Source organism: Uloborus diversus, chromosome 5 (assembly GCF_026930045.1).
Source record: "Uloborus diversus isolate 005 chromosome 5, Udiv.v.3.1, whole genome shotgun sequence".
Taxonomy (NCBI): Eukaryota; Metazoa; Arthropoda; class Arachnida; order Araneae; family Uloboridae; genus Uloborus; species Uloborus diversus.
The window spans coordinates 96,899,718-96,971,806 of NC_072735.1; the positions used below are offsets into that span (position 1 = coordinate 96,899,718).

Here is a 72,089-nt window from a genome sequence, read left to right on the forward strand (position 1 = left end):
CAGAAGACATTGAAGGAAGTTTTATAAGTTGTTCTGCAATAAAGAAAAAAAAAAGTGAGATAACTTTTAATTGAATTGAGAAATACAGTAAATTTTTAAAATAAACGCAGTCCGCACAAGCACACCTTTCATTTCGCATTTTAAAATCGAGGAAAGCTATGTGTCGATTCGATTCACTTTCAAAGCGCAAGAAGAATGATGCGTACAATGTTTGTATAATGTGTGTACAACAGTATTTTTGCATAATAAACACAACGTAAACTATCGCTTGTACTCGTACCAAGTACAAAAATTAAGTACTTCTTACTGAAAAGATTTTTTTTTACAATTTTTCCTTTAAGTAGTCATAATAAATCAATTTTTAAGGCAGTTAGTATGAATCTGATCATTTAGGTAACAACGAAGCCATTGCAAAACTAAATGAAACCACTAAATTAATAATGATTTCGCCACTATAGGTTGAAATGTCCAGGTTTGTACCTGGTACTAGTACAAGCAGTTGTTTGGATTTCTTTCATAATGCTAGGAACGCAGTTTGTAGGTAATATTACCCACCATTCTTTCTAATTCTTTGAAAATGAATCGAGACGTAACTGTAATTATAAAATGTTCAATGAAAGTGATGCTTATGCGCACTGCATTTATTTTAAACTACTGGTACCCGCACGGCTTTGCCCGTAGTAGAAAATTAAAAGGTCATTTGGTTCGCCTGTATATTTACAAATAATGGATGCTTGAATTTCTTGCCAATTTGCTATGTTTTCGCCAATTTGCTGTGCTTGCCCATGTTACGGTTCCACGTTAGGTAATTTACTCGCCCACGTTGCGATAATTTGCTCGGTGAAAAGTTCTTAAAATTGGAATATAAAAAGAACAAAATCGAATTTTCGAAAAATCACTTCGAGGTGCACACCCCCATGCTGTAAACTAATTCTGTGCCAAATTTCATGAAAATCAGCCGAACGGTCTAGGCGCTATGCGCGTCACAGAGATCCTGACAGAGAGAGATCCAGACATCCAGATAGAGAGACTTTCAGCTTTATTATTAGTAAAGAAATTTGCTCTATTTCTTAATTCAATTTAAAACTATCTCACACTTTTTTTCTTTATTGCAGAACATTTTACAAAATTTATTCAATACCTTCTGCTTGATCTCTTTAAAAAGATGGGAGTGAAACACATTTCCTTCGAATCAAAAGATGAGAAAATCAGAATGTCTATCAATAAGTTTTAAAGAGATTTTAAAATGTACTTCAATCACAGCAAACATAATCTTCTTCAGAGAAATTTACAGTTGCGCTGCGTGAGCATTGTAAGAGTAGAAGATCATTGTAAGGTGTTACGTAATCCAAACAACTTCATGTCATGAAAACTTTCCAATTGTATTTTTAAAAAAATCTTTTACTGTCGAAAATATTGCAAAATAATCCCATTAGAAATATTTTTTACTTTAGTCTTCAAATTATTATTCTTAATATTTAATATACTTTCAATGAAAAGTGTATTCCCCCCCCCCCTTTTTTTTGTCAAGTCGGAAAGGGAGGTTTTTGCACAATTCTTTTCTAAAGTGAACAACTTTATAGCGATTAACTACTGATACAAATCAATTTTTGCTCTTTAACAGTCCAGTATTAATTGTGCTGAAAAGTTTTTCAGCTTTTTAAGCTTAAAACTGTTTTAAAGTAATAGAAAACTTATATTTTCTGGAAAACAAACTTTTTCTTTTAATTTCAAAAGAACAAAAAACACCCTTCCATTTGTTTTCTACCGAGAAAGAGAATGATTTAAATATGCTACAAAGAAAAAAAAAATGATGCAGATCACAGTTGTTATTCCGGAGATATGACTTAGTTAATCTCCCAATTGAAAAGCATAGAAACTGACTTTAGATAAGGAGTGGCATTACCCATCTATTCACAGAATACTTTCTAATGTTCACATTGAAAGAGAAAAGTATTAGCTTGAAATTGATACCAGCTTATTACCATCTTGGGCGGTAATTTACTGAACAGCTTCATTGGTTGAAAAATAAAGAAATTCGAGAGATTTTTCTAAATTCATGCAGATAAGGTGACTCCGAAAAATGATCAAAAATCGAATTTTGATAAAAATCTCCAAAGCATAATCTTCAAAACAAAAAAACAATGGACAAAATCGGAGATATGACGGAACATGACATTATGCGATTTGACGTGAAATGACCCCAATACAATCGAAGTAAATAAATTCTGTAAAAGTTATTTCATTGCAAGCGGTGTGTCAATGCAAAGAAAACAACATGTCTTTGCTAGTCTATGAATCGCAATGTTTATTTAGGAAGTTTTTTAGTTTTTAGTTTGTATTACGAGAGTTGTAATTTAAGTAATGGTAAAATAGGTACGAATCGGTTTTCAATGAACATAAAACTGCAATGGGGCCATTTCTGAAATTTTAAAAGCATTTTTTTTTCTGGAAGAGCGTGCTTAAAAACATAGGACTAAACCATTTTTTAAATAACTTGACAAAGTTTAATATTTTTTAACTATTATTTTAAGCGGTGCAATTTCATTGTTTACGCTTCTGCACATGACATCACAAATGATGAAGTGCCATTCACTGATGCCATTAGCAGAGCACAATATTTAATTCGCATCTTTACTCACGTGTACTGGCAACGATATGGTTGATACAAGCGTAGAGCGCTTTATTTAATTTGCTTCTTATCATAACGTGCAAACGTGGTAGACAGATGTGTCAATGTACATCATTTGTGACGTCATAAAGACCACGCCTTATTTTCAAAGTCAGACATTTTAGAAAAATAATTAAAAATTAAGCGTTAGGAAAATAAAAGTTTTTTTCTCGCTCCATGTTATTTATTTATTTTTTTTCTTATTCTATCAATTTCAGTGACTAAATGTAATACTTTTGACTGAAGGAAACAACCCCAATGCATTACATTCCTTTGATCTAATCACCAGCAAAGCTTCTAAACTTTTGCCAAACGTCGGGAAGCCCTTAGAGATCAAGGGCAAGGTGTTGATGGTCGATGTCAGTGACGGAGCTCCCATAGGCAGATTAAGGACTGAGTTCCTGGCAAGGGCGGATCCAGGAAATTTTCAAGGACGGGGCCATTTTCTTTACCTTATATCTTGCTACGTATCAGATTTACACCTACTTGGGGGGGGGGGAGGGCTGCCATTTCATTTTTATTTAAAACAACTAAAATATAGAGATTTATCCAAGGAAGTCCCCAAACCTACTCCTTTCTTTTCCGTTTAATAGGGTATTCTAAAATTGCGTTTTAGAAATTCAATTTCGTGATAATTCTTATCTCCCTAAAATCATCGAAGGTTGTCTAAAATTGCGCTATTTGGAACTTCAGTTTCGGAACATTAGCTGGGAAAAGTCAGTAAACCCATCCTTTCCACTAGCACTTCATGAGATGCCCAGGAGAAGGCCTTCAAACTACTTTTCCTAACATCACTAAAGCTCGCCTAAACTTCATTTTTGAAACTTCAATTCCGATAAGTTTCTAGCGGGGAGATTTGAACCCTATGCCTTCCGTCAACGTCATCAAAGATGGCTTGCACTTTCGTTTTAGGGCTTCAGTTAGGAAAAACTCCCGGTGTAGGGTTCCTCAAAGGAGGGGCGGTTTCCTCCTTTTTCCCCGGGAATTGAAGCGTTGGAAATGCAATTTTAGGCCATCTAAGGCGACTTAACGGAAAGTAATGGCATTCGGAATCTATACCGCAAAGTTTACGAAACTGAAATACGTAACATACGTAATTGTATGTTATCTTTGATGTTACAGAAAGGGATAAGTTCAGAGACGCTCTCCTCCCCCCTCCCCTCACGTCGCAGTTAGTCTTAAAAACGAATCTTAAAATACTTTCAAAAAGGTGGGAGGAATGCTGAAATCAGGGTCACGCCTCAGGAAAGTTTTCAAATTTAAGTTCCTAAAAACGAAATTTTAAGTGATCTGTTATGATGTGAAAGTGGGGCGTTAGAGATCTTTCCCCTGGAAAAAATTCGAATAAAAACTGTAAATGTTCATTTGTACTTATTTTTAATGCATTGATTGAGCTGGGAGACGGGATTTTTCAGAGCCAAATTTTTGAATTTTCGATGATATTCAAAGTGTTGGTGAGGATCGGCAAGAATGCTATACATATATATATATATATATATATATATATATATATATACTTTGGCATCTTGGATTCAAATTATGTTTTTCGCAATCACGAGCGTGTGTGTGAATGAATGCGCGTGTGTGTATGTGTAGGCACGTGTGTGTTTGTGTAGGCGCATGTGTGTGGGTGCGTGTGTGTGTATGTATGCATGGTGTGTTGTGCAAGGGCGTATATAAGGGAGGGGCTGAGGGGACCCGGGCCCCCTCCAAAATCTGGAAAAAACAGCTACAAAACAGAAAAAATAATAATAATTAATAAATAACTATGATTGTGTAATAATAATTATAATACGTTAGATCCGAGATTTCTGAACTGGGTGCCGCAGGAAGAGGTCAGGGGTGCCGCGAAGTGCCCTTGGTAACAATGTACATAAAACTAGACGAAGATGCCGTGAGAAAATTTTAGTTCTTCAAAGGGTGCCGCGAATCGTTAAAGTTTGGAAACCCTGCATTTGATGGCACCAGACAATGGTGTTCAGAGAGGGTCAGGGGATCCGTACCCATTACTCACGAAAAGAACATGTCTTTGGGAAGCGAAGTTATTTAACAACAAGTCAGTTTGAAAAGAAGGGTCTCCAGAATGTTTCTCTCGTTAACTCTCGTCCCCTACAAGAAATTTAAACTAAGTTTTAGTTGGGTTGAGTGACAATGAAAATTTATGTCCTAAAAACGCATTTATTTAGGTCTTTTTCGGACATCAATTCCAAAACAATTCTGCAAGAGGGTCCCCGAACCAACACCATTTAACTAAGGTTCCTACCAAAAATAGTCTGATATTGTGCCTTTAAAATTTAAATTTTGAAAAGTTTTGTAGGAAGATTCCTTAAACCATTCCTTACGTTTATACGACTCCAAAGATGACCTGAAATAGTGTTTTACCTTTCAGGGGAGGATTCTCGAACTCCTCCTTTCTGAAAATTGCCTGATGTTGGGAAAAAATCTGAATAGATTTTTAAAATAACATTAAAATAAAAAATAATCAAAAGGGACTGATTATTGATCTGGTAATCACGTCCAAGTACCCCTATTTCTTTTACCGGTCTCCACCCTCCTTTTTTTTCCTTTTTCTCTATCGGTCTAAAAATAAGAAAGTATTCAAAATGCTATACTTAGCAAGCCCATCCAACCACTAAGACCATTAAAGAGCTTCTAAACCTCGTTTTCAGGGCTTCAATGTCGAAAAATTTCCAACGGGCAATTACCTAACACCTTGCCTTCTGAAAGCATAGAAAATCGTTTAAAATTGCTTTTATGGAGATTCAATTTTGAAAAACGGCTGAACTCCTAACGTTACCAAATATGATCCACAGTCACGCTTTTAAGATTTCAATTACGAAAAAATTTCGCATGAGGATTCAACCGCTCCCGTGTGAAATCGAAAAAAGAAAAACTACAATTTCGAAATTTTTTTAATGTGGAGAGCGTTTACATCTCTCCACCTAATATTACTGAATATCTCTTTAAAACTGCAGTTTTTAGGACTTTAATTTCAAAATAGTTTTTGGGGAGAGTCCCAGAACATCCCTGCCCGTAACATTATCGAAGTTAGTCTAAATCTGCGTTTTTAGAACTTCAATTTCGAAAAATTGGGCGGAGGGGTGACGGATTTCGCTCTATTTTTTAAAAATAGCCTCGGGGGCAACTTCAAAAAGGCTCATTCCTTTCATTAAACTAACGTCAACAAATATAGCTTATAATAGCGTTTTTAAGATTTCAAATTTCTAAAAATTTCCGCAGAAGGCCTTCCGAATTTTCTCCCGTAGCATCGCCAGAGACCGCCTAAAACTGCGTTCTTTGTACTACAAATCCAAAAAATTTCTGGGGAGAACCCCCGTACCCCCCCCCCCCTCTTCCACCGACCAGAAGCGAGAACATTTTGAGTACTCTCCTAAAACTATTTTTTGGTTAGGCCACTGAGTAACAGTATGAAGTCCTAGCCCCACCTCGAAAGAAAAATGAAAAGGTCAAGGTACTGTTGCTCCCCCCCCTCCAAAACAAAAAGTGGCGGGGGGGGGGAGGCTAATCTTGGTTATATGGACTCCCTCCAAAACAAAAACATATATACACCACTGATGTTGTGTATGCATTGCTGTGTGTGTCTGAGCGCAGGCATGAGTGTGTGTATGTGTGTGTATGCGTGTGTGCATAGGATATGGATGCAACCTGGAGACGGTTTTCACAAGAGGAGCAGCATCGTGAGGCCGGTCGACGTGACGGTGGTGCTGGAAGGAAAATAAAATCATAGGAATTCAAAACAGTCAAATGAGAACAATAAGCAATCGTGATTGCTCAAAAAAAAAAAAAATAAATAAATAAAATAAAATAAATAAATAAAAAGTTTAGATAATTTTTGAAAATAGTAGTGGAAGCGGGTTCATGGAATTTCCTCTGAAGTCTTTTTAAGCTACCTTTGGTGAAGTAAAAAGATGGGGTTTTGGTCATAAAATGCCTCCCTCCCTTTATTTTGCTTTGCTCGCAATCTTTTTTAATTTTTAAAAATATATTGTAAAACATCCCGCCCCCACTTTTTCTTTAAAAAAAATATTTAACTGTTTTAGTTTTTCCATAATGTAATTTTCAAATTTCTCCCTCAAATTCTTGTCTTTGAAAAACAAACGTTTTTGGCCGCAGAAAAAAAACTTCTGACGCTTTGGACTAAGGTGATCTTTAGCAGTGATATTTTATGCAATTTTTTCCGTTTTATTTAAATTTAAATATCATGGCTCTTGAATTTCTTGATACACTTATGTTTCATTCATTTTTACCTTAGAAAGATTTAGAGAACTGCTGGTATCTCTTTCTCTACTTTGTCTTCTATTTAAAACGAATTTTGGGGCATCCCATACATTTTTATCCACTTTTTTTGTGATCTTCGTAATGAAAATTTAAATAAAAATTTTCGCAAAAATAATATGATGGAAGCAAATCTCAATAACCGACATAATTATAAATAAAAATATATAAAATTGTGCATAATAAAATATTTATTAGGAACTGGCATGCAATGCATGTGCATGTTGAGAATTAAAGCAGTCTATGGTAAAAATTTTGTGCAAAACAGGTGATATGATTGCCAGAGGCACTCACGGGGGGTCACTGTTACATCCAAACTTTCCTTATTTGACAAAAAATATCTGACGGTTCGGAAAATTCGGAGACGACATAATAATATTTTTGTTTGTAAGGATGTCTAATTTCTGATTTCTCTTTTCGTTAGAGGTTGGTACGTGATGTATATGCTCGTATTTGGTCATTTGGTAAGATTTAAAGTTTCATTCGTAAATTGACAATCTCCCCCCCCACCCCCAAATAATAACATCCGGTGATTGGCAGTCATAAATAAATATGAATTAATAAATTATTAATTGCAAAACACACACACTTACTGACGCAATTTAAAGAATCAAAAGGGGGGGGGGGGGAAGTAGTTTCAGTAACAAGTTTTATAACTGAACATTTTCTAGGTTGTGATTTTTACTAATTTTCCTGTGTGTGACTTACCTCTAATAAGCTTTTTACTTGGACAAAGCCAGGAGCGAACTAGCAGAACTTGCTTTGAGACAAAAATTCTATTGTGAACTCTGTTTTAAATATTACATGATTTTGGATAGATAAATAATATAAAAGCTATTATCTTGCAAACCCTGTGGGTGATGGAGAAATTCTAATTGGTTAAAGGAAATTAGTGTCAAAAGTTATATTAGTACTATACATGATTCATACAACAAAATCTTTGTTTACTAGTGATCTAGTTAATTTTCCTGTTTTATTTTATTATTTTTTTTATTCTTGCCTCCTCTGAAATTTTACGCTCTCCAGGGAGGCAAAACTCCAAATTGAGATCCCCTGGTATAGATAGGTGTTGAACTTATGATCCCGTCTAAAAAAGTTTTAAAAACATGCATTTTGATAAAAATGCAAAAGAAAATAAAAAAAAATTTAAAAATTAATTTGAATTCTGAAATTTTGAATTCAAATTATGTTTTTTGCAATCACGAGTTGCAACAGGACCCTACTCATTGGTTACCACCCCCACTTGCTTGTTTTTAGAAACGGTTCTTGTCCCTACTCTTGGGCATTTGTGTATGTGTAGACTTGTGTGTGTGCGTAGACATGTGTGCATGCACGTATCTGGGACATGGATGCCACCGACCAGGAGCAGCGGTTACCGTGAGAAATCAAGCCTGCACAGGGAGGTGGGGTTTAAAAAGGAACCAAACATCAAGGACAGTCAAATGAAAACAATTAGTAATCGTGATTGCTCAAAAAAAAAAAAAAATGTTCCAATATAGACTCCACTCTACTCTCCCATACATGCAAAAGAAAAAGAGAATAGAATAAAATTCCATAATATATTACCCACTTTACAATCTTGAAATGTCCTTCTTTTCTGAACTTTTGTCTAAAACGTTTCCGACATTGGTTTAAACTTAGTAATTTTTTTAAAGCCAAGTTCCAATTGTGCAACATTTTTAGGACTATAGTTTGTGACCAGAAGATATCCTCATGATTTAACATTTGGAAAGCTTTCAGAAAGAAATAGTATGTAACATTTAAGAAATAAATAAATACCTTTGTACGAAAAAATGACAGTAAATATCCAACTGGTTTTAGCAAAAATAAACAGATTACTGAATACACAAGTTTTGGGGTATCCAGGAACGCCTTTTTCAATTGAAGCAGTGAGAACAAAGGGAAGTAAGTGGACATTTTCAAGTTTTAAATAAAACACATTTAAAGATAACATCCTAGGCAGGCTTTCATTGAAATGTTTTTCAAAATCATGCTGTATAGCAGCAATTACCAGGGTGACTAGTACATCTCTTGCCCCAAGACAGAGGAGAGGTTCACCTACCATATTTACTGGTTATTTCCAAATTTTCAATTTTGCAACTTGCATCCCTTTGCTTCTCACTGCCTCAATTCAAAGTTGTGAGCTTTTAGATATAAAGACATCTAAGAAAAACATATACCTTTATCGGGGTTCCTGCACACCCCGAAACACGTGTTTTCAGTAATTCATTTATTTGTGCTAAAGAACGTTGGATATTTCCTGTTATGTATCCAACTTGTTAAAAATAAACAGGCATTATAAAAACGAGACTGTTGTACTACCAAAAAGTTTATTAGAAATCAATGCATACACGCTTTTTGAGATGTAGAGGTGAAATATATCACATGAAATCTAAAAAGGCACACAAAAATTACCAAGTGCAACATTTCATACCAAGTGCATAAGCACAAATACAACATTGCAGTTCAAACTAGAGTAGTTTTAATTCAGTAAATTGTTTTCAAAGAACACACATTATGGGTAGAGTCAAGACATAAGTACACATTTCAACAGTAACATGATAAAAAGTTGGTTACAAAAATGGTTTCCATACAAATATATGCTTCAAAAGTATATAAAAATTTCTAGGAAAATTTTCCCATTCAAATGCATTATGAATGTGAGATTCCATTTTAATTCAAGTGTGAGAATTTTTTTTACATAACTGTGTGGTCCCTTTTCTAAACACAGAAATATGACTGGAAAATAAATACATAAATTAAATAAATAAAAAAAGATGGTGATAGGCAGTAGGAACTTGGCATTTTGATTATTTCTAATATCTATGTATGAGTTTTATTTTTTTTTTTGATTTCAAAATTGCACTTAAATATCAAAAAACATAAAAGATATAACTTCTTTATTCTTTTTAATAAAAGAAACTGTTTGTGTATATCAGGTAAATTTGCCAATCAACAGAATAGCCCTTCTGCTAGCTCAAACAATTTCGCTCTGAATATTAAAAAAATATAAATGCACATAGCCATGCTACAGGAAAGAAGCTTACAAAAATCAGAGAGACTACCTATTAAAAATGCCTTTCAAGCTTATAAAAACAACTTCTAATGCAACCCAAAAGCAGAAAGGGCTCATTGCTTTTAATGAAACACTATCTGATAAATCTGAATAGGATATACTGCACCTCATTCCTCAGAAATGGGTGTGCAAGGTTATTTTTTTATTGGTTAGGTAGCAAGGTTACCAATTTTGGAAATATGAGAGTATATATTACAGGAAATTTGCCAAATAATGGAAAACTTTCCTATATGACAATGTTAAGTACTTTTAATAAAAATAATTTACATAATACGTTAATACAAGAATAAGTAAGGAGAACAAGAATTAGTAAAATATAAAACTACAATCCATTAATAAATTTCAAAAATTACATTTAACAAACCAGTACCTGAGCTTGTACATAAATGTATATGTATAGTGGATTTAAACTCATGTTATGATGTACACCAATGATCAACAGCAAGGGCACAACAAAATATGGGAATTTCTGATAAAAATTATGGGACATGAAACTAACCTTACAACCAATCTTCAGAGATCCAAAATGCACACTGTATGTGGAATGTGTTAGCCTACTGCAAGGTTGTGTGAGTAGGGGAGTGGAGTGATACTGCTGAACCAACATCGCTGCCGCAAAATGGAATCATCAAGCTGATTCAGTTTGTTATGTCAGCAAATGATTACCGAATTCAGTTCTATATAGTAAGGCACAGAGCTGTAATAAACATTGTGTTTAAATGTTTGCTAAAAGTAGCTGTCGTTAAAAAACTAACTTAGCTTATGGATTGTATGGATTCCTGATTTTTCCTTTTTTTAAATTTAATTTCAAGCATCCACTTCACAAACTGTTTGAATTATTCAGAATTTTGGATCTCCGGGGTTTGAATTTCTGAGGTTGCACTGTAACATAAATTATACACAGCAGTAGTTGGTGCAGAAGAAATAAAAAGGAATTTCTTAGTCTTCATTTGTTTGCATTTTAAATTTGACAAAGCATATCTCTTAAGCTTATATTAAACTTATTTTTTTGTTGTACGATAGAAAAATTGATAATTGTATTTGCAAAAAATCAGTAATGTAGAGGAATAAAAAATTTCGTCAAAATATTAACTCATATTGCATTGAAACAGTAACTTGTACGCACTCAAGTTTTGCTTTCTTGACTTTTCCCAAATTAACACTAGTGCTAATAGTAATATGGTACAGTAACCCCTCCTTATATCGCGCTTTTCGGGGGACAAAGAAAAAGAGATATATTCGAAAGCGCGATATAACGGAGATCATTAAAAATAGTTATAAGTCCAATACACAAGTAAAATAGTATTCATTCTGTTTGACATGATTTTGTAATGGTTTCTATGTAGTTCACGAATGTACTATCACACCTATTGAAATTTATACAAGACTGAAATTTAAGTAAATTTTCACTGTCAGAAAGTTAAAAACATCAAATGGCGAATGAAGACTTATCTTTCTGAGCTACCGCGAGATAAGAGTGAGCATTCCAATACCCTCTTATTCCCAATAGACTTTCTAATCCGTTTGACTTGCTACAGAAAGGATGTGAAAAGTAAAAGTAACCACATTGCTTACAGAAAACTCTTTTGCTCGTCCTGATCATTTTTTTTTCTTTGATGCAAATCCCGGTTTGTGCAACCAAGCACAAATCTTGCCTCTACATGGGCTAGTATGACACCTGCTTGATGTCTCTCACTCATTGTAAAGGCAATGTATCAATACAAAAGGGCAAGAGAAAAGTTTTTCCTCTCTACTATAAAATTATCACAATGTGACTAACGTTCCTTTGGCTCTGAGGTACAGAAATAAAGAAGAAAGACCTTCTCTGAGCAATACCACATGTTTTCAGAAAAGGTTCCAAACTCAAAACTAAGTTTTTTTCTTTCTTATTTTAGGCTTTAATATTTCGGGAGACAGAAGAAAAGAGCAATATATCCGAATGAGCGATATAACGATGGGCTACTGTACTTTATTTACAGATAATACTCCCCCCTCCCCACAAAAGTAAATTCTAGATGCAGTAGTGGCTCGTGGCAACATTGTTGGAAGGAAGTCGAAAGTAGACTTTCAAGAAGAAAAAAAAGGGTTCCTTTTAAAGTAAAAAGAGAAATAGGGGAAGTTTTTTAAACAAAATAGGAGTTACAGGACAGCTGTGATCACTGGTATGTACTTCTGTTTCTCTCTTTAAAACATGTAAAAAAAATTGCCAAAACCCAATATTCTAGCATGTACTTGCAACTGAATATGGTTAAACATTAAAAAAATAGGTCCACAATTGCAAATACATAATAATCAATTACAGGTCACTTAAATGTGACTGATAGGTCACTTAAAATTCATAAAATTTAAAGATAATAAAAAAGAAATCAGTCCTAATAATCAAAAATCAACATTTAACAAAAATTGCAATTATAACTGAAAAAAGTTTAACATCAATATAAATGGCAGATGCTAACAAATGATGTAAAAATTATCCAAAAAATTAAACATGTAAACAAATTGCAATACAAACAAGTACTAACAAAATATTTCGATAACAAATTTAAATCATTCCTAATTAACATTTAAGTACAATGAAAAGTCGTCATAAATTAAAAATCACAGGTTTTTTTTTTTAACTTAAAAACTACCTTTTAGTAAAAAATATGAGACACACATTTAAAATTTTTAAAAGACATGTTAAGTTAAAAAGGGTATAATAAACAAATTAAATCAATTTTGGGGACATAATTTTGAAATTTAAAAATTTCTTTGCTCTGTATGTACTTTTATTAGCAGTTCTAGTATGTTTGAACTTAAGTTCGCACTGACTATAACATGATTGCACATTACATGAATCCACATGAATTGTTATACTTAGTGTCAAATTCAAGTGAACAGACAAAATTTCTGATTAATAAAGCATTTAAATAATGCTATATAACAAGTTTGGATTTTTTATTTGTTTAAGAATAGTAAGCATATCTTTCTTTATATTTTGTTCGCATATGTTTTATTTTTTATTTTTCTGTAGATACTTTGTGTTTTGGAGTAGACATTTGGCAATCCAAACATCTCTTCAAAGTGTCTTGTAATAGTTGTGCTATGCAATGATTTACACAGAAACATTTTCTAATTTATTGCTTAATTTGCAACTATTTTCGTGCATTATTGCAAAAACTGCTTTTTTTTTTAAAATTCCTACTTTAAATTTTCTTCAATGTCTGAATTCAACATGCTATTCTAATACTAACTCTTAAATCAATAAGCCTATACCCCCCCCCCTCCCCTCCCAAACACAAATTTAAGCTACTTACAATTATATTGCTTTGTGGCTGTTCTAAATGTTACTAAAAATAAATTAAGGTTTTACACTTAGACAAAATCACGTACAGTAATACAAAACAGAACAGAAAATCAGATCTTAACTATATCAGAATGAAGAGAAACTATTTACAAAAGTACATAACTATGACAATCACATTTGAGCAAATTTTAATGTAATTTTTAAGGAGCAGTTATTGAAATTTCAGTTTCAAAGTGTTATTATTTAAATGGGAATAACTTTTTTCAAGTTATAAACTACTTATTATATTGTTCATATTTAACTTTTTTAGTCAAATATTGCATTAAAGCACTTACTTTTAGGAACTTGAATAAATATTTTATATATCTTTTATAAAAGAATTTCAAGGTAGTAAAAATATTTATTTACAAATGGTGGTATTATGATGTTCATGTATCACGGAAAAAGCTTTCAATTTTAATGATGTTAACTTGATAGACTAAAAAAATTTCTTCACAGATTTTTATAAATTTGAATTCTAAAAATGCAAAAAAGAGAAAAGTATCAACAATGCAAACTTTTTTGAAATTTTACAAATGATTTTTAACTTATTTTTTATGTAATCTTTTTATGTTTTTTTTTTTTTTTTGCATTGCTTTTAAATAGAGAGGCTAAAGAAAAAAAAAAAAAAAAAAAACTGCAGGATACACATTAAATTTAGGGTTTAAACTTTGAATAATTTATCAACAGAAAAGAAAAAAGGTTTACAGGGTGGCGACAGGAACTGTGAAAAAAAGTTCCCTGACTTTTCCCTGATTAAGTTCACCAAATTTCCCTGATTTACGTTACTGATGATAATGGTTTTCTTTCTTTGTTCTACTTGAAATGTATGTTTGTATAAAATGCAGTATTTTAAACGTTTTTAAGTTGTGTAAAGTTATTGAACTAAAGATATATTTTAAAAAGATGCTACTTTTTTTAAAAAATGGTTTGAAAAAAACATATCAAGTCAATTTTTTTGGGAAAAAAACTTATAAAACAGTATATTAAGTTTTTCTACATGGAAAGATTATAGAAAAATACTTTACTTGCAGAAACCACTTAGCATAAGAATTTTAAGAAACTATTAAAATTACTCTTAAAAACATATGTGTATTTATGATAGAACTAAAAAGTAATTATTTTGAACTAAGTTTTCAAACAGTATAATAATTGTTGCAAGAAGAACAAGTAATAGTGAAAGAATAGAGGTAATGTAGTTATTCTTATATAACTAATTGACATATTTTTGCAAAACAGATGAAACCATTTGACATCCATTCATAGGGAGCTTTTCTCTAATCAAGAACATAGGTTTTAATGAATGAATACAGCATTTTAACAATAAAAAATAAAGATATTTACTTAAGTACACAAGTTAACTCCATTTCAAATGATTTCAGTATGTAACGAAAAAAATCTTAAATTGCTTTTGTAACAAACAACTTTGAAATGCAAGAAAAAAAAAGAAAATAAAAGCAATTAGTTAATTTTAAAATATATAAAAGAAGAATACAACTTGGTTATAAAACTAAAGAATCATTTAAGTCTGAAGAAAAGGAAACCTTCATAATCTGCGGTAACAACAAATAGTATAACGGCAAAAAACAAAAGTTTTTTTTATTGAAAGTTTAATTTAAGATATTAAATTAAAAACGCGAAGAAGTAATAACTTTTAAGCTTTTGTAGTATTAATTCAAAAACCGAAGATTTCTTCTTGAAATCGTGATTACAGTACCCTAATTACTTCGAGACAATGGAATAAAGGCAAAGGAGCTAAGGCATTAATGAAGGCTTCCTCTTTGCCTGTATGGTTGTTTATTTTACGTAGCATTGAAAGCGTGAAAGGAAATTCCAAGCTAGGTAAAATAAAGAACCTAACAGACACAGAAGCAATCTTAGGAAGTTCATCCTGTGGTTAATAAGTAAGATTCAATACTTAGACGTTGAGGAAAAAAGATGCACAAATATGCGGCAGTGTATAATCGCATCTCATTAATTTTACCTTTTTTTAAAACAGATAATTGGCGGAAAATGCGCAGAGAATTAGAGTACTTAATTTTGTAAAGCAAAAAAAAAAAAATTTTTTCCTCATAAAATCCATTTTCCCTGATTTTTTTGTTATTTTTTCAAAATTCCCTGATATTTCCCTGACTTCCCTGATCTGTCGCCACCCTGGTTTAGCTTATGAATGAAATTATACATCATTCTTCAATACTATGAAATGACGTTAAGTAATCTTAGAATAAACAAGTATATCTTACTGCTATTATTTTTCTTCAAAAATAAAATGATACATCAATAAGAGTTAATCTTGCATTATTTAAAAATGTTCTTCTTAACTTAATACTAAACATTTTCCTTCCATTTTATCATACAAATAGAGGATTTCTATAAGATTAAACACCTTTTCCCTTTTGTCACATAGCAAAAATATTAAGAACCTATATATAATTGTGCAGGACGAATATAAGACCGATTACGTTGGTCCAGGTATACTTGATCACACTGGGGGAGATTATAGAAATTATACTGTCATAAAAACAGTATAAGGAAGAGAAGACACTATAAGTGATGATAAATGCAAGGTTTGTGATCCCTGAATTATCTTATTTAGGTACAAACATAATTTATAATTTAAAAAAACAGACATGAATTTTTAAAATAAAAGATTTTCTTCAAATAAATTATACAATTGATAAAGTAGTCAATAAGGTATTTGATGGCAATGAGTAAATTATTTTAGCATACACTGTTTTAGTATGGTAATAAGTAAAGAGGATGATGAATGGAATGTTGCATAAGATCAATCAATTAGCATTAATGACTAAATTTTATTGCAACCACCTTTTTCTGTTGAATAAATCTCCTGCTAATTTTCCTTGCAACATTCAATTTTCTATTTTATATTGTCATCATTGCTCTTTTTCAACAAGGTGAAGAGACATACCACATTCTTATAATAAATATTCATACCAACAAAAAATCTATCAAATTTTTTTTTAAAAAAAGGTGTCCGATAAATAACAAAATACGATGGAAGCCTCAAGTAAAAATGATTCTATGATCAATGTATAATTACAAATATCAGTACAAGGATAAGTAAAAGGAACGCCTTTGGAATGACTTTTTAAAAATATTTTTATGTACCCGAATAACCATCTTCTATGGACGGAATAAAACATTTCACTAAGTATGAGAATAACTCTATTGCTACAAAGTTAGGCTCATGAAACAATAACAAAACTTAAAACCCGGCTTTAAGAGCAGAAATACATGATGTTGTAAAATATGAGAAGAAATAGATTTTACACATGTTTCCATGTTTATCAATTTTCTCATCATCAGTTATTACAATATAACTAATGTAGCTGCCAGCAGCAAAAGAACTAAGCAAAACCAAGATGATAGCTGCTTGGACGAAGATCTATACAAATCAACACCACAAGCTGGTGGGCAAATCACATTTGGTGTCTCTGCAAGTAAAATATTCTTAAGATTAATAAATTTTTTTCTTAAAGAAAAAATATGAACAAAATATTAAATAAAATAACCTAGAAAACTGTTTTACATTACAGTAAGAAACACAAATCATACACAATTCAAAATATTAATTGCTAAAGTGATGACAGCATAAGACTAACACAGCCATAATTAATCTTTTAAAGGTGGTGTTTTGGTCAATAACAGTCCTTACATGTATAATTCTCCTTTCTCACTGCTCTGGTAGCAGAAATTTTTTCTGCTTTGTGGCATAGATAAAAATAAAAAACTAGTCAGCGGGACAAATTAACATTAGGTAAAACATAAAATTTAAATTGGCACCAAGAAATACTTGGGAACACTTTTACTTGTTAAGCGTACTTATGAAAGCTGTACACTAGTACAGTATGTACACACCGTACTTTAGATAAAAGTTATTGTTTACTGAATATCCCCGTCAAACTAAACTGTTTTGACTATTTTCACAGAGGGAATAGCACACAGACATAATTATTATTTTGCGAATCGCAATTCTGAAAATGATTCAGATGATAGGAGTTCTACTGTACATGCAAGCATGCAACCTGTGGAATACATCCCTGAAAATACGATAATTTTCATTAGCTTACAGTTACGATTTTTTTCCCTTGAAAAAAAACTCGGTTTTTTTTCTCCTCCAACTAAGAAATAGTCTGCAGACTTTCTCAAGAATCTGCAATGCACGTCACATTGTTTCTGCACCTGAGCTCACTGCATAACTGTAACTTAAAATTTTAACCGTTTAACCGCCGAACTATTGACGGAAGATCCAATTTGAGTAATTTTTTGAAATTATGTCTATTTATGTCTAGTAAATACAGAAATAAAATAAAATTTCCAGAAAAAATTTTTTTACTATATTTTTCAGTGTGTTCCATTTTTGGAACATTGGCGCTTTGCATGAAGTTTTTTTTTCAGAGAATTTTTTTAAACTAAGAGGTTTTGAATGCGGTTTTTATCTTAGCATACTTTATTACGGAAAAAATAATATTTTCAATTGCATTTATGTACATACCAGAATTCAGAAAATCCAATACAGAAATATCTAATGCCCATGATATGAAAGGAAGCATTGCTGGTGAAGTCGTTTGTCGCAATGGAAATATTTCTTAATCATATTTTTTTTTTGCACACTGCACAACATCCTTGGGATGCAGATACAATATAATGTTCGTCAGACATTCTTGATTGTTTATGTAAATGACAATGAGGTCCTGGATGACTTTCCACTCGTACTTTTCTTCTTAGGAGGTGAGTTATTTCTCTTCGGAACTCTAAATGCTTCATCTTGACTTTGTGTAACTCACAATGAAGTAACCAACTAGCTACAACTAAAATATTTAGAGCATTACTAAAAAGATTCCACCACCATTTTTTACTCCTCAAATGAGGTCTGTAGCTCCCTAAAAGTTGATCCAAGACGTTCACACCCCCCATTCCTTCATTGTATCTTTTGATAAGATGAGGTTGTGGCACATCTATCTTGCATTTCTGCGCATTTGAGTAACGTTTTACAGATGCAAGTGGCTCATGTGTATAACAATTACATGCTGCTGTAACCAATGCATTATCTTTTCAGTGGACAATGGCCAGTTCGGTTTTCACGAATTGTTTCTGTTGCTCGTACACCTTTTTTTGATAGCTGAGAAATTAAGTCATATGAAGTCAAAAAGTTATCAAAGTATACTTCATGCTTAGACGTGTCAGTCAAAACTGATAATAGATCATTTACAACTCTGGATCCTAATTGCACATCAGGGGATCCTTCTTTTTTGCCCGAATAAATCTCCATGGAATATGGGTATCCACTTGAAGAGCACAGCATCCAAATTTTGAAGCCGAATCTTTTTAGTTTCCCTGTAATAAACATTTTACATGAATGCCGACCGTAGTAGGGAATTATAGATTCATCTATGCTCAATTTTTCATGAAATACACCAAATTGTTGAAGGTTTTTACACAATTCTTTGTAAATAGGGTATACTTTTTCAAGTTTGTCATTTTGTTTTAATTCATGGTTGTCCATCAAATGAAAGTTGTTTTTTATTTTTCGAAAACGATTTCGAGGCATAACTGTTGGTACAATTGGCACAGATGAATCTTCTGCACTGCTCCAATACATATCTTCAGAAGGAACGGAATGGTACCCAATCAATAGCAACAAACCAAAACATTGTAGGATTTCATCTCTGTCAACATCTATTGATTCCCTTTTTTGCAATGCATACAAGTTTGTCATATTTGCTAAGTGTTCAACATACTGCAAAGGTAAAATTTTAAAAAATAAATCAATTGGAGATAAATCCACTATATTCGGAAATGCGTGTTGAAGCGGTTCAATACTTTCTGACGAAATCAGTTTCTGAAAATTAGCTTTCTTCTCCCAAGTTAAATCCATTTTCATTCTTTTTCTACTTTTATTTCCTGCTAATTCCAACTTTTTCTTTTTTTCCATTTTCATTCGCTTTTTACTTTTATTATCTAATGATTTCAGACTTTGTTCTTCCTCCGATTTTTTTGTTAAATTTTCACTAGAGTTGGCGGAAAAAATGTCCACCTGTCCACATACATCAATTGGTGTAATAGTTTGTAACTCGTCTTCTAGAATGTCTTCTTCCTCAGTGATATTACCTGGTTCATCAGGGGTAATTGGCATATATCTACATCTGACAAATCCAAATCTGACAATGTCTCTAAATAAGTCACAGCTTGTTCTACAGTAAGAAATCTTGTAGACATTTTTTAACATTTATGAACAGTTGGTATATGTCAAACAGAATTTCGTTTCGCTCGAAAACAAAGCTAGCGAATTATTAAACTGCATTTAAAATATGAAGAATAAAACGCTCACTAATATTATTTTTTATTATCACATGACAATGCAGCTGTCTGAGCTGCTGTGGATTTGGAGCCATATAGTCCGTCAAACAGCAGACTGTTATTATTTTCTTTGCTAACGAAACCAGGGGTGATTGTGAATTCATCAAAAAATACCTGAAAGTTTCAAAGCGAGAACGGGGTGGGGGGGGGGGGGGTAATGTTTGGCCCCTATTACTTAAGTGCACCTTTGCCATAGTATTAAACAGTTCTGAGTCAAAATATTGTGTGTACATTTGATTAAATTTTTAATGGGTTACAAAGTTACTTTTGAGCTGGTGTTATACAAATTTTCTTGACATTTGTCCATCTTAAGGGATAGGTGTCCATCTGAAGGCTCTTGCAGGTATATTTGATGATTATTATATAATTTTAAAAAATGCGGAGGCAGGGAGATAAAAGCATAACAAAAACAAACATAACTCCGGTATTTTCGGACATAAAAATACCGGAAATATGTCCGAAATACCGGAAATTCGGTAAAATACCGGAACACAATCACCCCTGCGAAACGTCATATCCTTTCAAAATATAAATTTACTTGGTTTGGCCAACATCTACATCAGAGTACATTCAAAATGAGAAGAAAAAAAGAAACATATATTACGAAAAATGAAATTTCCCCTTTGAAGTCGAACGATTTACTTCTTGGAAATTTGACTCCCTAAAAGCGCCAATGTTCCAAAATTGGAACATGCTATTTTGAAGGGGTACACCTTTTGGAAAGATCATTGTACATTTCTACAAGCATTTTAAAATCATACATTGAAATATTTTTCACAACTATAATAAATATCATCACATTTTCTGAAAAAGCCAATTTTTGGTAAATTTTATAAGAAAAAGTTGCAAAAAGCTAAAAAAAAAAAAACACTCATCTTTGAAAAATCGCAATAAATAATTGAAAATATATAAACAATCAAGCAGGAAATCAAAAAATACTTTGAAATAAGACTAAACTGTGTTAAAAAAAACTTGCTTATTTTAACGTTATTTCTTGGGAAAATTTTCAGTTAAATATGATGTTCCATTTTTGGAACATTGGCGGGTAAACAATTATTCTGCAACATGAAGACAAGTGATTAGAGAATTTTTAAGCTGCCAATTTAATTTATCTATTGTTCTTAAAAATTAAATATTTAAAACACACTAGAATAAATGAAAATGTTTGAATAAAAAAAGACCAAGTATGTTAAATAGTATTAAGTGTACTTTTCTTATCAAACAATGAATATGTTTACACTAGCTCCCCTCTCCACTATTTAATAATCATATAATAAGCACACCTAACAGCACATCTACAACCTTTGATTTATAGCTACGCCACACAAAAAATCCTTAAACTGCAAAATTTTCTTTGATATCAGGGAAAGAATTCTTGATGCAAATCTTTAATTGCAATGCTGTAATAAAATCTTTTCAGTTGAATTCAACTTTGATAAAATCTAAGATTTTTTTTTCTTTGGAAAAACTTGAATATATTCTAAATTATTAAGAAGGAATTTCATATGAAATATACAATGCTTGAAATTTAAAAAAAAAAAAAAAACAATTCAAGTCTTACCAAAAAATTCAATGACTTTTTCATGAGATCCTAACTTATTTGTAGCTTTACAAGTGTAATATCCATACTGTCTCTTCTCGGCTGTTATGATGCGAAGAGTTGTGTCAGTGAATTCATCAGCAGCAATATGTATTGATATCTGGTAATGCTGATTATCATTCAGCTGCATGTTATCTTTAATCCACACAATTGAAGGAGAGGGAAAGGCTTCAACATGACATTCCAGTATCTGATCGTATTGTAAAGCTTGGCCATAGCGTGGACGTTCTATTGTAACATATGGACGGACTAAAATGAAACAAAATACAAATTACAAGAGTGATCTATTACATTTTGCATGATTTTTTTTAAGGTCTGTACACTTAGTGGCACTTTTATGAAAGTTTTACAGGTTTTTACGAAGTCACCCTAAGGTGTTATAATGCATGATTAGTGGAAAAAACCAACATGAATAAAGCAAATTGTCAAGGAAGTACAGCATGAAGCAATTTCAAGGCTACAATGGAGCTTCTTCATCAGTGCAAAAGGGCTCAACACACAACAAAGTTGTGGGAGAACACTTTGTTGTCATGTGTTGTTTTGTTTTGGTGCTTTGTAGTGCGCTGAGCATACCATTCCTTTGCACTGAACAATGCTCCATTGTAGCCTTGAAAAAGCTATATGCTGTACTTATGATTTGTGCTTTATGTTGTTTTTTCAATTTGACACAAAGCATATTTGATCATTTTTCATTTAAAAAAAGTATACTCAAGAAAAATTGGTCTTAACTACAGTAAACTCTTGATTATCCATGGAATTGGGTGGCACAAGTGCCACAGATAATAAAAATCGCGAATAAACCACAAAACGGCTAAAATGAGCGACAAATAAGGTAAAAATTGTCCTTCCTCAAAAACTTATCTACATTGATGCATAATACTTTTTTCAAACAGTGAAAATATATATAATGCAGTAAAAATGATTTGTATTTTTGCACAACAGAACTTAACATCAATAAAGATCAAGTATATAAATGATGAATAAAACACAAAAGCTAACTAAACAAAAAGAACCAAGTTTAAATTTATAATAATAAAAAAAAAAAGCCATTGATATTTGCTTTTTATTATGACAATACATGTTCCTGATTGTTAATCTGAGTCGTGGATAATTGGGAGTTTACTGTATTTGTTAAATCATTTCAGAAATAACTAATTGCAAAAATAAAAGAAAGAGAAGGATTTCGTAGAACATTATGTGAAGTGAAATCAAACTTTTATTTCAAACATTAAATGGCTTCTAAGGAATAATTAGAATTCAGTAGTGAATCTCGAAACTTTGTTTCATAGTCAGCCAATATCAAATCATGCAATGTTACATAACTTCATAACCAATATATAGGGTTACAAAATTGAATGCTCAACTTTACATTTGTTCAAGAGGAATATTAGTTATGTAATGTGAAACAAAATGAAATATTTTATTTTAAAACATTTTTAATAAAAAGTAAATAATTATATTATGCACCAGAGCTGTTTTCTCTGGAGCTGTAGCTCTAAATTATTACCCTGCTTCAAGTTTCTCACTTTTTCAAATCTTTTAATTTTCTTCATTTTTTTTGCAGTCCTTTAAACAGACCGAAAAATTTTAGTTAGTAGCCAGAAGAAACTTATAATTTAATAGCTGCTTTCTTTAAATATTAATCACTTGATTCAGAGAAAGGGGGGGGGGAGGAAACTAAAGAATAAATATTGTACCAAAGATAAATTTTTGTAACAGAAAATTTAAAGTGGGTTCACATTATTCAAAAACATTTAGTAGAATGTTTTACCAAATCGAAAAGACAAAAAAACAAAACAATTTTGTCAGAAACTACTATGATATTATGTTTTTAATATTCCTTTTTAAAACAAAACTTAAAAATTAAAGTTTGAAACTCAAACACATGCATAAATATGTTCGCAATAAAATTGCCAGCTGGCATTTTGCTCATATCATCGCTGAGGGGCTTTAATTAGCGGAAATATAAAAATCACCAAAGATGACCCTATTTTTATCACTTATTTTTTTAAAGCATAAAGCAGAGGATAATTTAAAGTTTGTTCATAAATTGATTCAATGAGATTAACAGAATAAAAATTTTTCATTCACTGGTGTAAGATATCATTTTTTTTTCTCCCATTAAAAATTTTCTGTTTTGTCTACCTTTCTTCCTTTTGTGTTAATTTATTTCATGAATGTTTGCAAATTATTGAAATTTATTTTGCTGAAGACAAGATACAGTCATATCTAAAGCCCAGATTGTATGTACTTAAAAACCCATAAAAATGTTATGCACTCAGAATTTCCAGAATTTTTTAAATTCACAACAAGTAAGTTGTCACATTTGAATATAATATAGCTTCAAAACTTTTTATTTTAGTATTAAGGCAGTAAATACATATTAAAGCAAATAGCATCAGAGAAAGTGGTATGCACAAACTGCAATAAACCACAAACTGTTTTTCTTTCATTAAAAACTATTTTTTTTAAAATTATTTCTTAAGATGAAAATATCCTTTAAACATTCTCAGAATCTCTTTAAAGTAGAACCTGCATTTGTGAAAAACGCCCAAAAATGCATTTATTGGAAAAAAATTTGTCACTTTTATGAGTTTATAGTGAAACATGTTTAACACGAAAATGCTTAACACGAAAAATCGGTTAAAGCAAAGTGATCTAACAGTCCAGACTGTGCAATTTAATACAAATCTCTTAACATGAAAAATTATTTCGGCCCCTTAAGCTTTGTGTTAAACGTTTTCTACTTTAACATCAAAAGATGTTAAATTATGCAATTGCATTTACACACATGCATTTGCATATAATCCTAACTTTAGTCACAATACACAAAAATTATTAAAAGCACTTGGATCAAGAATTTTACTAGTTTTATTTCTTTCGTGATTGTGCACAATCATTGTTTTGTCATGCTTTTGTTACAGCTGCTCTTTTACAAGAGATCATTCTTACTTTTGAAACCACATCTTGTTTGTTCACTTATGTGACCATTTCTGTTTGTTGCATTTGAAACCTCATTTTTGTTGAGCTTAAAATATCAGTTTTGATGATTTCTTATTGTATTGAAAATTGGTTATTGCCTAACACGCATATTTACTTATCATTTTAAAAATAGAGCTTCCAAATCTAAAATTCTCGATTTATATTTATTGAGATCTAGTAAACTATCGATGGGTGTACAGATTAAGAGCAAGTCCATTTTAGTTACAAGAGCTTGTAATGGCTGACGGGATTGGGGGGGGGGGGTAATTCAGAGAGCGCTTAAGTCTTAGTTGCAGCTTAAACTCTGATAATTTTACTTGAAAAAATATAACCTTAAAATTTAAATTGAGGAAGAATGGAAATTAAAAGTGGCTTCAGAAGGTGGCTAAAAGTGTTTAAAAGTGGCTTAACATTTTTAATAGGGGTCAGTTGGGGTGAGTAATTAATTAAAGTTATAATTGAACTTGATAGTATACATATACAGTGAAATCTCTAAAGTTGACTTTTTGTAACTTGACCATTAGTTTAAGTCGATTGCTTTTTTCAAGTACAGAATCAGTTCGATATCATATAAATCAATCTATAAGCTGACCAATGACCATCTGCTTAAGTTGACCACTTAGTGCACAGCAAGTGGTCAATTCACATGGGTTTCACTGTACATAGAAAACTTTTGATAAATAGGAAACATTCAAGACACTAGTACATAGATAAATATTGCTATTTTTGTTAAAACTTATTCAGTCAAGAGAAAAGGTAATACTTGCATTCAACTTCTAGGCCTATATTACGCCGAGCTCCTTTTCCTACTCCATTATCCGCAACACAATAGTAAGTACCTCTATCAAATTTCGTGATATTTGAAATGGCAAATGTATTGCCGGCGTAAAATGCATAGCCATTGGGGAGCAAATCATTGTTTTCCCGACGCCATGATATTCTTGGTGGTGGATATCCAGTAGCATAACAATGCATTTCAACTGATGAGCCAGTACTTGTAATAACAGATCTTGTACTGTTATCAGATATCACAGGGGGCACTTTAAAAGAAAAACAGAGGTTATTATTTACCAATACACACACACACATATATATGCATCAGAGATCAATTTTTGGCGGAACGTCATTCTGGTACGTTTTCTGAGAAAACATTTGAGAAATCCACATGACCAATTGTCCATTTCCATGATTGTTGAGCATTTTTTTTTTTTTTTTGGATAATCAAGACTTTCTATGACCAGTTTTGATCATGGTTGAAATCAATGACTTTAAAGGTGTGCGGACGCAGACACCTTAAAATGAATTTATTCAAAAAGTGCCATAACTCAAAAAATGAAGTTTAGCAATCTAACCGAAAAAGCTTTATTATTTAAAAAAGATGGATGCTGTTAAGTTATTTCACCAAAATCATTTATTAGTAATGTCAAAATTATACAGTACACAGAGGTGCAATGTATACGTTTCGGCTTTAAAAAAATTTAAGTTTCTCTTCTAGTATTGGTTCATCAGAAAGAAAATGATACAACTGCACTATTTCTTCAAAATTCTTTATTAATTTCTGAATTGTGTACAGTAAAAAGTATTCGTTACTCCCTTCCCTTTCACTCTCATCAAAATCAAGGGGTGCACTTTTGCCCCCCCCCCTCCCTATTTCTCATACCCATGATATTTCAGGGCTAGAGTATTCAAAGGTAATGCACTAAAAAGGTTTAAATTTAATTACATACATTTTTTGTGCACAGAATTTTGTTTAAATTTCCTATTTTACATTATATTACTAGACTACTTTAAATGTAACTGGATATAGTTTATTTTGGAATATTAGCTCAGCTAGGTTATGCTCTTGGTGAATACACCTGGTATGTGTGCTCAATGTGGCCACAGGTAGAAAAAAATAAATTTTTTCTGATTTTCCCATCCAATTAAAAATTTTCCCTAATTTCTCTTAACAGCCTGGTTTTTCATCATCTTCTGGCTATATTCTTTTGCTTACTTGATACACACATCTAACCTTTTATCACACAGCAAGAACTGACGTTCTAAAACTGACGTAACTTTTAAAATGTTTTATTTTGAAAATGAATGAAAAATGAATGATATTGATTGAAAATTAGTATTCTCTCAAAACCAAAACACGTAATAACAATTTCCTAACTAAAAAAAAGACTTTAAAAATAAAATAATTGCTAAAATAAAAACTATAATAAGTCGACTGAAAGTAGTAGAGGCCAAAATAACTCCCAACTATCAAAATAATTGAAATATTTATAGGATACAAAAGGACAAACGTCAAACACAACAAACAATTTTCGGCTTAAGTTCAAGGCATTGTTAAGCAAGGTAACTGAAGAAAAGACATAATCATACATACGCCTGACATAAAGCCATACATTATTCTTCTGTTTTGAGTTTGGCCCAATAATAATTTGACATTCATATAATCCTGCATCAATTTCTTGTATCTTTGAAATCTATCAAAAAAAAAAATAAATAAATAAATAAATAAATAAATAAAAAAATAAATAAATTAAAAAAATAAAAATAAATAAAATAAAATAAATAAATAAATAAATACATTAGTTGTGAATTAATTTTCTTATACAAGGTACAAAAAACACATTAAAAAATTACTTAAGTTGCCAGTGTTTGTTATGATAAGATACTTAATATGAATATACTTAGTTACTTTTCACTCCTGGATCCCCCGTACCTACCACTATTTGTTGTTTAACCAGTTGGATGGGACCCTGAAAACAGCTGTGATTTTTCTACTACCGTCTATTAGATATGCATTTCTGCAGAATAGCTGACCCGTTGAACAATTCTTTCACCTGCTCAAGTATGATATAGGAATTTTAAGAGTGTATACTTAAGCGAATGTATAGTTTCTAGAAATAATAAAATATCCTTGTATTTTTACATTATCACTGAAGTGGAGGACAGTAAACATGTTGACCAGTCAATTGAGGTCCATGTTTGGCGAAAGTCTGTTCTTTTCTTGAAATTTAATTTTTGCTAACCATAGAAGCATCATTTTTAAATTTATAATTTATGAGTGTCTTCATCCCTTTTGTTTTGTAGTTTAGTTTGAAAAGTATACACAGATCCTATAGTAGTTTTTTTGGGGAAAAAAGTAGGAAATAAGGAATCAAAATTCAAAAAAGTAGGAAAAATAAGGAAAAAATAACTTAAAAAAGTAGGGAAAAATATGATTAAACACGTCAAAAGGAACCAAATTTAACGTAAATTTAATTTCCAGAAGAAAAGATGAAGTTAATAACATAATATAAAATATTTAAGATAATATACCAATACAACATATATACTTACATACACACACGTCACGAGGAAGCAATCAAATTTAAGATAAATTTTATAGGCAGAAGAAAATACATTTATTTTCTATAACCTTAATAACATGCAGAAACCAGGTAAAGAAATATGGAAATGTATTTAAATATTCAACTTTAAAGTTAAATATACAAATACATTTAAACATTTTTAACCTGGGTTTCGCATATTATTAAATTTTTCATGCGCAACAGGCAGGCCTTTAGCATGCCTAAAAAGCAGGTATTTAGCATGCTGCTAAAGTTGGCTGCTGCAAGTACGTTTGATTCACGTCGGTCAGGTTTTGAAAGTATGTTTGATTGATTCATGTTGGTCAAGTTTTCACATGAAATGAAAAATAAGATTAGATACTTTTTTTTTCAGCTCTTGTAATATAAATATATAAATGGAGAAAGTAATTTCATTAGTTTGGTTTGATTTGATTTTTTTTTCTTTTGACATAAGAGCCTTAATAGGCTATATTGCACCAAAGGATTGTTTAAATTCAAAAAAGGAACCAAAGAAGAGAAATTGTTAAAGGAGTAGAAGATTTAAAACTTCTAGAATTTCGAAAAATGTTGCCCAAATAAGCACACAAACAAATTTTTAAATTTGGAATAACAAGCCAAATGAATAAACAGAAAAATAATTTAGATTAACACGTAACTGAGAACTGAGAAGAGATAGAAACATGGACAAAAGGGAAAACACAAAAATTGGGAAAAGAAAAATTTTCTGAAGGAAGGAGAACAATTTAGGATGAGGATAAAGGTAAAGTAATTTGGTATTCACCTACTAATGAAAGACAAATAACTATAAAACATAATTTGAAATGAAAATAAAACTTTTAAAATTACTTTAAGCAGGGCTCATAGCAAGTGGAAAAAAATATATAGGAGTTTAAAAGGAAAAATATAGGAGTTTGATAGAAAAATATATAGGAGTATGATAGCAAAATATATAGGAATTTCAAAAAAGTATATCATCTATTATGTTTGGAGCACCGTACAATACAAATCAGAGAACCAGTATCAATACAATTCTATTATGCATGATGTCATAGCAATGTGAAGAGTCACAGATGTGAGAGCAAATGAATTTTTGTACCCAGTCACTTAAATGAGTCATGTTTGTTTAAGACAATTTTGATTCAATAAGGAAAAATTCTGTGAGCATGTTTCTTTTCCTTTTCATTTTAAACATGGAATTCTACATACAATATCAAAGAACTTTATTAAATTTTTGGTCAAACGAGATATCATTAGAACTATACCGCATACTAAAAATATCAATTCTCTGATTATTTAAAGAATTTTATCACAAAACAGTACGAAAAAGCAATTACAAAATTCAGATTTTAACTTACGTGCTTTGAAAAATGCATCTCTTATCGATTGCTAAAACTAAGTAATAAATAATCTGGACATTCTTTTTTTGATGTCATAAATCTACCCATAATCCTTGGTATTGGTACTTCATTGCTTCAATGCTAACAGTAACGATGAAAAGTTCTGTCGACTCCATGTCTCTCTTGTCTAACTGGTTTTGTTGGACGTATTATGTGAAATTTATTACAAAAAGTGTGCAACCTCTGCCTACCCTTCCTTTCATTATTTACAGAAAAAAAAACAAAAAAAAAAAAAAAAACCAATTTCTGAGAGGAAGACCAATTTCTGAAATTATTGGAAAATCTACACACAAAATAAGTACATATTTGAAAAAAGCAGAAAGAAATCCTATAAAATGACAATTTTTTCATCGAGACAGTTACAGTTTTCAGCAAGCTACAAGCTTTGAAACATTTGAAGTACTCAAAGTTGAATTGGTACCAAAGTCTGTACAAGGCATTTTCAAAAATAATCGTTTGAGCTACAACCGGTCATTTGAACTACATGTAAGAAAATTAAAGGCTTTCAAAATCTTTACAGCAGTACACTTAAAGTTAATACGCTAAACTATTAAAATTACAAAGTAAACTCATTAAAATAAAAAAATAATTGAAAACAAGTTGAAAGTAAAACCATCAATGTTTTGTATCTTTCATAAAAATAATCAAACAGAAGTTTAATACATATTCTAAAATTAAAGATCTAATAGTGCACAGTGCAGGGGAGAAAGAAAAATTGATCAAAGAATTTTGCATTTTTGGGCAGCATTTAACATCTGACGAAAAAAAAATATAGAAGATAGTGAGAAAATATAGGAAATATAGGAGAATATCTGTCAAATTGTGAAAATATAGGAAGTATATTTTCATAGATATAGGAGAACTATGAGCCCTGTTTAAGTTAAATATACAAATACATTTAAACATTTAAAGGGATGTAAATTTTGTTAGGATAAAAATTTAAAGGGGGGGGGAGTGGGGGAACTTTTAACGATTTAAAACTATCAGAAAAAGGTGAAAAAATATTTTTAAAAAGAGAAGAAATATATTAAGTTGAAAAATAAAGTAATTTGGGACTTCTCTTGTAAAAAAAAGTTATTAACCAGAAACACATGTCTGTGTGCAAGCAGAAAAGTTAAGAATTTACTAGAAGACAGTAGTTACAAAAATATAAACACTTTTTAACAACACAAAATGATCCAAAAAATGAAAAAACTGTATTCAATCAAGGAAAGACACTAGGGTTCAAAAAGCATTTTCTAACAATTTAAAACTATCCCAAAAATAAACTAACAGAATTTTTTAAGTGTTGAAGTGATGGAATCTTGCATTTAAATCTATTTTCGATTTTTCCATAAAAATCGGGAACGTTTTGCCACGTTTTTTTTGTTGAAAATACAATCTTTGCAAGGAAAGAAAATTAGCTTTTATAATCATGTTTAAAGGAACAATAATCATATTTATGTATGAAAAAAAGCTAGTTTCCGCAATTTTTTAAAGTGATTAGTTTTTGCAAATTTTTGTTATCTGTCGCTTTTATTCTGTACTAAGATCAATAAAATGTGTACAGGTTTTTCATTTTTTGCTTCCTTACGTTTCTTTCAAGGTTTTACATTGTCTTTTTGTTTAAAACAAGCTTCATTTTACTGTAATGGCTTTTTCGACACTTTTTGAACAGTCGGTCGTTTACTGTAACTAAAACTTCTAATTACCGGGAAGATAATATATAATTGTATCAGAATGTGTTAGCATCTATTTCTGAATTGTTTTGTTAAAACAGAAGGACAAAAAATCGGGGCGATAACAGGAAAAGTCGCACTTTTGAAAATTTTGCAATTCTTCCAGAAATTATAATAGTTAGTCAATGAAATGCTCCCTATCTGCTCGTTTCTTTTTTTTTTTCGAAATTGAAACATTCAGAAAACTCTCGCTGAGGCATAGTAAAAATAAGAATCAATGAACAATTAGAAGTGCTATGCTAAAGAACGAAAAGGTAGGGGGAAAAAAAAAGGAAAAAGTAGGAAAAAAGGAGTGAGCTACAAAAATAGGAACTCTTCAGGGTCTGTATACAGCTCCAGCATTCTGTTAGCACATGTTAAAGAATGCTAATAACTGAAGGATCTTGGTTTTATGAAAGCGAGATCAAAGTCATATTTTCCTACATTTGCAATATCCATCACAACACAAAGTGCAACCGCCTACTTGTGGGGGTCATAATAAAATATAATTGCATTTCTAGCTAAGACCAGTATAGTGCATAAATATAGTAAAAAAATTAAAACTGGAATCTAAAAGAAGAAATACTGCAATATGTAAAATAAGCTAAAAACGTTGGTTTTTGGTTAATTTCACGAAACTTTACAGCTTATATCTTATATCTTTAAACGAGCAATTCTTGTTGGTATGTATATATTTCTTATCTCGGAAACGGCTCTAACGATTTGTGTGAAATTTTGGATTTAATTGTTGTTTAGCATTCTAAGTTCATCTACATCCGTGTTTTTTCTGTTAAAACGCGATTTTTTTACAAAAAACAGTTTTTTAATATAAAGTCTAATTAAGTTAAGCCTTGAAGTAAACTGTCAATTGACGCATCAGGCAGACGATTTGCAACCATAACAATGAAAATTTGTCTCTTCTCGCTTTAAAATTTTAAACTTGCTTAGGGTTGCCAGGCTTGGCTGATATTAGCCACTTTGGCTCATTTCAATCACACTTGACTAAAAACAAATTCAAAAGCACTATGTAAATCGATGTAAGGCTTTTTTTTTAAAGCAAAACTATTGCTTGACCATCTTATTTTATTTACTTATATTCTTTTCTTTACACATCAAATAGTTTTATATGTTTTTTTTTAAATCACGCATCTAAATTTTATTTCGAAATAACATATGTCTAGAGACTGTTTTTGTTTTCTTAAGGCAGTTGTTATCATTTGTTGGAATAGTTTGTGGATCATCAGTTTTGATGGATATCATGCTCTAAGTAGCATTTTCTGGCGTAAAGTGACCAACTACACTAAAAGTACTTATTCAAAAAGAAAATCTCGATTGGGATAAAATCATCGCATCATAGTATGAAAGGAAGTATTCGGTTAAAAACCGATTTCACCATAGCAAAACTGGCTCCAAGGTCAAAATATTTTAATTACCGACAAGAAAATTGTGTAGCGGAAACATGTAACAGATAGTTTAAAACAAAATGTTGATTTAATTACAGTAAAAATCTTCTTTGTTTGATACTTAAGTGTTATAAGAAGGTCGAGTGCTTAATATTTTGTTAACGTGAAGCTTTTCAAATATATTTGGAAAAGTACTGAACCTTAAAAAAACACGAGTTGACAAAAAAATAATTCTTTTAAAGCTGAGCGAGGCTCGGTTGTCCAGGTACTGCAAACTAAAAACCGCAAACGAATGAAAATATTTTAAAAAATATATGAAAATAGTGTTAAAAGAAAACATACAACAAAAATTTCAAACATTCAGATTTTCTTTAAAATATTTGTAAGTTAACCATTTTTTACCCTTTTTACAAACTTTGTAGTCAATGCAAATTCTGAAGGCACAATTATTAAGTTTTTTAATTACTTTTCTCATATTCAGGATGTCAAAGAATAACTTTTTTTTCGCCATTAGAAGTATCTTCTTGAAAATATCCTTTTTTGGCCCAGTAACATTGCTTTGCACTTAGTTTTGGGTGAAAAAGAAATTTATTAGTCTTTTTCTCAAATGATAGTTATTATTCATCTAAAATCCTTGATCAAAAAAGAGGCTACACAGTAATTTGATCAAAGGTGGTATCTCAGCAAATTAATACTTAAGTATTTCTTCGGCTTTTTAGAGATTTTCAGAACATCTTTTCTGTTCTAATGCCTAGTTGTGTTCATAGAAGCATTGATTCCGGCCACTTTAATATGATACAATTGCAAGACTTTGTATTCTATTTCATGCAGCTTTAAATTATTCAAACAGGCAACAAGTTTTTTTTTAAATTAAAACCATAATAAATAGATTGCTTACAATCATGTGTAGTTAATAAACTAGAATAACTTATGGTCACAGCTAACAGGGCCTAAAATTATAGCAGCTGCATGAAATAGGTTGCTTACAATCATATGTAGTTCTTAAACTATAATAATTTGGGACACTGTTATCACGGTCTACAATTATATCAGCTGCATGATCATATCAAATATTGTCCAAAAAATTAATGAGCAACTCTAGAACCCATGCCATACAAAAATTAAAGGAAATAAAACAGACTATGAATGGAAATGTGACAAAATAAAGAGCTAATTTAACAACCTTTTTGAATAACCTATGTATGAAAAGATCTTTGCTGAAGTCCTCAGATAGTTAAAATTTAAAAAAAAGTTGCACTTTTTTACCATTGTAAAATTTTACTTTGCTTGTGGTTAATAATGTTGTAAATTGTTATATATATATATCTAAGACATGGAATAAATCTGAAAAACAAAGATAATTAAGACACTAAGATTAACCTTAAGAATGAATGTTCCAGTATTGTCATCATGTCTCACAGTATATCTGTCTCCAGGCACTATTTGATTTGTTCCAGATGATATAAATAAATTGTCAGAAGGATTTTCAGGATCTGTTTTCAGCCACACCACCTTAAAAATTAAATATTTAATTGCAATTAAATGACAACATATTCTGAATATCAAAAAAAGTTTTGGGACACTTTAAAAATGAACAAATATTTCTTATAACTGATGCTTAGGTAGCAATAGATGCATTTTTAATATGACTAGACTAGAGGTGCAGATTTTTTTTTTTTTTATGAAGGGTCACTCACATTACAGGTGCAACAGTGGAAGCTCACATGCATGCTTGTCATGCAGGGTGGAAATTAAACTGGCTTTGAGAAATTAATGTATTTATGCGAAAGTGGGCAAGAGTTTTTTAATATTTTCCATATAATTTGCATTGAATACAAGATTTTGGTTCGCCTGTAAAAATTCGAAAAGTACTACTAGAGCGGGTGCTGTATGGAGCTGAGTAGTGTTCACTCTAGGAAAAAAAAAGGGCAGGGTGCTAGCCTTTGAAAGGGGCACTTTTTTAAAAAAGGGCACTATTTCAACGCGGTGTCCCCCCCCCCCCCACCCAAGACCAATGATGCACCACTCAAAAAGTACTGAGCGCCCCCCCCCCCCCAAAAAAAAAAATTAAGAGGAGAAATAACACTTAAAACACCTTGCAAAAATTAAGTCTATTCTGCACCATGACCTCCCCTCCCCTTTTCGATTGCCGTCACCACTGACTTTAGTATTAAATATGATTTCATCCAGAAAACGCACTTGTCTTCAGAATAGGTGTTAACTCCCCCCCCCCCCACACACAAATGCCCACTAAGCTAAGCACATTTTCCACACTAAAGGAACATTTAGCTAATGCTGAAACTTGGCTTTGGGTGTTTTTCAACACTTTTCAGGCCATAATTTTAACTACCTATAAGAGTAAAAAAAAATTCTAGGCATTTCAAAACCCTTTGAATTTTACTTTAAGAAGAAGAGTATTTAATTACTGATCTCCCCTTCCTACCAAAGAAACTGCCTAGTAATGTGCATTGTGCCATTGAGTTTTTTAGTAGACATCAAAATCGTGATGAGTGTAAATTCTCCTTTTTTAAATATATTATTACACTTCAAATAGAATAATTAACTTAAAATACTGTATGCAGTGCTTCAAAAATGCAGTGGTAGCAAGTTGCAAAACTAAAAAGACTTCATTTGAGCTCTATTTCCTAGTCTTGGAGTTGTTCAAATTCATAACACAAATGTGTTGGCAGATGTATGCGCTCCCAAATGCAATGCATAAGCAGCTTGGACCAAGTTAAGATTTTTATCTCAGGCAATTTTTGTGAAAATTTAATGTATCAACATTTTAATTTTGTGATTTTTTAAAAAATCAGTTGTATAATATTTATAAAAGAAAAACAGTGCAAGATCATTTTAGTTAGAAAAAAGCACGAGTATGTCAAAAGTATGCTTTTTATTATGTCAATAAGTGTTTTAAATAATCTGTTATATGAATCATATACAAAGATAATAAAAATACTTAGCAAAAAGGAAAGAATTGAATGAACGCCCTGTCAATGCGATATGTTTCCATTTCAAATGGTTTTTTAGGGGGGGGGGGCTGGGGGTTAAAAATCCAAGATATTAAAAAAATACCCTTGCATTTTAGCCCAGTAAGCTTTGTACTATGTTCTTCTAAGGAAACAATCAGAAAGTTAATTTTCCAGAAACAGATGTAAAAAGATTGCTACACAATCATTGCAATGCGCTAAAACAAGCTAAGCCTAATTTCCACGTGCAAACGAAAAACGGACACAAAGGGCTGAAATGTTAGGAAAATGTCCTATTCCCTCTCTCATTGTTGATTCTGAGAAGATCAAGGATGGGAAGGAATGAAACAAAGATCTCTCCCTTCCCAAAGGACCCTACTCCTTCCCACAACATTTCAAAAACCCACCCTCAGTAAAAGGAAGAACCTGCCTTTGTTTCCTACTGATAAGCTTGTTTGAATTCTGAGAATCTCATCTCCTCTTTGCCTAGGCATTTGCTTCCTCTTTTGTTTATGGGGCCGTTTTCAAGGTGAAATTCTGGGAACAAGGATAAGACATAGGCGTTTTTGCAGACGATCGCTGGACAAATAAAATTGCCCCGATATCGCGGCAGGTCGAAACGATGGTTGAGGCATCTTTTTAAAAACACAAAGTGCAATTTCTTATTTTTGAAAAGGGCGGGGCGCATTTCGCGATCTAAAAAAAGGGCAGGGCGCATTCTGCTGATATGCGAAAGGGCAGGGCGCTGCGCCCTTCAAAAACGGCTTAGCGGGAACACTAGAGTTGAGTATGCAAAATATGAGGACCGCATTCTGTAAATTGTTTTGAACTCAGAAAAGCTAGCAGATTACGATTCTGCCAGGCTTGTTGGTCCATATTTTTTTATACCCTGCTTCCTTAGATACTAAGTAACTGAATTGAGCAAGCTCATCTGAACCATTTTAATGATTGTCCTAGTTACAATGTCCTGTCATTTCTTAAAATTAAAGATATTTAAAGCTAGGTAATTTAAAATAAAAAATAGAAATTAAAAGAATAATTTTTGTTGAAAAAATTTTTTAATACCTAAAAATAAAATTTTTACATGGGTCTTCAAAAAGCAAAATATAAAAATCAATCTTTTTAATTTTGACAATCATTATTGATGCATCTGCTAAATACTTGTCTCAAAGAAATAAGAGAGAATACAGTTGATAAAGATAATAGAGGCCTATAATTGAAAAATATAATCAATATAAAAGAATAATTAGATTTCTTAATAATTTTTAAAAAACTTTTATGTGCCAAGAGCACGGAAAATGAAATATTTAAACAGTTGAACAGCTATTGTGAAATGGTTGAAATTTTGTTAGGTTCAGTTATGGCTGATAGAATAATTTTGAACTGCATTTGTTAACAACTAGACAAATGTTACTTACTTTTTCTCCACGAATCACACAAATTACATTCGTGGGGCGACTCTTTATTTACAAAATATGATAAAACTACCTTTAGAAGTTTTAAATGATACGAAGAGAGCATGGGCACCCATATGCAAAATTGTAAGGGGGGCTCAGATATTTTATCCATGGTTTAGCAGGATATTTTCCCCATGGAAGCAGATTTCAGGACCAATTACCTACTCATTAAAATTTGACATTTTTAATTACTTATTCATTAATGGCTGGAGAACAAATGTTTCTACATTTTTGCACAGAAAAAGTACTAAAAGAAAGGAAGTTCTAATTTCTAAGGGGGGCTCGAGACCCCCTGGCCCCTCTATATGGGCGCCCTTGGAAGAGAGGAATGCTGTCAGTCAAACAAACGGAAGGTAGATTTAACACACTTGGTCCCGATTTAGCATTATTAGAGCAGTCTTGGAATCAATCTTCAGCAGTGACTGGAGGTTTAGATTGGTATTACAAAAAATGAAGATGCGAAGCAGAGATGGCTACTTCTTTATCCATTTAAAAACAGCATACACCAGGCTTTTTCTTCATATATCTTAATACAAGCAGACGCTACAAGTGACATTAATTACCATAACGAATGGACGCATCCAGGATCAATAAAGACGAAAAAGATATTCAAAGTATCGTCAAATATTTTATTGCTTGCAATCCCTATAATGATAGCGAAAACTGTGCGATCTGAAATATTTACACCAGGGTGGCGACAGGAACTGTGAAAAAAAGTTCCCTGACTTTTCCCTGATTAAGTTCACCAAATTTCCCTGATTTACATTACCAATGATAGTGGTTTTCTTTCTTTGCTCTACTTGAAATCCATTGTATGTTTGTATAAAATGCAGTATTTTAAACGTTTTAAGTTGTGTAAAGTTGTTAAACTAAAGATACATTTTTAAAAGATGCTACTTTTTTAATAAAATGGTTTTAAAAAACCTACAAAACAGTGTATTAAATTTTTTCTACAATGAAAAGATTATAGAAAATTATATATAAAAAAAAAACTTTACTTCCAGAAACCACTTAGCATAAGAAATTTAAGAAACTATTAAAATTAATTAAGAAACTTTTTTTATTGAAAGTTCAATTTTAGCAATTAAATTAAAAATGCAAAGAAGTAATAACTTTAAAGGTTTTATAGTATTAGATCAAAAACCAAAGATTTCTTCTTGAAATTGTGATTACAGTACGCTAATTAGTTCGAGACAATGGAATAAAGGCAAAGGAGCTAAGGCATTATTGAAGGCTTCCTCTTTGCCTGTAAGGTTGTTTATTTTACGTAGTATTGAAAGCGTAAAAGGAAATTTCAAGCTAGGTAAAATAAACAACCTAAGAGACACAAAAGCAATCTTAGGAAGTTCATCCTGTGGTTAATAAGTAAGATTCAATACTTTGACGTTGAGGAAAAAAGATGAACAAATATGCGGCAATGTATAATCGCACCTCATTAATTTTACTTTTCTTTTGAAAAGATAATTGGCGGAAAATGCGTAGGGAATTAGAGTACTTAATTTTGTGCAGTGAAAAATTGTTTTCTTTATAAAATCAATTTTCCCTGATTTTTCGTTATTTTTTCAAATTTCCCTGATATTTCCCTGATTAATAAAGTTCCCTGACTTTTCCCTGATCTCCCTGATCTGTCGCCACCCTGTACACTGATGAGCTTGCTGATGAAGCTTCTTCTCAATGATGATCATGTCGTGTCCATAGATTGTGCTAAATATTGTCGAAGGTCTGAAGGACCGCAGCCGTCAGCTTCGGTGCCTCAGGACTGTAGAGGGTCTCCTGCAGCAGATCTCTGTCTGGTAGCAAGCCGAGTTTCAAGATCACTGCAGTAATGCTTGGGCATTCAAAGATGTGTCTTGGTGTGAGTTGGGTCTCTGGGCAATTCTTGCAGTAAGGATAAGTTCCTGTCCCATCAGGAAGTATTTTTTTATACCCTTGTAATGCTCTGTTCTGTGTCGGACGAGTGTGGTAGTGATGTCTCTAGGGAAGTTGAAGTCGGCTGTGAAAGGTTTCTTTAAGGGCTGGTTTAGAAGTCTGCATCTGGTCATTGCGTTCGCATCTGCAAGTGTGATGGTTAGGAGAGGTTGGTCAAGACCACGTCCCTCTTTGGCCAGGGCGTCTGCACACTCATTCTCCTTGATGCCTACATGTGCAGGTATCCACTACAACTTGCAAGATTTCCCTTTGCAATGCATCCAATCGAGCAAGTTGTTTATAGTGGAGGTGATGTTTGTCTCCCCATTTTGGATGGCCTCTAGGGCTGATTTAGAGTCTGAAAAGACAACTTCTTCTCAATGTTTGCTAAATATTTTAGAAAATGGAGAGATTGCGTTAAGTACATATGAAAAAGAGCGGTTTGTTCTAAAAAGTAAAAAGTTATCCGACCCCTATTAAAAAAATTAAATTTGACAACTTTGTGACTACATAAAAAAAGGAAGAAAAACTATGTGTAGTAAATAGTTAGAAGATGCAACAGACATAAGTATTTTTCAAAAAACATCCATGTTGGCTGATCAATGAGGATTTGACACACAAATTCTAGCAGCTCATGAAATTTTGGATTACTGCGAGTACCTTTTTCATGCAGAAGGATTTTATAGGAAATCTCCAAAATCGGAACTCGCTCTTGAAATTGAAAGTCATTATAAGTGCGGTGCAAACGAGCGGATGGCGATTTTCAATTTATAAAATTAAAATTTTTTTACTGTTGATGGTATGGCACTTGTTCACCGAATTCCATTAAAAAATTTCAACACCTTTGGCGATTTTGCTGAGGCATTCTTCCAAAGAATCCGCAATTTTTTCTTGCAGCCAAATGCAAAACAAGCGAACATAGTATTTGACAGGCGTGATGATCTTTCGATCAAATGTTTAGAGTCAGCTTTACGGAGTATGGGTCAAAAAGTTAAAAATGTTACAATTTCAAAAGTCCCAAGCAATTGCAGTAATTTCTTTTCCAGCACTGAAAATAAGTTACAGCTCGTTCAATTTCTCTGTACTGCTGCTTCAAGATATGCACAAATAAATCAAGATTGCAAGATATATTTGTGGAGGATTTGATACTCCATCAAAATGTTTTAAATTACAAGACTCTTTATTTTTTGAAGTACCTGAATTAAATTCCAACCACTTAGAAGCTGATTCTAGAATATTTTGTCATATATTTCATGCTGGCAAAAACTATACCTACCCATATTATAATTTTTAGCGCTGATACAGATGTTTTCATCTTGGGAATTTATTTTTGGAATAAGCTAGCATGTCTTGGTGGTTTAGGTCTATGGTTTGACAGTTCATACAAGGAGAAATTCATTTCAGGATGTAGTTTGGCAGCTCAATCACTAGGCGAAAACATTTCATTTGTCACATTTGCCAGCATTACTCTCTCTAAGTGGCTGTGATTCAACCAGCAGATTAGGTTCAAAAAAAACAAGGTTTAAAAGTTGCATCATTGGATTTTGTACAAAAAGCTCTACCACATTTAGGAAACTCAGATCTTAGTGTCAAACAATTAACTGAATTAGAAACTGTTTGCATCTTTTCTCAAAAAAAAAATTAACTGCTGATGAGCTTCGGTATAAATTAATTACCCAAAATATTGGTTTACGTTCAAATTTATTAAAAATAATTTGCACATCAGAAGCTTTACATATACATTTATTAAGAGCTTCAGCACACAGATACGTTTGGATAAGTGCTGACCAAACACTAATAGAGCCTATTGATTATACTTTATTTGGCTGCAAAGGAAGAAATGGTAATTGCATTCACAGCAACTGACGAAGCGACCATTACCGGAATTGTTGATTCAACCCTGTAAATGTTCATCCAACTGTCAAACAAAGGCTCATTTTTGTAAAAAATTACAATTAAATTGTATTTCGCTTTGCAAATGCATCAATAATGATGGTTAAAATAAAAACGATGATGATTTTTATATTTTGCTTTTGAAGACCTATGTATAAAAATTTGATTTTTGGTATTAAAAATTTTTTTTCAACAAAAATTATTCTTTTAATTTTCAATTTTTTTTTGTTTTATTTTAAATTACATAGCTTTGAATATTTTAAATTTTAAGAAACAAAGGGACATTGTAACCACGACAATCATTAAAATGGTTCAAATGAGTTTGCTCAATTAATTTAATTGGGAGCGGGGTATAAAAAATTAATGGACCAAACAAGCCTTCTGGCAACATCCAGAATCGTAATATGCAAGCTTTTCTGAGTTTAAAATAATTTACAAAATGCAGTCCTCACATTTTGCATATTCAACTCCCTTTTGCACTTGCACTATACCTGACTGAATGCCCCAGTATGTCGCTAATTTTAATTAACAAATGAAGAAAATTATACACATAATTGAAATCAGGGCTGTAACCAGATTTTTGTTTTGAGGAGGGTTTTACCAAACACATTTCTTGTGACATCTTAATGACAGGGTTGGGTTTTGGAAAGTGTCCAAAACTGTCTTAAACTGTCCAAAACTATGGTAAAGCTAAATGGGGTGTAATGTAATCAATTCATATTTACAGCAATATTTGTAATAAATAAATATAGATATTGAAGTTTAATTAATGAGTATTTGATAATATGTTTCTTCAAAATGCTCCATTAAAAAAATATTTTATTTAAAAAAATTGGCAATAATTCTACTACATAAAAACTTCCTCCTCATGCAACAAACAGTTGGTAAAGTTATGAAAGGAAATTCACAGCACTACCAAGACAACTAATTTCAGCTCCATTTATAACACAAAGGAATGTTATTAAATGTGCAACAGGGTGGCGACAGGAACTGGAAAAAAAAGTTCCCTGACTTTTCCCTGATTTCCCTGATTAAGTTCACCAAATTTCCCTGATTTACGTTACGAATGATAATGGTTTAATTTCTTAACCCTACCTGAAAAGCATTGCATATTAAATAAAATGCAGTGTTTAAAACGGTTTAAGCTGTTAATTAAAAATATATTTTGAAAAGAAGCTCCTTTTTTTGGTAAAAATAGTTATTAAATTATTGACAAAGAAATATTATAGGAAATCTAAAACAAATACTTTACTTCCAGGAACCAGTTAAAATAAGAATTCTGAGAAATTATTAAAACCATTCTTAAAGGCATATCTAATCAAGATGAAACTAAAAATTTTAAACGGAAATAATCTTGAATTGAGCTTTTAAGCAGTATAATTGTTACTGCAAGAGTAACAAGTGATAGTTAAAGTAAAGAAGCAATGTAGTTCTACTTAAGTAAAAAATACTGAACCGTGTGCAGGTAAACAGCAGTATAAATTAGTTTTCGAGATATTTGAAGAAATGTGTAGTGAATTCAGTACTAGCAATGGGAAAATGTTGGAATTAGACGTTTTTTTCTCGCCTTTTTTTCAGCGGAAACCAAATAAGCGAGCTTGTACAATAAAGATAACGTACCATAGATGACAAAAATGCAAAAATAAAAAAGAATGCTTTGCAGTTTCTGCCCTTTACCTGCACACAACAGAATAGACATATTTATGTAAAACAATTGAAATCTTTCAACAACCAGTCATATTGAGCTATTCTCTAATTAAGAACTTAGGTTTTAATGAATGAATACAGTATTTTAACTATTAAAAAATAAGAAAAATATTTACTTATGTACACAACTCGGTTTCAAATCATTTCATTAGTTGTCGAAAAAAAATCTTAGATTACTTTAGTTACAAACAACATCACAAAACAACATTTCAAAAACAATTATTAATTTCAAAATATATATGTATATGGTTTTAAAATAAGAGTTTTTAAGGTCTGGAAAAAAAACCCTTCGAGTAATCTGAAGTAACAGGGAATAATAACATGGCAAAAAAAAACAAATTTGATTTTAAGTCAAATTAATTTTAGCAATTAAATTAATTTGAGAAAACAAAGATCTTTTCTTGAAATTGTGATATAACAGTATGCTAATTACTTCAAGACAATGAGTAAAAGCAAGGGAGCAAAGTCATTAATGATGGCTTCCTCTTTGCCTGTAGGGTTATTTATTTTACATAGCATGGAATGGGTGAAGAAAAGTTCAAGCTAAGTAAAATAAACAACTTTACAGACACAGAGTCAATCTTAGGAGGCTCATCCTAAGATTGAATATTTTGACCTTGAGGAAAAAAGATGCACAAATATTCGGCAATGTGTAATCGCACCTTATTAATTTTACTTTTTTAAAACGAATAATAGGCTGAAAATTCGCATGGAATCAAAGTACTTCATTTTGCAAGGAAAAAAAATTTTTTTTTCTTCATTTGATCAATTTTCCCTGATTTTTTGTAATTTTTTCAAAATTCCCTGATATTTCCCTGATTTTTCCCTGAGTGATAAAGTTCCCTGACTTTTCCCTGATCTCCCTGATTTCCCTGATCTGTCGCCACTCTGTGCAATATTTAGGTACAAAAAAGAAAGCTTAATTTTTAAAATGGTTTTAGCAAATAAGTTTTACATAATGTTTTAACATATTTTTTTTTAAATCATGGATTGAAGAACAAGAAATTGATGATTAAACACTTAAATTTAAAAACTTGTGTGCTATTCTTTTTTTTAGTTCATATTTTTAATATAATATTCTGTAGTTACAAAAAATTAATTTCTTGCATTTTAGTCAATTATTGCACTATACTTTGATCACTTTCTTTTGGACATGCATAAATGTCGAAAATTTAGGTTTATGGAAAAAAACCTCCTGCATAAATTGAAATTTTTATAATGAAGAATTTAATTACTACGTAACTAAATTAAAATCAGCTGCATAAATAAGTTACATATATATTTATACTTGAATGTTCACATTGAATAAATATGAGGGCTGTTCAATAAGTAATAAGACAATGTTTAAAAAATACTGAACAACTTTAATCATCATAATTTACATGGTTTTTTTGTGAAAAACTTCTGCAGGACAAAATACGTTTATTCCAACATTCTCTCCACGCCTTAAAAACTTGTGAACGATAAGTTTGTGAGAGCTATTTCAAAGCTGCCTCCAAAGGGTTTAGACTTGCTTTGTTGCTTTCAAAATGTTTGCCTTGTGATGGTTTCATAAGTTGAGGTAACAGTCAGAACTGACTGATGTAAAATAATTCTGAGATTCCCCTTGATAATAATAACAGCAGTGTTAATCATTGTCTCTGTGATGGACGTTGAAGGTTGTCCCTCACATTCAATATCTTCCATATTCTGCCTGCCTTCCTTAAAAGCTTTACGCCAGCAAAAAGTAGACTCTAAACATTGCTTCATTCAGTAAGTTACCGCCCTATAGCCAGGGCTAAGGCAGAAATACATGAAATTTACCTCCAGCTCAGTCAATTCCAGCCGAGGACGACTGCAGTTTCGTGCTCATAAGCACTCATCAGCTCGGCGTAGGAAGTGAATGAGCTGGAGGTGGAAAAACTCTTAAGGAAGCCAAAAGTGCCAAACAAACTGGTAGCTAATATAGATCTATGTATAATAGGTCTGTGCTAATTTTACATTAGCTACCAGTTTGTTTGGCACTCTTGGCTTCCTTACGAGGTTTCTCACCTCCAGCTCAATCACTTCCTATGCTGGGCTGATGAGTATTAATAAGCTCGAAACTGCAGTCCCCGGCTAGAATTGACTGAGTTGCCGGTGTTTTCATGTATTGCTTCATTGTTGAAAACCTCACGTATCATAACACAAAGATCTCCGACGCTGATTTTTGCTGACAAAAACAAAGCTGATTTTTGCGGACAAAAACAAACTTTAATCGCATAATTTTGCTCCAACGACGCTTCCATTTTGACAACTGGCTGTGTCTTGTAGGCGAACGCCAACAGGCTTCAATTCAAACATGTGATATTCAGGAACATGAGTCTGTATGCGCTAACTATTGGTAGCTTTTGTTAATACAGACAACAGACATTTTTCATGCCACAGAAATCGACATCCTGATGAGTGGTTTTGTGGCAGTAAAATTAAGTCTTATTTCATGTAGAAACACGCCAACAGTCTTCAATTCAATCAAGTGATACTCAGGAACATAAGCCTGTATGGGCCAACTATCAGTAGATTTTGTTAATACAGACATTTCTCATGCCACAGGAATTAACATTCCAATGAGTGGTTTCGCCGCAGTAAAATTAATCTTATTACTTACTAGTGGTACCTGCACGCACGGCTTTGCTCCGCTAGAAAATTAAAAGGTTTTTGGTTCGCCTGTATATTTACAAATAATGTATGGTGAATTTTCTTGCCAATTGGCTAGTGCCTATGTTATGGTTCCACGTAATGATAATTTCGTAATTTACTCATCCATCTTATGAGAATTTTGTTCTTAAAATTGGAATAGAAAACGAACCACATCGAATTTTCGAAAAATCGCTTCGAGGTGCACACCCCCCTACTACAAACTTACTTTGTGCCAAATTTCATGAAAATCGGCCAAACGGTCTAGGCGCTATATGCGTCACAGAGGTCCTGACAGAAAGAGGGACTTTCAGCTTTATTATTAGTAATTAAAGATTGAACAGCCTATGTATATTAATTAGTCAAAAAAATTATTTTGAAATTTTGTTCTGTTTTTGATATTTTCTCAAAAAGTAGTTAGGACACTTTCAGAAACAAGTGTTTTGAACAGAGAGGTAAAAACCTTGCCAACCCTGCTTTCATTTGCACACATGCATAAACATAAGGAATTTTGCTTACTATTATCAAAAAAAAAAAAAAAAACTCATGCATACAAATTGAAATTTTAATCAAGAACTTCTATGTAACTAGATTAAAATCAGCTGATGAATAAGTTGAATGTTCTTATTGAATTCATATGAGTTCAATATAAAACATTATTTTGATACATTTTATTCTGTTTTTGATGTTTTCTCACAGAACACAATTTTTCTAAAAATATAGTTTTGGACAGAACAGTAAAAACCAGGGTTTTTACCAGTGTCCAAAACCTTGCACAATAGGTTATGTAAAGTAAATGTAAAAGTTAAAGTATCTATTAAATGAATTAAAAAAAAAAAAAAACTTTCTTGTACTTCTACTAAATAATCGATGTCTTTTCAATAACTGAAAAGAATAGATGTGTGTGCTCATATTTACATATTCGAAGTAATACTTCTTCAATTCATTTTTGACAATAATAAAAGTATGTTTAAGTTAGGGTTTGGCCCTTTCAAGTTTAAATAATTTTGATGTTTTTGTTAACACCAGATTGAGTTTGTACAACTTTTCAATAATAAAAATGTCCTTTTTCAAATGATTGAAAAAGGAAAATGTAATAGAAAATAAAATAATAGTTTTCCAGAAAAAAAGTATGATAAAAAGCATTTTTTGGAATGGTTTTGTTAAGCTTTGGAGAGGTTTGAACCCTAAAAATCTACCGCTAGTACACAGTCCTGATAGAAATTATTGTATTAAATAAGCGACTTCATTAAAAAAAAATACAACATGAAACCGCAAATATATCGTGAATAAACATGATTCAGAGTAAAAAGGTAAAACTTGTTAAATGCAGAAAATGTTTTGAACTTCTCATGCTAAGCAGCATGACTGCATTTAGGCATCAGAGGCTCAAAACTTAGTAGGGTCTGGTGGGGGAAGTGGTCAATGGGGTAAAGTGGTCATTCGTGAAATAAATGGTTATAGCTTGCAAATAAATTTTTGAATAGATGAGAAAATTTTATTATAGAGTAGGGCAGTTAGAAACTACATTTTGAACACAAAATTTTACAACTGGCAAAATTTTATTTGGTGAAAAAAAATATTTTGTGCGAATATGAAAATTTTTAAAATCTAAACAACTCTTTTAACTTTCTTGGGAAATTTTGTTTGTTAGAATTATGAACAGATTGACTGCATAGGAAGCTTCCTACATGTCTCAAGAACTCTTACTCATTAGCAGTTAGCTGAATCTCTTTTAAATAATTTTTTAGAACAATTTAAGTAAGATGGGGTAAAGTGGTCATAATATTAGGCTTAACAAATATTGTTCTTCTAATGCCACTTAATCGTTAAGTATAAGGAAAATATAAATTAAATTAGTAATTTCACTTAATATGTATTGTTTTTACAGTAAACGGGGTTAAATTTACGAGTATATGCATATGCATACGCATATACTCGTGTAGGGACGTATGTAGACGTATTCACATAAATGCACCAATAAATACGTATATGAGTATCTTCAAGTGTTTTTAATCTATACATATATACATTCAACTATACACGTACATACTCGCTTATACTCGTATATGTATAAACACTTATATACTCAGGTAGACACGAATATACGCGTACGTACTCGAGTAGACACTTACATACAAGCATATGATATATAAGTAAGCAGGGTGAGTTTAAATTTTTTGGGCAAATTATTAAAATGTGTTAAGAGGGGAGGATAAGAAGCAAGAATCATAAGGGACATATGGTAGCAAACACAATGCTGATGCGCTACATGCACGCAAAGCCGGAAACTGATGGATGCAAAACAGGTCACAAATTTATGTATTACCCTAAGAAAATTTAACACAACATTTTAGGTCTCAAGAAAGTTTTAAAGCGATTGATGAAATTTGCGGCCTGCAGCTGTAATATACATGTGCGTCGCAATCACAAAGCACTCTCTGGTGCAATAACGAGACTTTTGAAAAAGTTTCATCTGTCGCTGCACCTTTGTTGCGATGCTTGTATCAGAGCTACTACAGGCCGTAACTTTTAACAACTACTCTAAATATTTCTTAAAAAATAAAATGTTGGGTAAAATCATCTTTGTGTAACAAAATTGCGATTTGTTTGCATCCACCAGTTTCTGGCTTTGTGTGCATGTAGCGCGTCAGCGAACGTTTATAATTCTTTGCTTCTTATCCTCCCTTTTCACACTCCTTAGATTTTTGCTCAAGAGCTTTTGCTCATTCTGCGGGCACACATGTATATAAGCTTATATACTCGTGTATACATACATGTACTGGTGCATACACGTAAATGTACATATATACGACTATACAGGTATACAATCGTGTTTGCACGTACATACGTATATACTCGTGCTTCACAATATATATGTGAGTAGACACGTACAAACACGCACTGGATGTATCCACGAATTAATCCGTGTATACTCGTATATGTGTGTATGTACACTTATATATGTGTGTTATAGGTACATCTACTGTACACGTATATGCTCAGGTATGCACGTATGTACTCGAGATACAAGTGCATACACGCATATATTCGTTTACACGCGTATATACCCGTACGTACACGTGACACGTATATGCTCGTGTAGACACGTATACTGCCGTGTGCAGGTAAACGGCAGTATCTGCAGAAATGAGTTTTCGAGATATTTGAAGAAACTCATTTTGAATTCAATACTAACAATAGGGAAACGTTGAAATTAGACATCTTTTTCGCGCCTTTTTTTCTGCGGAAATATAATAAGCGAGCTTGTACAGTAAAGATAACGTACAGTAGATTACAAAAAAGCAAAAAAATGACAAATTTGCAGTTACTGCTCTTTCCCTGCACACAGCAGTATACACTCCTGTAGGTAATCACGTACACATGCTTATATACTTGTGTATACACGTATATACTTGAGTAGGCGCGGATATGCATGTATCTGATGCACACATGTATCTACTCATACATGAACGTGTTTACTAATGTTTACACGACACGTATATACTCGTGTATACACACATACGCTTGTGCATATACTTGTAACTAAAAAGAATCGTAATATACAAATATTAGGGTTGTTCATAATGGTTTTGCATCTATTTTTAACCATGACCACTTTACCCCATGCTATGACCACTTTCCCCCACCCCATGGGGTAAAGTGGTCATAAATACAAAGGAAAAAGAAAGTGTTATAAAACTACTTAATTCAATATTTATTTTCCTAAAACTCAATGTACTGTGTTCTTTAATAATGCAATGTAAAATAAAAATAAAAAAAGTTTAAATGTTTAAAGAATTCATTTTATCTATTGTTCACACAAGTTGAAAACCTACGATTTTATGACCACTTTACCCCACCAGACCCTATGAATTGAAAAAGGGGTATTGTTTCTGCAATATTTTTGCAAATTTCTGCATTAATAATACTGAATTTTATCATTTACTTTTTTAAGAAGAAATTAAACATTTTTTCCAAAACAGTAATATTTTTACAAATTTAGATGCACCAAAACACTATTATCAAACCTAATAATGCAAAATTAAACTATTAATTAAAAAAATTTTTTTTTGAGCCCTTTTCGTTTAATTCCTGAGGAAAACGTACAAGATTCACTCCTTAGTGCAACTATTCTTTTTACATGGGGTGCATAGTTACGTTATGACTAGGGAGGGTGAGTGTTAGCTTTGCTGTCTAAAAACAGTTTACTTTCACAAAATAAAGAATAAGATAAACAATTTGAAAAAAAAAACTAAGTTTTACATAAAATTACAGCAAGAAAAGATGTTGAAACTCGTCTACTGTGTGATATACCTGGAAACATGGTTATACACATAAAACAACATTACATAGAATACACTAGTCTGCAAAAAAAAAAAAAAAAAGCCCATTTGAGGCTACATTCCCTTATTTTATACCTTCATCATTCTTAAAACTATAACATAGCTAAAGAGGCACTTATTCATTTTTATTTGCGGCTATTCTCATGGAGCTATTTATGACTCATAGATTTACGATATCAATTTTTTAAAACATGTACATTGCATTTTTTAAATACAGATTTAATTATAATAACACTGAATAATATAGGAAAAACAATGAATAAGAAACACATTAATTGGAAATTAAAAAGACATCTCAACATTTGTACCCATAATTAAAATTTGGAAAAAATGATAAAAATGATCTTACTGAATAATCTTGAGCATATTGAACAGTGCATTCAAGTTCTACTGTATCTCCAATATTCACAACTTTTTCTTTGGAAATGAAAGATATTGTGGGACTTCGTTGAGCACCTGCTTTAATAATGAATGGACAAAATATGAGAAAATATTTTCAACTATAGTTTCAAACACTGAAAAGAAGAAATAAACATCATTTGACATGGTGAGTAAACATGTATCAGCAAATCAATGTTGTGTAGGTCAAATTGCAAAGCAAGCATGTTATGCAGCATCTCTTTTGTTTGGCAAAAGGGGTCGAATTAGCAACTTTAGTGTGATTGCTGCTTAGCTTCCAGAAGGCTCCTTGTAACTCTCAAGATATATCTACAACATGCTCTGCAATTAGTGATGTACAATAGGTTGGGCCCAAAAATGACTTTTTTTTATTTCGAAGATGGGTAGTGCAGAAAAAGTGCCATTGGTGGAGCAAAGTTCACATAAAAAATTTGAATTTTTGGCACAATTTCTTGATCTGCCGCAATTGAGTTAAAGTCTCGACCAAATGCTGTTTTTTCATGTTTTTAGCCAAAATTAGTAAAAATAGTATGTTTCTATTTTCAATGATGAGTTGTGCGGATAAGGTGCTACTAAACTCCCATAAAAGTTTTGAGGTGTGTGGTATAGTTCTTTCCTTTGCTACATATCAGTAGAAGTTTTGGCTATTTTCAGTTTTTTTATAAATTTTCAATAAATTTTCTCACATAATAAAAATTGCTTTCTTCATTTTTCTGCTATAATTCTATAGTTTTATCACATATGATGCATTTTTTAATGCGTGTTGTGTTATAAATTAACTACTTATCAAGTATAATTTTTTTAATTTGAAATATGCTATTAAAAAACGTAGTGGAGCTCTCTGATTTGAGTTCAAAACCAACGGGAGTGATGCAGAGAGAATTTTTATTCTTACAGGGCACTCCTGTAAGAATATGAAAAGATAAACAAAAAACAAGTGGTGTCATTGCAGATATCAAAAAAGGGGGGGGGGAATGAATAAAGAACTGCAACATTTGGTGTAAATTTTTCCTACGAACGAACTCCCGGTCTGACAATTGATAAATAAAATAGAGAAAGTACTGAAGCTAAGAACTTTCTGGCCCTGGCCCAATCAAATTCAAGCTGATGGCAAGCGAAAACCTACTTACGCTATCATTTTAGGTTACCTTTGTCATGTATTTCAACATTGGCAAAAAAAAAGGAAAATACTGAACATTTGAGCGCAGACCAAAAACACGTATTTGATTCTTGTGCAATTGTTTTAATTTGAATGTGCTCTCCAGAGTTGCAAGACAGCCAACTAGGGCCTATTACGTAGTCTAGATGGCTCACAGCTGCCTACAGAACTCTTTGCTTGCACTTTAGTACCTCGAAACCCAAAGATGCTTATGATGTCTCACTCTGTTCTTAATATGAATTGATTTGGCCATATGATTCGCCTAAAGAAATGACCGGGGAACGCAAAAGGGATCTGAAAGAGTTTATAACATGGCCATCCTAAAAATTCACAACGATTCCACCACAACAATGGAAACTGACGAAATCCAGGTTATCAAAACATTGTGATGAATATAAATTGAATGAATAGATAGCAATAAAAAGAAGAAACAAGGATCAAGAAATTTAAGTGTTTAAGATTTAAGGTTCCAAATTTAAAATTCATTAACCGAATACAAGGATTTGCTAGGTTTGGTTCTCAACTAATATCAGCCAATCTCGAATCCCGAATTATCTTTCGTCACAAAAAACTGAAATAAACATAGTATCCAAAACTTATTAGAATCTGAGGTTCTAAGCCAGTTGTGTGTAGTAAATAGAAATCAAGGTTCGAAAATATCATGACATTTTCGAAAATATCAAAAATACCCGATATTTTGATAGCACAAACTAAGAAGGCCTTCAAAATAGTACATGCATCCTCAAATCACTCTTTATTTTCTTATATTATAATTACAATATGTAGACTTAAAATTAAGGTTTCTTTCATTATTTATATCTAACATTTCATTTTATATTTCTATCAATTTTAACGGAGTGAATTTAACATTGGCTGTTTCACTCATTTTTCTTCTGTTAGCTACTTTTACATGGTTATATGATTCAGAAATAAAAAATATACATTGGTCGGTGCACAGTCATAAGACATTTTCTTTTTATTCGCCCAATGTTTAATATTTCATTAGGCACTTTTAATATGAATTGAAACTGCTATATTACTTATAATTTTATGAATATAAAATAAAAAAGGAATATTATATTAGTTTGTTATATTAATGATGTAATAATATATCATAAAAATATAGTACATAACTTTTTAGTTATTTTTAATAATAAATGATCCCAGTAGCAGAAACTTACTAGCCCGTCTGTGACACTATTTTGGGCAGTTGAAAATAATCGGCAGCGTCATTATTAGTTTTATTTTCAGTTTTCATAAAATACGCTGGTAAAGGTCAAGTCTCAAAAATTTTCCAACTGGCCAGTGGCCACTAGACCCGAAAAACTTAGTAGCCACCACTGTCACCGAGTTTTAAAGTATAAAAAAGGGGGGGGGGGGGGGGAGAGCAATTTTCACTACTTTTACAAAAATAAATAGAACTTTGCGCACTATGAGAAACAACTTTTCAACACATATTTATTTAAATATGGAAAATTTAAGTTAAAATAGGTTTATGAATTTATTTAAATGAATAAATAAATAAATTAGTACATAAGAAGTTGGCAGGAAACTGCATTTTAGAGGAACGTTTTAGTTTATAGCAAAGCTTCCAAAGCAATGAGGATCAAATACAATTATGCAGATTACAATACACATGTTTCATGAAAAAACTATAAAAAAAATGATTTATGATTTATTGTACATTTTATGTTATCTTCAATAGTTTGTATTGAGGGTGAAGATCCAATTCTATTTTTGGAAACTTAAGCAGGGTTCGTACTCAATTTCAGAAATAAAATGAAGGAGTTTTGAAGGAGTAAAAATGAGATTTCGAAGGAGACTAATGGGTTGTCATTAAATGATGTCGCACTTTTTCTCGACATATTTCACTCCTCTTTCTTTGTCACAAAGTGTTACACTTTACCTTACTCCTTCACTTATCACATGTCATATTTTTTACGAACACATTGTTACAACAACAGTCTGATGTCACTTTTTATCTCACCCTCTCTCTTCCCCTTCACGGTCAAAACTACAGGTGCCATTGGAAAGCTATTAGGCTCCTTGGGGGTGAAGAATACGGTGCTTCAGGGTGCAATGGAGGCTAGGAAATATGATCAAGGTGAATGACACTGATAAATGGGAAGACAGACCTCCTAAAAAACAAGGGTGAAACCTTGATAACGACCCAGATGCACTTTCCAATTGAATGAAGTACGAGAAATTGGATAAAAACTAAAAAGTTTCTGCGATTTACTCTTTAAAATTCTTCATGTAAGTACAGGCATTTGATCATAGTGTAGCTTTTAAGGCTTTCGAACATATTTAAAAGTGTTTCAAAGGTACGTTTATTATTTAGTTTGTGGTTATGTACATTTGCTATTTCTATCATTAATTTCACCTAAAAATAGCTATCAGCACTGGATAAGTAAACATTTAATAATCAAAATGCTTAAACTAGATGATATTTGAAAAGTTAATTCAACCATTAATTTTGAATATGTGGTTTTATTTGCTTGTGGATTTTTAACTAGGAGATTTATTGTTAACAACATTATGCAATCAGCAAGTGAACTGAAATTCTAACGGGGGCTGCGTATAAACAAAACAGAAAGCACAAAAAAAGAGAGAGAAGCGGGGTTGAAAAAGAAATTCCTTCTCTGTCTCGATTTTTTTAATCTCCATTTCGACGCTTTGAAAATTTATTATCTCATATCTAAGTTAATTATCTTCTGTTGGCATTATTGCATGAAGCGAATGACTGAGCTTTTTTTGCCACTCTAGTAAGAGGGAATAGATCGTTAAAATTTGTTTTGGCTTTTAATCTGTCGAAAAACTTCAAACTGAAAAAAAGTGTTTATCATCTAGACGGATATTCAAATGTCGAATCATATATACGTACGGCTCTTGATATGGGGCTCTTGATTAAAATTTTGAACGTTTATGAAACAATTTTTATTTTTCCATGATTGCAATATAATTGAGTATTTATTATTCGTGTAAATGATTTACAAATAGTACCTACGCTCTTCATTTCCTGCTGCAGTAAATGTCAATAACATATTAAAATGTACTGAGCAATCCAAGTAGATGTACGAAAATTAGTGCACAAACAGACAAATTAAAGCGTATGAACCACTTCTAAACTATGTTGAAAAAGTTGATATGTGATCAAATGCCTTAAAGTTGCAAGTTTTAATCATTTTCAGAGCTATTCAACGTAGAAAATGTACAATAGGCTGTTTTTCATAACTCAAAGTAATAAATATAATTTACAGAATTGTATCCAAAAATACACACAAGACGGGGAAGGGGGGGGGGCAGAAACAGGAAACAAAAAGTGTGCCAATGTTCTACCATACGGTTCCCATTTTTCACCGCGGTCCACGCTGGGGTGAAGGGTACCAGTGTTTCACCCGTGTTAAGGGTGCTATTTCGGCACCAATATGGGGTGCCGCTGGTGAACAAGTGAACCAATTGAAAGGTGCCAAATGCAACCTGTAGTTTTAACAGTATTATCACTATTTCATGAACCTGTCCTCCCCTCAAGGCATGACAACATCACTAATGTCATAACTGAGATTTACTAAACAATTGTTTTTTTTAACACAATCACTTAATATAGTACATTGTATTTTTTAATATTTAAATAATAATTAGACAACCTGACTTTTGTTGCTGAGAGTGTGGTGTAGGGAAAAACAATTATCGTAAAACTTGAAAAAATAGCCAAGCACTTTTAAAGCATGTTTTACTTCACTTATGAAATGTCTTAGTCATCTAATAAAATTTTCACCTTCAACTTTTATGACTTCTTTGATCACTTTGTAAATCACATCTTTATGAAAAAAATAACTTTACAAAATTACTACATTAAAATTGTCTTTATACAATCGCCCTTGAGACAAAGTTGTTGTCGAAGTATTTTAAAAGTTACTGTCATAGGGGAAGATTATGTAGTCTTGAACTAAAGAAGAAGGAGTTTTGAAGGAGTTAAAACAAAAATGAAGGAGTTTGAAGGGCCCTTCAAAAAATTTTCCTGTATGAAGGAGTATTGGAGGAGTTTTGAAGGAGCGTACGAACCCTGTTAAGCAAGTAATCAGCTCGTCTGTTGCCATTTTGCATACGACCAAACATGGCATCTACGCGAAAGATTCATGCTTATAAATAGATTTTTGAATTTGTTACATGAAAATCCTTAAAAAACTATAACTCAGATGAAATAGTTTTTAGCACGTTAGCCTCTAAAGCAATGAAGATAAGATAATATTCTAAAGATAAAAGTTTGCATTTTCAAGACAATAATTAAGAATTATCCGAAAAAAATGGCACATTTTGCATAATTTTCAATAGTTTGCATTGCAATAAATATCCAATTCCGTTTATGAAAACGTAGGCAATTAAAGAGTCTTTCGTACCAACACCTTAGGAATGACCAAATATGGCGACTGCGCCAAAAATTAAGATAAATTTCTGAATTCGTTGCAAAAAAATAATTAAAAATAAAAGTCCTCATGAGACTACACTTTAGTTGAAAAGTTTTTAGCGCTTTTCGCCCAAAGCAATGAGGATAAAGTGAAATTTTTAATATAAAATTTTTCATTTCTCAAGAATTTTTTTAAAAACATGTAAAAAAAAACGATTTGCTGTTTTTAGTTTTTTCTCATTAGTTTTTAGTAAATAAAACATCTGCTTTGTTTTTCAAAACTTAGGCACTTAAGCATCTTATCTACTTCCATCTTGTGAATGACCAAATATGGCGACTATGTTTCTATCTGAAATGCTGAAGCATCCATCGCCTTTCCGGTCAAAAGACGATCTCCAAGCGATCTTTGCTAAGTTGTTTTTATTTTTTTTCTTTTGTTTATTTCTTTTTTCTTTTTTGTTCTTTGGTAAAATTATCTTCAGACCGCTGAAAAATTTGCTAAGCCTGTCTCGCGTCTCGCAGTTTCTGCTACCGGGACTATGATTAATATAATTTTTACATTGAAAATACCATAGTTGAAAAAATAAATATGGAAAATATCAAAATATCATGATATTTTCAAAATAAATATTGGATATATATCATGATATATATATTGACTGATATATATCGGCAAACAATGATAGAAATACTACTAAAACAGCACAGAATTTGCAAATGGGCACGAAGGAAAAGGTGTTTTTATGGTAGCTTAACTCTAATAGAGGCAAAAGCGCTAAAATGCAGAAATTCAAATTGAAAAAAGCTTCTATTACCCAAAACGATATAGATAAAAACTATTGATTGAAAGTACGGGCAGAAATTTTCTGAACATCCACACCATCTTTAGTTCTTTGTTGATTTCTGTGATGTTTAACCTTAATTTTAAACCCAGCTGCACCAAGTTTTCGAATAGCACATTTCAAATTTAAAATCGTATACGCTAGTTAATTTATGACACACCACACATTTAAAAATGCATCACATGTGATAAACTGTATAATTACTTCAGATAAATATGGGGAAAGCAATTTTTTTACTATTTGACAGAATTTATTGAAAACATTAAAAAAACAGAAAATTGCCAAAACTTCTGGATGCATTTGATGAGCAATCCCTGGTTTAAAACACCGTTCGGTTCAATCCTTTGGTAAAAACCTGTATGTGAATGTTGAAGAATAAAATAATAAACTTATTCCTCAGAAAATTTTTTGGTAATATAGAGAGGTACCGAGTACTCGGTACTTGACCAATTTACCTAGTATTCAGTACTTGGCGAAATTTTGATCAGATACTCGGCGAATACTGAGTAGTTGAAGAAAATAGAATATTGTCCAAGACAGATATTAAAATTTATAAAAAAGTGCAAGCATATATAAAAAAGTGCAAGCATATATAATATTCTGCAATCATTTACAAGTCAAATTTTAATTTTGAGAATAATGAAGTTTATGTCCCCAAAGTTAATAAAACTTATTTATTAAAAATTGTGCAAAAAAGGTAAGTATAGAAAATATGGAGATTTTATATTAAAAATGGATTTTTGCTACAAACAAAAATTAGTTATAAGAAATATAAAAATACTTTTGCTTAAAAAATAAAAGGAAATAAAACAACGTTAAAAGCACAGTGCAGACACGTGTTTTGGCATTACAAGGAGTTCTTTTTTCAATGCACAAAATGTGAGCTTGTGGATTTAAAGGCATCCAACAAAAGTCTGATTTTTTTGTCGAATGTCTTTACATTCTTTAGCTCACATGTTATGCACTGAAAAAGACGTTCCTTGAAACACAGAAACAGGTGTCTGCAGTGTTCCTGCACATTTGTTTTATTTGCTTTTAAAAATTATTTACGTTTGGTGGTCTAGAACTATAATAAGATTGGTATAATTTGTTTTAATTCCAACTTGATTAATCATACCTTTTATTTATTTATTTTTAATTTTAAAAATTATTTTTTTTGTAAAATTTTTGACATAAAAAAACAAATTTTTTTGAATAATATGTAGTTAAATTTCAGCAGGAATTTAGTTTTAAAAACTATTATATTGGACAAGGTGGCCAATACTATTATTCTAATAAGTTCAAAATTCATCACATGTTTCTCGGTGGTTCTTCTTAAAACATAATTGGTACTTGGTAATAGGGATGCACCAGATATCCGGCAACTATCTGGTATCCAGCCTATCCGGCTGATTTTTTAACTATCCGGAACTATGAGGTATGCGATCCGACAAGCCACTTCGGATCCGGATATCCGACAGTTTTTTGCAGGATATCCGGGCAGTTATCCGGTAAAAATGTGAGAAATATCCGGGGTTGATGTGGGGTTATCCGGTACGAAATGAGGGTTTAATTTTGAATTTACTTTTGCAAAAATTCCAGTTAAAGCTTTCACTGTTTCATAAACATTTCGATGATGCTTTCTCTTTTAATTGCTGCTTCAAAAACGACCATTCCTCTTCAAACCTAGCTTCTGGCATTCCCCCGCGTCGTCCCCCCCTCTCCTTCCCGAATCTGCTGACGGTATGTTGCCAATAATTTCTCCCTCCCTCTCTCTGCTTTAACACGGTGTGAAAAGTCGACCTTGAAATGGTTCATATCAAAGCACTTGAAGTTGGAGGAGCGGCCCTGTTGAAAATTAAAATACAGTCAAGTTCTGACTTGCAGGAGGAATGCATTCCACTACTCCTCTCGCGTAAGTTGAAATTTAGCGTAGTAGAAAAATGTATGAATTCGGATTTTTAGAAACACTAAAAAATTTTAAGCATTTGTAAACACCTCTCACACTATTTTAAACCACTTCTTAACTATATATTAACGTTTCTTGCATAAAAAAAGCTGTATTATTCAACATAAGACTCTGTTACAATGTACAAAATTAATGGTCAATGGGAGAGAGACATGTACCTAAATAAAACAATAATATAGTTACAGTGTATTAATAATTTAATAATGCACGCTTTGGTGCCATTATATCTCATGAACATTAAAATGAAGAATGAAAGAAACTAATGAAAAATGCAGAATAGTTGCACTGAAACAAAGCAATGCTTAGAGTAGTACGGTGTGGAAACTTCCGTTTTCAGTGATACTAAAAGGATGAAGAACCATCAAGAAACTAATATGTAGTGACCAATGACGTAGTCGATGCTTGCACCCAGCGCGCGCAGTTGTACAAAGGAACTATTTTCGAAATTATTATTGCTTGTATATTTCTACACATGCTAAAATCCTTTCATTGCATTCATTTATATCCAAAATTTTGTGCTGCGTTTGTATTTTTTCCATTTTTAGTTATCCGTAAAAGTTTTCTCCCCCTTTTAAAAATTATTCTACTTCCGTAAAAATGAGTTGAAATCTACCTGGAAAAAAAAAACATCCACAAAAAAAAAAAAAAAAAATCTCAGAACAAATGTACAATTCATTTTATTGAAAGCATGACACATTTTAGAGGAAGGAGAAGGGAGGGTGGCAGATCGGGCAAGTGAAATTCGAATTCTCAGGCTTCAAATAATCTCTGTATGAACTAAAAATATAAATAAAGAAAAAACGGAGAGAGCTTTTTATTTATTTTTTTTCAGTTTTAATTTCTAGTCTTGTCATTTTTTTCTATTACTTTTGCTTTGCATTTAGACTTAGCAAAACACAGACCAATTAAGTTATGGTTTAGATCAAAACATTATACATAAGATTTTAAAAAAAATTTTTTAAAACGGTCAATTTTTACATATTTGACCAAACTTTAAGTGGCTGGCGGGGGATCTAAATATATATTTTTATTTCCAAAAATTTTTTTATGCGAGCATTTGATGGCAATACACAACTTTTCCCACCGCAGGCGTTTTCGATTAAAAAAAAAAAAAGTCAAAATCGACCCACCCTACTGTATATGAAATCTCATAAGAACTAAGCTCTGATTTTAGAAACAGGGTAGCAATTTTATCTGTACATTAAAAAAATTTATTTGCATAACAGATTTTTACTGTAATAAATGAAAATCGGTGAGAGAACAATTTTTTAGGAAATTAAATTCCAATGAAAATCTGTGAGAGAACAACTTTTTAGGAAATTATATTCGAATGAAAATCTGAGAAAGGACAATTTTTTAGGAAATTATATTCGAATGAAAATCTGTGAGGGAACAATTTTTTAGGAAATTGTATTCGAATGAAAATCTGTAAGAGAACAATTTTTTAGGAAATCAAATTCGAATGAAAATCAGGGGAAGTATAAACACAAAAACAAAAAGAACAGACATTTTTCAAAATGATTTTTTTAAAAACTAGTTATTAATGATTAAGAACATTGAAAATTGAATAAATTGACCGAAGTGACAGCATACGTGAGAAAAACAAATTCAATTTCTGCACAGAAATCATCTGTTTGAAAAAAAGAAAATATCTTAAAATGTTATATTATTCATTGACACAGCATATATCTTACTTGACACAGCAAACAAGAATACGAATATCAGATTTATAAACAATTCCATTTTGAAAACAAGCAGAACCAAGTAGTCACGCCTTTAACGGCACAGTGAACTCACTATTGCCAATCATAAAAATTAATTTTTCGACTGAAAATAGAATTCGAGAACATGACGTCACACAAGAGACGAAGCATCCTGTTTGGTCATGAGTCAGGCAGAAAATGTTCTTGTAAAGGGATTCAGAGTGTCTTTTAATAAGTCAGGATTTGAAGACAAAGTGAGCGTGCATGTGTGTGGGTGCGTGTGTGCGTAAGTATATGTATGCATGTGTGTGAATGAGTGTTGTATACGCGCGTGTGCGTGTAGGCGTTCATGTGTGTGTGTGTAGGCGTTCATGTGTGTTTGTAGGCGTTCGTGTGTGTGTGTAGGCATGTGTGTTTGTGTCTGTGTGCATGCATGAGTGTGTGTAGGAATGTGTGAAAACGTGTGTTTGTATGTGTGTGAGCGTGCATGTGTGTAGGACATGGACGCCTCCGACCAGGAAAAGCTCAGGACCGGGGGACAGCCGCGTCTGGAGGACAGCGGGCGGTGGTGCTGCAGAGGCCCTGTTCCAAGCTGAAAAAGGAACCGGAACATCAAGGACGGTCAAGTGAAAACAATAAGCAATCGTGATTGCTCAAAAAAAAAAAAAAAATTAATTTGAATTTTGACATTTTGAATTCAAATTATGTTTTTCGCAATCACGAGTGTGTGTATGTAGGCATGTGTGTTTGTGTGTGTAGGGGAGTATGTTTGTATGGGGGGGTATGTGTGTAGGCATGTGTGTTTATCTGTGTGTTTGGGTAGTTGTGTGTATGTATGTTTGTGTGTGGGGGGTATGTGTATGTGGGCAGTTGTGTGTATGTGTTTGTGTGTGTAGGTGTATGCATTTGTGTGTGCGTGTATGTGTAGTTGTGTATGTATGCGCGTGTGTGTAAGACATGGATGCTATAGGAGCAGCATCGTGAGGAGCCGGTCGACGGTGATGGTGCGGATTGCGGCGGTGGGAAAATAAAATGATAGGACGCCAAAAACAGTCAAATGAAAGCAATAAGAAATCGTGATTGCTCAAAAAAAAAAAAAAAAAAAACCTAATTTGAATTTCGAAACTTTGAATTCAAATTATGTTTTTCGCAATCACGTGTTACGACAAGACTCTACTGGTTAGAGTTATTGTTTCTAGAAATGGCTCCCCCGCCCAAGCATGTCCCTCCTCCTGGGTGCTTACGTGTATATAGTTGTGTGCGCGTGTGTGTAGGCTTACGTGTGTGCACGTAGGCGTGTGTATGTGTGTAAAGGCGTGCGCGCGTAGGCGACTGTGTAGTGTGTATGAGCATTCGACATGCGTGTGTAGGACATGGACGCCACCGCCTAGCAAAAGTGGATTCCGGGGGACAGTGCTCAGGACCAGCCGCGCCGCCGCCGGTGGACGGTGGTGCTGCAGGCCTGGTCCAAGCTGAAAAAGGAACCGGAACATCAAGGACTGTCAAGTGAGAACAATAAGCAATCGTGATTGCTCAAAAAAAAAAAAAAAAAAAAAAAAAAAAAATCGAGAAAGAGAGAGAAAAGAAGAAAAAAAGAAAGAAAAAGAAACGGTCATTTCAAATTGAGGTCATTTTCGAAATCAAGAGACCAAATATAATAAGAATCAGTGAAACACTTCCCGTCTAAAAGAAAGAAAACGACAAATCACAAATTCCCGAATAAATTAAACGCAACCTACTAAAATCCTTAAAAAAAAAAAAAAAAAAAAAAAAAAAGAAAAGCGATAAATCACAAAATATAATCAAAGGGGGAAAAGTTTTGTCTCAAAACAATACAAAATTTTATTAAGTCACAGCCGGGAAAAAAATGTGGCAAGGGACCATTCATTAATTACGTAAGGGCCTCGAGTGGGAGGGGGGATGGAAAAATCTCTACATTCCCTTACTTTGGGGGCAGCAGGGCCTGAATAACGCACGGTCCTGTGGGTCCGTGGACCTGGGCACCACAATTTTAGGGGCACCAAAATAGGGTGAAATTCTTTCTTCTTCCCCTATTTTTGTAACTTTTACGTTGAGAATATGCAAAATTCCTTGTGAAAGGGGCACCAAATTTTACCAGAACCTGGGCACCACTTAGACTTGATCGGGCCCTGTTTGGGGGGAGGGGGGAGGGGGATCAAACCCATTCTTACGTAATATTTTCTAAGTCGATATTTTTGAATAGAAATCGCGCGGTCAAGTGGTTTGACAGGGATTATATTTCCTTTGCTTCTGGAAGGTAAAAAATGTATTAGGGTGAACTGCTTTTTACTTGTTTTTTAAAGAATGAATAGAGTGAAATGTAATAAAATAATCGCACTATGTATGGCATGTTTTATTTTTAATTAGTATCGCTTCATACGCAAAAAAATGTCGAAAAATATTCAGTCTACATTGCAACATTTTAGAAAATATTTCTGTACACAAAAGGATTAATTTAATAAAAGTGAATTTTAATTCGATTCCAGTGATGTAAGATTCGTTATTTTATTATTTTGAAAAACGAAATGGAATCTAACGTAAGAATATGGGGGGGGGGGGGGGTTTGAAAAATCTTACGCACCCTTTCATGGGGGGGGAGGGGGGTCAAAAATTACCAAAATCGTTTTTACGTAATTAATGAATGGCCCCCAACCTTCTGAATGCTAATTTTAAAATGAGATCGTGCAAACGATAATTTTCCGATATGAAAATTAAGTTCCATTAGGCTTAATGATGCTTTTTCAATTTTCCCCGGTGATTTTTACATTTTTTTTTTCGAAATTCGAAGAAATTGAAGAAAATGGGAATTTTTTTGCAAGCTTTCGATTGGCGCCAAATTCGAAGAAATCGAAAAATTATTTCGGGTAGTAAAAGCCATTTAATTGAAATTCGAACGGTTCGGTTCCTTTTTGGCGTTCGAAACCCCCCTCCCCCCTACGTTTCTTCTCGGGTGCCCAAGTACCTCCCTGCCAAATTTGGGCCAGATCCGACCAAAACTGTGGATTTGTATAGGGAACACACACACACACACATTCTCTGTTTTATTTATATGGATTATAATTGTAAATCAAAATATGTTAATATTTTTTTTCGATTTTAGAGCTAAAACAGATTTGTAAATTTGACTGCTAAATAAATATTGCTCGAACAATTTTTTAAAGATTATTAACTAAATAAGTACACTTATGTAGTTAATTATCTAAAATATAACTGTTCGAGCAATATTGTATTTATCAGTGAAATCTACAAATCTATTTTAGCTCTAAAATCGAAAGAAAATATACTATTTTGATTTACAATAAAAATTGTTTATAAGTAATTGTTAATTATTGGTAATACTTAAAATTGTAGCCATCACCAAAAACTAATAATTTAACGTAAACATAATGCTGTAAAATTAATTTTTTAAATCGGTTTTGTTCTTCCTGAAAAAACTACTTCAAGCTTTGATTGTGTTGATAAAATGTGCTCATTTTAACATTTATTTAGTAACTCAGCGTAAGGATAGCCCAATAGAGGGTTTCATGGACCCGATTATGGCATTAAAATTTTTAAGGGAAACTTTTAAGGGTTTTTAACCTCATTTTAGAGGAGGGGATCTCGCTTTTTACAGGAAGGCTTCGTAATAGTTGAAAAGGGTGCAATATCATCCTTGGGGAAAAAGGACACCCATGATGAGTAACAAGATAGTTGATAATTGCATGAAAACTATTTTACGCTGTCTTAACCTTAATGTCCTCAAAAAAAAGTCATAAATGTCGCTTTGATGTTGTTAAAATTTGTGATGGAAATATGTATCTTATTAATGTAGAGCTAAACGATTTAGTTATTTAATATTATTTAAACTTTCAAAAATTAAAATAAATTTAAAAAAACGTATTTTTAGCAGTTTAAATTGCTTATTTTAAAAAATGTTGCGTGTCTCTAATATCATACTAATATAACGTTTAGTATTTTTTTTTTTTTTTTAATTTTCAGACATCGTTAGCATGTTGGTTTATTTATTAGTAACTTTTCGATTTTAATTAAACCACCATGATAGCGACAGCAATCAGAATCATGTATCAATTCTTTAACGTAATGCCAACTTACGTGCGTTGAAACGAAAATTTATGTAATAAACATTTTGATGGCTTGCAATATGGCATTGTTGTGAGAAGGGGTAGTTTAATAGAAAATTACTACATGTTAGTTGATGATCTGTGAGACCAAGAGATTCTTAAAAAGTCAGTAATCCAACGTTATTAAGCACAAAACTTGGAAATGATTGCAGACACGTGTTTCGGTGTTACAAGGAACACCTTTTTCAATGCAAAGAATTGTGAGCTTTTGGATGAAAAGTCATCCGAGAAAAGCCAGACACGTGTTTCGGTGTTACAAGGAACACCTTTTTCAATGCAAAGAAGTGTGAGCTTTTGGATGAAAAGTCATCCGAGAAAAGCAAAACGGTGGAACAGGAGATAGTATAAATATCAAAAAATAGAAATTAAACAAAACAAAAAAGATAAAATGACGCATGGAGACAAAATTTATTATATAATTCCATCAGGAAAAAACCGTTAAGTAATAAATTTTAAAAGAAAACCCATAAACAATGCAAAAAGTCCAAAAATGAAACCACTCTGAATAAATTAGCAATAAATTTACAAGCGGGAAAAACTATGTATGGAAGCAATGTATCAAATGGAGAAATGCAGGAAAAACCGAGTGAAGGATAAACATATCGGAATTAGTTAATCACAAAACGAAATAAGAAAGCAAAAAATGAAAAAAATAAAAGTAAGAAATGTACGACGTTTACATAAAAATAATAGCTTTTATCGGATGACTTTTCATCCAAAAGCTCACACTTCTTTGCATTGAAAAAGGTGTTCCTTGTAACACCGAAACACGTGTCTGCAATCATTTCCAAGTTTTGTGCTTAATAACGTTGGATTACTGACTTTTTAATTTTTCAGCACAAAGGTATTTATTCTTTACAAGAGATTCTTAGTTTGAGAAACCTTGATTCCCGGGTTGTTTTGTCTTTCGCGCAAAAAATGAGTAAATAAAAAAAAAAAAAAATAGAATAGAATAAAATTTTGCCGCTTAGTGTTATTTGAAAAGTGCAGTGAACTGCTAACGGCCGTAGCTGTACAAGTTTAACTGCGCAGTTACGACAGTACTAAGTTTATGAGATTTTAAAATGTAGGATTATCGTGAAATTTTGTTTTTTCAGAATCTTCTACAAATGATAAACCAGGAACAAGTCAGATAGACCAGAATGAAAATGAACCTGTGCTTGGGCAAAATATCGGACAAGATACATCTGCTCTGGATGATTGCACGAAGTCGGGAAGTGAAACTAGGAAAAACCGATGTTAATGGATCAAGCTCAATTGGAATTTTCCCAGACAATGACTATTGCGACAAATCCAATGACCAATACATGGCAGCTCTTAATCCATAGCGACGACCCATGTCATAGTCTTCCAAGTGATAGGGTACATAAATCGGCTAGGATTATTAGAGGACTCTATCAGCCCCGACTTGCAAGCTATCCCAGCAAACTTCTTGGGTCAGGAAAGAATGAGAGAGTAACATCCTTCAACGCTAAATGGTTTGAAATGTTTAAGTGGCTAGAGTACAGTACTGAAAAAGATGCTGCTTTTTGTTTTCCTTGCCGATGTTTTTTAATTAATGACTGCTCCGCAACGAGGGCGGCCGAAGATACGTTTGTAAAAGCTGGATTTTCGTACTGGAGAAAAGCTGTGAACAGATTTAAGAAACATGAAACTAGCAAGTGCCACATTTCAAGCATTGTTGGATGGAATAGTTTTGATTGTAACCAATCAATTGATTTGCAACTTGAGGAAGCAAAAATAAGTGAGTTGAAAGAAAAGGAAACGGCCCGTATGAAGAATAGAGAATACATGACTCGGCTTATTGATGTTGTCCGCACTTTGACCAAAGGTGGTAAGCCTCTTCGGGGACACAACGAAACCGAAGAAAGCGTTAAAGGAGGTCTATTTTTAGAGATAGTTGGGTTACTTTTGAAGTATGATCCCTTTTTCAAGTTATACCACGAAAATGTCGGAAAGAACGCAACTTATCTCAGTAACAGAATTCAAAATGATATATTGCAAGCAAATAAAAATGTAATATTGAAGCAAATTATAAAAGAAGTAAAAGATCAAGCAGTTTCAGTGATCGCAGATGAAACGTCAGACGTCAGTCACCATGAGCAAATGGCGGTGGTTATCCGATACGTTCCTCTTGGAGAAGATTTCCCAGTACAGAGGTTTGTTGGTTTATAGATGTTGAAGAAGACAGACGCTGACGCTGAAACGATTTTCACATCCTTAAGTGAAACTTTGTTAGAACTCGGAGTCAAATGGGAAAAAGTTTTATCGGTATGCTTTGACGGAGCGTCAGCGATGGCTGGTCAATTTAATGGAGTCCAAGCAAAGTGTAAGGACATAAATCCTTCCATATTGTATGTCCATTGCTATGCGCACTGTCTGAATTTGGCTTTAGTCAGTGCTTGTACCAGCCACAAGTCCAATCCGTTAATAAAGGAGTTTTTCGGTGTAGTACAATTGTTGTACAGTTTCATCGAAGGAAGTCCGAAAAGACATGCAGTTTTTGAAGACTTAACGAAAAGTGCAAACTCGAAGTTGCGGACTCTGAAATCGCTTTCCGATACGAGATGGGTTTGTCGGTCAGAAGCTGTTTCTGCAGTTGCAGCACAATTTGAAAATATTGTAAAAGCAATTGAAGAAATAATTGACGACACGTTTAATGTACAAGCGAGGGCCATAGGAAAAGGAATTTTGCATCAAATAAAAAACGTCAACATCATTGCCTGTTTGCACATTATGGATCCAATACTTCAAGTTATTGTAAAAAGCAGTAAGACTCTTCAAAGTCCAGATTTGGATCTTTGTGAAGCTGTAGAAGAAGTGGAAAGCGTAGCTTCAGCTTTAGTCGACATGCGAAATGATGATGCTTTATTTGAGGAAATTTACAGGAAGACAGAAGAGTTGTGCTCAGAGATGGACGTAGACGTGCCAGTGCCAAGGAAAAGAAGAGTGTCTGTTCTTTTGAACGACGCTGCATCAGCTCAAAATAACGAATTTTTTGCAAGTACAAAAAAGAAGAGCTCAAATATTTTACGTATTATCCTGACCTTGATGCCTTAATTCAAGGACTAAACGACCGCTTTTCTCAAGAAACAAAAAATGTAATTCGAGCTATAGGAAGAATTGTTCAATTAAATCTTGGCCCAAATAAGTGAACCAGCACTGACTTAGACACTCTTGCTTATCACTTTGATATAGATCCTAATGCACTTAGCGCTGAATTGCGGATACTAAAATTACGCAAGGAAGAAAGTTATCCACCAAAAAGTGTTCGAGAATGGATTTACTGGCTCGCACAATCACAAAGGGGAGCAAGATATGACAATTTTCTTGTGGCACTGCAAAGGTTTGCAACAGTGCCAGTCACCAGTTGCTCTTGTGAACGCGCATTTTCTGAGCTCTCTATAGTGAAGACGAAGCTCCGGTCTACAATGGCACAAGATCGATTGGAAAATCTCCTCCTGCCATACGTCGAACAGGATCTTTCCGTGGCAGCAAGAGATAGTGATATTATTGAGGAATTTAAAATGATGGTTCCTCATAAAAGAAGGATGCTTCTGTAGTAGCTATAGAGTCATCGCATATTATTTAAATTATATTTTGTAAAATAATACTAAAACCAGTACATTTGCTTAAAAATATTTAATAGCATTAAAAGTTTCAAGCATTTCAAAACAGGATTATTTTAATTGTTTACACTTTCATTCGTCGTTTCCTTAAGTTTTAAAGACGTACGTATCGTTCTTGTAAATCTTAGAGCTCTGTTATAGGATGTGTTTTTATCGGTTTTTTATTTTCCGTAAGATTGTTTGCACTCTAGTACGTTCTGACACAAAATTATGCAGGTGTCTGTACATGAATTGGACAAATGAAAGGAGCTTTTTGTTCAAAGCTAAGATGACCAAACATCTTCCATTACCGATCTAAAAAGAGTGTGAGGTAAGTTATGTACTTTCTGGTAAGTTACGTCAAGAAACGACAATTGAACGGACTTGAGTGTACTGATGCCAAAATGCTACTGAAAATCAAAGAATAACCCTAATCTGTTGTAACTAGACGCAATCATTGGTGCCCATATGCAAAATTGTAAGGGGGGGGGGCTCAGATATTTTTTCCATGATTTAGCAGGATATTTTCCCCATGGAAACCGATTTCAGGACAATATAGAGTCATTAAAATTTGACATTTTTTATAACTTATTCATTAATGGCTGGAGAAATGTTTTTGCATTTTTGCAAATAAAAAAGTACTAAAAGCAAGGAAATTCTAATTTTTAACGAAGGGGGGTGGGGATCGAGCCCCACTTGCCCCCCTATATGGGCGCCCATATAGGAGACGACTTCTGCTTTTTTTCCAGGCGCCATTCAATTGGCTTCTTCGAGCAGTTAATTTCGACTAAATTGTTCATTTCATAAGTTGTATGAAAGTAAATTTTATCTATTTGATAATAGGAAAATGATGTCGTTATAGGAAATTTAAAAAAATGTAGTTATAACAATAATATTTTAGTTTTAAGAGTAGTAAAAGCTGATAAAAATGACATTTTTCCGCCTCCAAAAATTTGCCGGCCTTGGCAGCTGCTTTTCTGCCTATTAGGAAATTGGGCCTTGCCACCCCGCAGTGATGCTTCTGCTTTGATGAATTCAAATGTTTGGGAAATTTTTCAGAATTGAAATTTTTATATTTTTAGTAAACTCGCAAATTTATTTTGGTGTCCACCCTCCCTCTCCGCCAAATTTGCAATGATTATTGTAAATTTAAAGCCCAACAGTTAGAAATTGGTGCCTAAAAAAAAAAAAAAAACGCATTTTGGCACCTTGAATTTAAATTATATTTTTCGCAACCCCGAATTTCGATAAGATCCTATTCGTTGGGTTTCTTTTTTCCACAAATGGAATCGATTGGAATGGAAATGACCAAGAAACTTGCTCTCGTAAAATAATAATTGGCGATTTTTTAGAAACGGTAGTACGAGGCATATCCAAAAAAAAAAAAAAAAAAACTGATGAATAGGATGCTGTAATAAAGATTAAGAGTTTATGACCGATGTCCCTCAGTCCTTCAGTACACTTATCATAAAGATTATTTACAGCGCATAACGTTAGGTGTTTCTATTTCGTATCAATTTTAAATGATCGGAATTAGTAAAACCTGAAAGTTTTGTACTTGGATGAAGTTGTGCTGTTTAAGTTCATCTATTTAGGTGTTTTCTCCTGAAGAAGCATATTTTTGCTCAAAAACTCTTTTACTAAAGTAAAGCCTACTTCAGTTAAGCCCTGGTAAAGAGAAACGAATAAAATCAAACCGCAGAACGACTTCCACATCAATTCCATTATGCCTTGCCCTTTGCGACAAAAAATAATCGCACCATTTACTATCGGAATCGATCTGTGTAACATTTTCTGTATGCATCCTCATACCACTTCAAATCAAACAGTTCGTTTCACCCATGGGAACGATTGGCGCAAAAAATAGATCAACATCAGTTCATATAGGGGTGCTAGCACCACTTTTGTATGATTTTTGGTATTTATTTTTTCTTTTTATATGTGTCTTTTTGAGTCAAAGTGAACATCCAATTTCCCAGGTGGAAATAGACGCATCTGTTAGTTTTTAGGGATGCCAGGCTTTGAAGATATGTGTTAGCCTCTTACTTTAGTGTCACATTTAAATAAGCGAAACACGCGCATCACATTTTTACATTTCCTCCTCATTCAGATAGACTGATCTTAACATGACATTTGCCAATTCCATAGCAATCGCGGGCAGACAGTACCATAACTGTCTGAATCCTTGCATTACTTTTTGAGATATAGCAGTCACAGTTGCCAAGAAAAAAGATCAATTTGCAACACCGCTTGGAGGAATTGACATCAAAACTAATCGACACCAATTAGCATAGAAACTTATATATTTATGAGTACCAAATTTCACCTCACCCCTTTGGGCTAATTGACGACAAAAAAGAATCAATGTCAGTTCTCTCTCAGTGTCACCTAAACCAATTTTTGTACGAATCTTACTATTTCCATTACTTCTTGAGGTGTAGTAGTCACACTTAACGTGAGAAATATTTCATTGCTCTACCTCATCCAGTAGAGGATTGACACCAATTAGTAGTCGCCCTCCATTCACATGGACGAATTCATCCAAATTTCGTTAGGTTCTATACAGTACTTTTGAGCTAGAGTTCTCCCAAAAATGGTCAAAATGAATTCAGCATAACGCAAAACGTGTAAATCAGTCTTAATCTGGAAATCGAAAAATTTCACGAATCCAATACCTTCTTCTATATATTACAGATAGTAAAAAAGTAAAATGAATATCATTTGAAAGAGAAGGAAAAATGAAGATATGTACGCATAGTTAGAAATAAAAATTTTTACCTAAAGAACTTTCCCGTAATAATTAATTTGAACTATTAAGAATAGTATGAAATGAAATTTAAAACTATTTGTTCCTCCCTTTGCACTACTAAGTCTCAAATTCCAGTAATTCTTTTAATAGCAAATTTCTTCAACTGGTATAACTATAATTGGAAACGAAAATGCGTTTATTAAAAGAGAATAAATTCTGTTTCGTATTTGAAGAAGAGACCAAGATTAAATGAATCACAGTTTGCGAAAATCAGCATATGAAAATTAAAGTCTTAGTCAAAGAAATTTGTATTTCGAATATCATTGGGAGATGACGGGTCATCATGGTGGTTGCTTGATCTGAATTTAATTTGGAAGTCATTTTCTGAAGAATCTGTCACGGGGAATATCACTAGAGAAATTTTCCAAGCTGTCAGTTACATTTTTGTGGACAGGCAATCATAAAGCAAATTTTAATTAAAAGTTTCATAGGTCTCAAGAAGAGATAACTTTGCGAATTTCCTTTTCATTCATAGTGGTTGCTATCATTTGAAAAGACACCGAATTTCAGTTCAGTGAATACGATCGTAAGTTTTCGTTTATTTTGTACCAGCGATATGTATAAGTACCAGCGATAGTTAGATTTGTAAACGGTTTGCCCAACTTTTCGCAGACATTTAAATTTTCCTCCCCCTTAAATATATCAAAAGGTAGGTTGGAATTGAAAAACAGTGGGGAAGGAAATTTCGTTCCGGAGAAAAGTAAGGGATACCTTCATAAACGGTATTTTGGAGAAGAATTTTATGTACAGTACACGTCTGTTCAATAGGTTCAAACGGAACCGGGGTAATCCGACAAAAGGAAGTTCTGGTTAGAACGGGGGTAGATTAAAAAAAAAAAAAATCAAATCGTGAAAATGCACTTTTTAAGGTTGTTGCCTTAAACAATGAAACAGAATTAGATTGTATAGATTGCATTGAATAATAATTTTTTTGTTGATCTCTCTCTTATTGAAATTTAGAAGTTGTACTATTAAAGCGTTATTTCGCCATTTTTTGAAAAAAAACATCAATAGACGAAGCTGATGCCTGTTAATCCATATAGTATAGCGGTGTTTCGGTTGATTGGGAGCTTAGAGCAGGAATTCGTAAATGGAAGGCTAGTTAAATCATTGGCTTCGCAAAAGCTGGGTCTCCCAGATCCTAAGTCACATGACTCAACAACGACGAATAGTTGACACGTTTTGTTTGAGACTACAAAAAAAAAAAAAAAAAAAAAAAAAAAAAAAAAAAAAAAACTGATTTCTTCTAATGCTTCGCTTTAAAATCTATCCCGTGACTTGGGGTCTTTCCTTCACGAATGAAATTCTTCACTCCCTCCATTTTATATCTGCTCAATGATTAGGAGACCTACGGTACCTTGAACTTTCTTGTGTTCTTTCATTGTCAAATCTAGCGTTATTTGACACAAAATCGTTTTTGAGCTTCAGGGAACCCTCTCTTCAGTGTAAGAAAACGCAGCTTTAAGTTCGAAATATTTATTAGATTCATTTTTTTACGTAGATCAGTCAGAAAGTTAGTTGCACTTTTTCGTAAATCTGTTCCGTCTAAGAACACTTTTGGTGAAATTTTGTGGCAATACTTCGGACATGTACCGTTATCGTTGGACGTAGCGACTTCCCCAAGACAAGTTCAGTTTTTCTGATTATCAGTTGCAAGCATGTCTCGACAGCTGCAAGTAGCGTCCAAATTGGAAAAGCGTGGAGTGGTTCACTTTTGTGGGCAAAAATGTGCAACTGCACTGAAATTTATGTGCAGTAGCATGAAGTGTATGGTAAAAATGCAATGTCACGTTAAGCTATCGTGAAATGGTGCAACATGTTTGAGAATGGACGTACAGATATTGACGAACCTGAACGCGAGAGAAAACAATGTTTAGGTGGGAAGTGTGGAATCACCTTTCCAAGCCACCCTAACCTTCCACCTCGTGACTTCGATGTTTTTGGCCCCATAAAACAAGAACTTTCAA

At 32.5% G+C, this 72,089-nt stretch overlaps 1 protein-coding gene across 2 annotated transcripts; it reads right to left on the reverse strand.

The window, feature by feature from the left end:
* Positions 1-9,280: 9,280 nt before the first annotated feature.
* On the reverse strand, positions 9,281-59,655 carry LOC129222153 (lachesin-like). Of its 2 annotated transcripts, none has more exons than XM_054856610.1 (7): positions 59,555-59,655; positions 49,454-49,563; positions 33,550-33,681; positions 26,703-26,802; positions 25,099-25,371; positions 21,311-21,598; positions 9,281-16,823 (listed from the first exon to the last, which is right to left on the reverse strand). In XM_054856610.1, the coding sequence occupies exons 1-7, from the start codon at positions 59,601-59,603 to the stop codon at positions 16,699-16,701; spliced, it is 1,077 nt and encodes a 358-aa protein (XP_054712585.1). In that variant the 5' UTR covers positions 59,604-59,655; the 3' UTR covers positions 9,281-16,698. The 2 variants fall into 2 exon arrangements, with proteins under 2 accessions (XP_054712585.1, XP_054712586.1); XM_054856611.1 differs by having other exon boundaries at positions 49,454-49,560; positions 59,555-59,654.
* Positions 59,656-72,089: the final 12,434 nt, after the last annotated feature.

Excerpts from the sequence above, each read along its gene's own strand:
- LOC129222153 (XM_054856610.1), bottom strand. The coding sequence starts at position 59,603 with ATGGAATTGTTTATAAATCTGATATTCGTATTCTTGTTTGCTGTGTCA. Across the intron at positions 49,564-59,554 it reads ATTCTTGTTTGCTGTGTCAA|CAGGTGCTCAACGAAGTCCC; the intron begins GTAAGATATATG and ends TCATTATTAAAG. Across the intron at positions 25,372-26,702 it reads TGTATGGCTTTATGTCAGGC|TGCCCCCTGTGATATCTGAT; the intron begins GTATGTATGATT and ends TTTCTTTTAAAG.